The sequence below is a fragment of the Coptis chinensis genome, chromosome 3 (genome assembly GCF_015680905.1).
Source record: "Coptis chinensis isolate HL-2020 chromosome 3, ASM1568090v1, whole genome shotgun sequence".
NCBI classification, from domain to species: Eukaryota; Viridiplantae; Streptophyta; class Magnoliopsida; order Ranunculales; family Ranunculaceae; genus Coptis; species Coptis chinensis.
The window spans coordinates 124,306,419-124,367,366 of NC_141458.1; the positions used below are offsets into that span (position 1 = coordinate 124,306,419).

Below are 60,948 nucleotides of genomic sequence, written 5' to 3' on the forward strand. Positions count from 1 at the left end.
TAAATGGAGTGTCTCCCACCCTTGTCTATTTTCTTCTTCATTTGAGAGAAATCTCATTTCCTCCCACGTGAAACATCAAACTACATTTACTTCATTTTTATCCACCATATTAAAACAAAGTGACACCTTGCCTTTTTTTTCACTATTAACACCTAATCTAATTTATTACATGTAAGGTGTCAACTTTGCACCAATAATTTGTTATTTTTATCTTGACATGCTCCATGATTGATGACTCATCCAATCTTGTGGCCCCCGGATAAGGTCCATGTGCAGTCCGATGGGCGGTCCGGTATTTGGGCAGTTTTACAACTTCCGCCTATCGTAGAGTTCATCGCCTGATTGTCCGAAAGCAGCTCTCTTGTCGATTCGAGTCCCCGTTCGAGAGGTAGGAGCTTTGGAAGTTTGATGCTTCCGTATGCGGTTTGGAAGAATTCATATATAATGCCGTTCCTTGTGCTTTTATCGCAGTTTAACCAATATTTCCATGTTTACTGCAAATACCTGCAAAAGTATGAAAACATATTTATTTCATGATTATTAAACACATAATTAACCAAATTTATATGTCTCAATGGGGTTTCATAATACACTTTTGGGTGCTTATCAGGTAGTACAATGATATGTGATGTAGTAGTGGGTACATGTGGTGATAATTCTGAGTGCACAAAATTGAGGCATATGCACCTTAGGCATATGAGCCAAAAGGGATTGTTTGAGTTGTGCAAGCGAGGGCTACTGACAGACTTGGAGAAACCAAGTATGGAATTCTGTGAGCATTATGTCTATGGCAAGCAGTGCAGAGTCAAGTTTGGTACAAGCAAGCAAAAGACGAGAGACATCCTGGATTATGTGCATTCGGATGTGTAGGGACCCTCTAGAGTGGCTTCTAAGGGAGGTAACCGGTATTATGTCTCCTTCATCGATGATTATACATACTATGTGTGGGTATATATCTTGAAGTCCAAGGATAAAATTTTCGAGACATTTAAAAGGTGGAAAGAAATGGTTGAAAAACACACAGAAAGAAAGGTGAAGACTTTGAGATCTGATAATGGTACTTAGTATACCTATGGCCCTTTCAAGGAGTTCTGTGAGCAACAGGGTATTGCTAGGCACTGGACAGTGAGGGGTACGCCACAGCAGAATGGGATGGCAGAGCGGATGAGTATAACGTTGCGTGAAAGAGTGAGATGTTTGCTCTCCAATGCCAATATTGGCAAAGAGTTCTAGGCAGATGCAGTGGCCATGGTATGTTACTTGTATAATAGATCACCAGTTCCGGTGATAGACTGTAAGAAACCTTATGAGGTGTAGACAGGGAAACCAGCTGATTATGATACTTTGCGCGTATTTAGATCTAGTGATTACTATGATAGGGTTATATACTTAAAGTATTACTTTTGTAAGAACTCTAATTCTTTATATTTTGAATGAGAATCATATGGGCAAATGTTATGCATATTATATATGTTATTAGTTATATGCATATGTCTAATACTTTATGTTGTAGATGATATGGTGTGAACACAGAGAATATCATATCATCAGTACCTTATAAAATATAAGTAATCGTTCACAACCTAGATGGATTTGGACAAACCATTGGTACGGTTGTAATATAATCTGGTATTAGTCTATCTTGACTATAGGATTATACTAGTACAATTTGTGTGTATTGAACATGACCAAGTGAGACTGTTTCTCTTTATACTGACTATATAAGAGGAACAAACACCTCTGTTATTATGGATGCTTGTCCTCTTAATCCGGATATAATAACGGGCACTTACGTGCATTGTACATTGCTTTAAATCATCAATGAGTGAGATTCATTTGTGAATCAACAAACTCGATGGATTGGGTAATGACATTGTATGTAAGGTGTGTTGTTGATTATAGAAGGAATCTGTGTCCCGCAAGAAGTCGGGCTGATGATGTCCCCTTGAGGAGCTCATAAGGATTGTCATGTAAACCCTGCAGGTGGATTTATTCCGACATGACAATGAGGTTAAGTGGTACTACTCAAGGACACAAGAAGTTGATTAATGTAGTTGTCAGTACGTAACTTGACTTAATCAACGGACATCGATATCTTAAACACGGGGAGATCAACGAGCATATAATATGGAGACCATAAACGTGACACATAATTTGGGATTAGGGCGGTAGTGCAACAATGGCCTTTAGTGGAATAAGCCATTTGTTGACGGACTTGGGTCGTGTGTTCTGGGCGAACATGGGAAGCCCATGCCCGTCAGGAGACCCAACCCTAATTTTTCCTCATGGTCCCTGTTGTAGCCTATAAATAGAAACCCTTCTTTCCTGGCCAAAATTCACTATTCATCTGGATTGAAGAAAGAGGCAAGGAAAGATAAATCCAAAATTGGTTCTAGCTTTGTGAGAAAGAAGGGGGTTGGTAGATCGTTGCCCACACAACGTCCAATCTATTGAAAGGAATACAACAGAAGATCAAGAGGTTGATTGTTGATTTCATAGCTATTGGATTCTCAGTGTCATCTCAATCAAATTTACAGGTATGTTTTCCAATCCAAAATCATGAGAACCATTAATTCCGCTGCGCATGGTTTTCACAGTTTGTAGAAATATTCATTCTGAAATAACGGTTCCTACATACTACCATATGAATAATAGTAAGCTTGATTCTAAAGCTAAGAAAGCTATATTCTTGGGTTATGCAAAAGGAGGAAAGGGATACGAATTGTGGTGTCTTGAGACCCACAAGTTCCTGGTCAGTAGTGAGGTTACCTTTAATGAGACTTCGGTGCTACATTTTAGCAAGCCGGAGAAGGCTAAAAATAGTGGTGATTCTATTGAATCTCAAGTGATTGAGATGGAAGCGTCAGAGGTTGCTATAAAGAGTGAGGTTATTAATGAAAGAACTATTCAACAAGAAGTAGAGTTACAACAACCTGAGCAGCAAGCTTTGGCTAGATAAAAGCCAAAGAGAAGTGTGAAACAAGTTACAAAGTATGGGCATGATAAGCCAATGAAGCATTATGGTCGACTGGACTCGGTTGCCTACGCACTGAATATCGAGGGTGATCAACCAAATAACTTCGAAAAAGTTGTTAGAGATAGTCATTGCAAAGATTGGTCAGTGGATATGCATGAAATGGTGAAGGCTCGCGACAAGTTTTGTACTTGGGAATTTGTTTCATTGCCTAAGGGCAAGATAGCTTTGGGTTGTAGAAGGTTCACTATGGAGATGAGTTCCAACATTGGTTGTAGATACTCCACATATGGTGGAGGCTCATGCATTGTTAATTGATGTCTTTCGTAGGCATGGCCCTTCGTGGGCGTGATTGCTCTTTGTGAGCATGACTCTCTGTGAAGATAGCTCTTTGTGGGTGGCTCTTTGTGGACAAGACTCTTTGTGGGTATGGCTCTTTGTGGGTTCTTTGGGACAATTGATGACGAGTTCGCGATGTGTTTTGATGACTTGTGATTCTTGGTGGATCTTGTGTTCGGCTCGGTTTTATGTGTTAAAACCTCACCGAGGTGGAGAATGTTATTTTGGGCCTGAAAAAACCCAAGGCCCAAGTCGCCCCCCAAGGCCCAAGTACGACCTAACCTAATCTTCATCCTTTTTTTTTGTGTGAAAAGAATGAATCTTCAACCTTTCTTTGTGAGAGAAATCTTTTTCTAAGTGAGAGAGATTGTGAGAGAACTAAACCAAAAAGAAAAGAGAGTGAACATTCTTTGTGAGTGTGAGTGATACATTCTAAGTGAGTGTTGAGTGCTCCTCCTTATAATATTGTATCTAGTACATCTATTCTATCAAAGGCTCGCCGTGTGGACGTAGGCAAATTGCCGAACTACGTAAAACTTGGTCTTGTGTGAGTATGCTTTTATCTTCTCTATTTAGTTTATATGCTTATGTTGATTGGGTGTTGCTTGGGAGTTGTTAAATAGTCTTGTTGGTAGTTTGTTGTGATAGCTTCTGCGTTAGTCGCAACAGGTGGATATGGGATGAAGCTAAAAACAAAGGTAGTGTAGAAGTAGCTCAGTTTGTGTCCCTTATGAGCTTCAACGTCACTAGTAATGTCATGCTTTCTAAAGACATTGTCGATCTAGAATCCAAAAAAGATGTTGAGTTCGTTACATCAATTGCCAATGCTATAGAGTTGGGTGGACAGCCTAATATAGCCGATTTCTTTCCCTTCTTGTGGTGTCTTGACCCACAAGGTATAAAGAGGAAGATGAAAGGTGACAGGGTGTATACACATAAATTTGCTTATGGTTTTGTGGAAAAGCGAATTCTAAAGAGAAAGAACAGGAAAAAAAACACAAAAAATGACTTTTTGGACGTGTTGTTGGACTTTCAAGGCAATCAGCGAGATGGTGAACTAGAAAATATCTTAGAAAAAAACATCGGTATAATGATACTGGTGAGTGTTGCAAACACTTTTGTAGCAAAATTAGGCTATTGTCGATGTTTCAGTTATTAAGATCATCTAAGCCTTCTAGCTCTTTCCCTTCCACAACATTTACTCCAATTAGCATATGTACGTATTTAAGGATAACATTCAATAATACTCATTCCAGATTTATATATTCTAGATGAGATCATGCTTTCAGTCTGCCTATTTTACGGTTTAATACAGAGCAATTTTGTTTTTTTTTAAAATGCATTGTTATAGTATGAAGTATAACTACTAACTAAATATAGTCCCATTCTTCTTCATTAGTTTTTCTAACTAGATACACCTTAATGATGTAGGAACTGTTTGCAGTGTCTACAGATACAACCACCAGCACCATAGAATGGGCATTGACGGAGCTTCTTCGTAACCCTAGTATAATGTGAAATGTCCAAGCTGAACTAGACCAAGTACTTGTTCAGAACAAGAAGATGGAAGAAGTTGACGTTGGAAGTATTGAGAATCCTCTAGAATATTTCCAGCTATGCTACTCTGAAGATATTGCATCTCATATAGGAAAGAATCTTAAGATTGTATAAGGAGAATATTTATGCATATTTGTTTCTATTTTTGTAAGATTGGATATGGCTACACTCTTGTATATAAAGAGATTGTTGCATGTGAATTATTAATTAAATGGAAAAGTTATTTTTGCTTTCTTCTTCATTCAAAATTTATTATTATGGTGTCAGAGCGAGGTTGCTCATTATATTCATTTTGATTTAATTATCTACGTTGCTGTTGTTATTTAGGGGGTGCGGCTTATTACCTACTCATTGTCTACTCTGTTTAGTTATTGTTGACATATCACAGCAACTCCAGGATCATGTTCCTATTATCTATTTATTTTCTCCAACCTTCATTATCGAAGGTGTTAACGCTGAAGTCCTAGCGTATCTCTCTGCTAAATACTTGAGGTTTAAGACAACTTCTCAGTTTTAATCAAACTCAATTTTCACAGCAAAATTGTGTGTTCAGTTCTCTAAGTTTCATTGGGTGTACTTGAGCCGTAAGGGTGTTACACCTTTAACGTTGCACCTTCATACATTTTCAGAGGGGACTATCTCATATTACAATTGAATGCGGAGCTAGGTTTGGCATATTCACTAGATTTGCTAACTTGCACCATTGTTACCTCTTGGTGAAACTATCAATTGTATTCTCCATCACATCATCTAACCATGGCACACCAAGCTTGTATTTCACAGCCAACCACCAATATTGTAGGTATAACCCTATGCTCCATATCTTATAGCAATGCTCCCTGGATCATTGATACAGGAGCAACTGATCACATGGTTGGTTCTACCTCCTATCTCACCACGTCCTCTCCATTGCCCGCACCAAAGTTTGTCAAACTTCCAAATGGGAATAGTGCACCTATTTCTCACATAGGGACAGTAAATCTGTCTCTAATTTTTAAACTGTCAAATGTCCTTTGTGTACCTTCATTTAGTTTCAATTTGATATCTGCAAGCAAACTTACTCAACATTCCAATTGTTCAATAACTTTTATGTCTGATTCTTGCATCAAATAGGACATGTCTTCAAAGATGATGATTGGATTGGGTAAAGAGAAGGATGACCTCTATTACCTCTCTTTTCCAGATAAAGAGCCAATGCATATTGTTGCTAAACATCTACCTTTTCCCCCATATTGGAATATATTATGCAATATGTGCATAATATCTATTGGATTGGAATAGTCTAGATTTAGATTAGTATCTTAAGATTCTATTTCTTAATCTAGGTTAATATGGTAAGATTTTATCTCTAAGATTTATTTATAATCCTCTATCCTATCTTTCCATATTGATCCACTCAACCACATCTGTAGGGGAAATTCCGATTATCCCCTGATCTTCCTCTATGCCTTGTGATCTGGAATCCTTTGCTTAATAGAGAAGGGATGAGATGATGGTGAGTTCAGGGTTGAACCGTCTAATGGCTGCCTACGTATCTCCTTTGTTCTATTGGAGAATCAAACCCTATTTTGCGTAGTTCCTAAGAGCGAATCCCTATGGTTTATATAGGAAGAGTTACGAGAGTCCTAGGGTTAGGGCTGTCCTCACCGCTTGTGAGTTCCCTTCCATCTTTGGACTCTGCATTCCTATTAGGATTCCTCTTCGTATGGAAGTCTGAATCTAGACCATATCTTATAAGAGGTAAGTTTCCTTGTTGATCATAATGTCACATCGTGTATGGGAAGATTATATCTAAAAGGTAACTCCTAAGATATTTCATCACGATTCCTTCCTTATCATCAAAGATCGCCATCTTCAATTTCCTTCTGTTCAGGAACTGTCTATATCAGTTCCTAACGACTGAGGTAACTATTATGTTTGAAGGCAGTCAGTCATGTGCCTGGCACATGTCCACTAAACACTTGTGCTAAGCACGAGATCACTTATTCACATAACTGATCTGGTGGTCCTCATCTCATTTTGGACATCTATAGTCATAGGTTATTTATCATACACGTGTCATATATTCAGTGACGGGAAATCCCCCCTACAACATCTATTTAAACATTTGTTTTTATCAATGTAAAGTATCCAACTATCAATAAATAATTCTATTTATTTAAATTTCTACATGGTATCAAGAGCTTAGGTTTAAACCTAGGGTAAATTCTTATTTTTGGCGGGTGGCCGCCACAATGCTACCCGCCGGACTATTTTCCACACTTTCATAAGATATTTTTCTTTCACTTAATTGTTTAGTAGCAATAATGTTGATTTCTATGCAACTTCAACCCCATCACCATGTTTGAACCAAAATTATGTTTTTGTATGAGTTTTCTTCACCGTCGTTATCCCTTTGATGGATTTAGTGTTGGTTTTTGTTATGCAAGCCTCACCATAATTTGATATACCCCATTGTTTATGCTACCTCATCTCACAAAGAGGAGCCTTTTGTTGTTGGTAGTACCTTATGAAAAGGAGTCCATCGTTGTTGGTGTTGTCTCAAAAAGAAAAGCCCTTTGTTTGTTGCTACCGTAACGTGTGTCCGAAACTTGTTTATCGGGTGTTATCGTTCATGGATGGTGCTTTGCTACAAACAACATTTGTCATACTTTTGGACAGATTTTCCAGCTTGAAGTTTGGCAACATTCTATTATGGTGTTAATCTCATGTTGTTTTTTAAGCACCATGAGATTAAGGGGGAGTATTGGAATATATTATGCAATATGTGCATAATATCTATTGGATTGGAATAGTCTAAATTTAGATTAGTATCTTAAGATTATATTTCTTAATCTAGTTTAATATGGTAAGATTTTATCTCTATGATTTATTTATAATCCTCTATCCTATCTTTCCATATTGATGTACTCATCCACATCTATTTAAATATTTGTTTTATCAATGTAAAGTATCCAACTATCAATAAATAATTCTATTTATTTAAATTTCTACATGAAGCCTACACTATTTGCAGGCTGTGGTGAAGGAAACTTTAAGGTTGCATCCTCCAGTACCTCAAAGGGTTATGGAAAATACAAAGTTTATGGGATATTCAGTACCCAAAGACACACAGATTCTTGTTAATATTTGGGTAATTGGAAGGGATCCAGTTTTTTGGGATGATCCTTTGTCCTTCAAACCAGAGAGGTTCCTAAGTTCGAATATTGATTACAAGGGACGGCATTTTCAATTCATCCCATTTCGAGCAGGGCAGCGGATGTGTAGGCATGTCATTGGCACATCGTACACTTCACCTTGCACTGGGTTCACTGATTCAATCTTTTGAATGGGCACTTGAAGATGGTGTAATTAACGCCAGAAAATATGGACATGACAGAAAGGTTGGGTGTAGCACTGAGAAAGGCTGATCCGTTGAAGATAGTATTAAAACTCCGTGTGGTGAATGAGAGTGTTACAGGTTTGTCATAGATGAAATACAAGGGAAGGAACTAACTATCAGCACTGTTTGGTTTAGTTGCTCAATTCCTTTCAGTAAACCTCGTTTACTAATAAATCTACTTCTAATTATTGGCCTTGTTCGCATTTACTCATTGGAACTGGCTCATTGAATAGTAATGAATCTGATGTATTAACTGTAGAGAAAAAAGACGTTTTTTCTCTCCTTGGTGTAAGGCACTCCCGTGCCCTATGTATGCCTGGACAAGGGCGCGCATGCGCTCATCTCTTTAGCGACTTCCAGTGTTTTAGGCGCACCCGCGCTTGACTTCTGCCTGGCCAAGGGCGCGCCCACGCTCCACCATATTTCAGCAAGGTTCGACTGTTTTTGGAAGTTTTTTGGAAACAGTATAAATATAAGTTTTTTTTGTAAAAACTTAACCTAAACAAAAGATAGAAAGAGAGAGATTGTAAGAGAGAGATGTCACAACAATTGGTATTGGAGCAAGGTATACGACCTAGGATTTTGAGTTTTAGTGAATAACCATAGTGCTCAAAATTTGCATAGACAAGGTGTTCGATAAAATTTCGGAGTGAGATATTTTTTTGGGTTATTGTGTGTGACTTGAAAAAAGGCTCCCAATATGTCAAATGCTAGATTTGAAGTAGAGAAGTTTGATAAAGAAGCAAAAGAAAAGATGGCGAGGGTGATGTCGAATGAGATGACTTCCACAAGCAAGTGGAAGGGTAGTTCGAAAAAGCCTTTAAAACATGTATGGTGCTACAATTGCAAAGAAAAGGGGCATTATCTATGTGACTGTCCTAGCCCGAAAAAGAGTAACAAGATGAGTGGTAAGTTTGAGAATGAGGATGTTAGTGAAGCAAGTCTTGCTTCCGGCTTTGATGGGGATAATGTAAGTCTTTTGGTGTCTACACAAGACGACCACATGACTGAAAAGTGGATTCTTGATTCCGGGTGTTCCTACCACATGTGTCTAAATAGGAAGTGGTTTGCTACCTATGAGAACTTGAGTGGAGGTTCCGTTTTGATGGGTAAGACGGTAGGAATTGGAACTATACGGGTCAAGATGCATGATGGTGTAGTGAGGACTTTAACCGATGTGAGGCATGTTCCTGAGCTAAAGAAGAACCTTATTTCTCTTGGTACCTTAGATTACAAAGGCCACAAGTTTGTGGGAAATGGTGGAGTCCTAAAGATCCTTAGTGGCTCTTTACTCATTATGAAGGGTCAAAGACATGAAAACTTGTATACTTTATTGGGTAGTATAGTGATAGGCGATGTAGCAGTGGGTACATGTGGTGATGATTCTGAGTGCACAAAATTATGGCATATGCGCCTTGGGCATATGAGCCAAAAGGGATTGCCTGAGTTGTGCAAGCGAGGGCTACTGAAAGACTTGGAGAAACCAAGTATGGAATTCTGCGAGCATTGTGTCTATGGCAAGCAGTGCAGAGTCAAGTTCGGTACAAGCAAGCACAAGACGAGAGGCATCCTGGATTATGTGCATACGGATGTTTGGGGACCCTCTAGAGTGGTTTAATTTCTAAGGGAGGTAACCGGTATTATGTCTCTTTCATCGATGATTATACACTCTATGTGTGGGTATATATCTTGAAGTCCAAGGATGAAGTTTTCGAGACATTTAAAAAGTGGAAGGCAAGGGTTGAGAATCGCACAAATAGGAAGGTGAAGACTCTACGGTCTGGCAATAGTACTGAGTATACCTATAGGCCTTTCCAAAAGTTTTGTCTTGCGAGGGAAAGTGTCGACACACCGGGCAGATGAGGGAGGCACGCCGTAGCAGAATGGGTTAACAGAAAGAATGAATCGCACGTTGCTTGAGAAAGCTAGGTGTTTGCTTTCCAATGCCAATCTTGGCAAAGAGTTATGGGCAGATGCAGTGGCCATGGCGTGTTACTTGTATAATAGATCACAGTTCCGGCGATAGACTGTAAGACACCTTATGAGGTGTGGACAGGGAAACCAGCTGATTATGGTACTTTGCACGTGTTTGAATCTAGTGCTTACTACCATATGAAGGATAGTAAGCTTGATTCTAAAACTAAGAAAGTTATATTCTTGGGCTATGCAAAGGGAGGAAAGGGATACTGATTGTGGTGTCTTGTGAACCACAAGTTCCTGGTCAGCAGTGAGGTTACCTTTGATGAGACTTCGGTGCTACATTTTAGCAGGCCGGAGAAGGCTGGAAATAGTGGTGATTCTATAGAATCTCAAGTGATTGAGATGGAAGCGTCAGAGGATGTTATAGAGAGTGAGGTTCTTAATGAAAGAACTATTCAACAAGAAGTAGAGCTACAACAACCTGAGCAACAAGCTTTGGCTAGATCAAAGCCAAAGAGAAGTGTGAAACAAGTTACGAAGTATGGGCATGATAAGCAAATGAAGCATATAGTCAACCGGACTCGGTTGCCTACGCACTGAATATCGAGGGTGATGAACCAAATGACTTCGAAGAAGTTGTTAGAGATGGTCATTGCAAAGATTGGTCGGTGAATATGCATAAAATGGTGGAGGATCGTGACAAGTTTTGTACTTGGGAATTTGTTTCATTGCCAAAGGGCAAGACAGCTTTGGGTTGTAGAAGGTACTCTATGGAGTTGAGTTCCAATATTGGTTGGAGGTACTCCACAAATGGTGGAGGCTCATGTATTGTTGATTGATGCCTTTCGTAGGCATGGCCCTTCGTGGGCGTGATTGCTCTTTGTGAGCATCACTCTCTGTGAAGATAGCTCTTTGTGGGGCACGACGTGCTCTTCGTGGGCATGAATCTTTGTGGGTGGCTCTTCGTGAGCAAAACACTTTTTGTGGGTGGCTCTTCATGAGCAAGATGACTCTTTGTGGGTGGCTCTTCATGAGCAAGACACTCTTTGTGGGTGGCTCTTCGCGGGCATGGCCCTTCGGGGTGGTTGACTGCGAGTTCCGGATTGATGTGTTCTTGCTGGATGTGTTCGGCTCGGTTTTATGTGTTAAAACCTCACTGAGGTGGAGGATGTAGAAAAAAAAGACGTTTTTTCTCTCCTTGGTGTAAGGCGCGCCCGCGCCCTATGTATGCCTGGACAAGCGCACGCACGTGCTCATCTCTTTGGCGACTTCCAGTGTTTTAGGCGCGCCCGTGCTCGACTTCTGCCCCAAGGTCGTGCCCGTGCTCCACTGTATTTCAGCAAGGTTCGACTATTTTCGGAAGTTTTTTGGAAACAGTATAAATATAAGTTTTTTCTGTAAAAACTTAACCTAACCAAAAGATAGAAAGAAAGAGATTGTAAGAGAGAAATTCTTAGTGAGTTGAGTGTTCATTCTATGGGAGTTCTTGTAATCTGTTACTCTGGACATCTAGTAAAGTTTGGAACTCGCCAGTGTGAACGTAGGCAAATTGCCGAACCACGATATATCATTGTCTTCTGGTTGGTTCTCTTTTGCATTATTATTTTTACTTTATATGCTTGTTAAATTGTTAATGAGAAGCGTTAGGATAGTACTTGGAGGGTGTTGAAGTCTTGTCTAGTGAGAAAGATCGATCCTTGTGTAGGATTGATCTATTTGTGTGTGGATAACGTTGTTTCCGCAGTTGTTCTATTCACAACATTATATTAACCATTTTGTGAATGACCAAAGTTAAGGCTTCCCATTGTACAGGAAGAAATCTCTGCGAACTAGAGGGGTTCATCTCCAGTTAGAATTCCCACTAGGCCTCTACAATATCAAATCAAATAATAATATACGTTGGTGAATTTCTGTTAGAATTTTTTTTGCTATGCAAGGGATAAAAAGTTTAATTTGATGGAGTTTTGCACCATCATGCTCTCATTTGGCAGAAGGCTTTCTTTGTTAAGTTGAGACACAATAAAACCCATCAAATCACTCTTTTCTACCCCTGATTGTAGTGTCCAAACTTTTGCTTCAAGCCAACCACAGCCTATACCAATTAAATCCAGTAAAATGGATAGAATTGTTGGAGGCATATAACAGATAACACTGCTTTAAAATCTAGCTGCTGCTAGAAAAACTGTAGGAACCTGAACCGTACCTTTCATTCCATGCCAGTTCGCTACTAGCCTACTAGGATTATCCAATCAAGAGACGAGGTTCTCATTGAATTCTACGTCCAAAATACTACTGTTTTGTACGTCGTTGATGTAGAACATATAACCAGCTTCTTGTTTGACTATGGTTTCTAAAATATTTTTGGTTTCGGTGTGAAGAATCACCTGTTTACACTGTCATATTAATCTTTTTCTTCATATATAAACAATGCACTAGCAGAATACTTGTCACAAAGCATATATATAATACCGAATACGGTTTATTCTGTATTAGTACTTTTCATGCGAAAAAATACATGTAGTAAGGTTAAAATATTACTTTAAGTGAAAATTTTGTTAAATTTATTGCCCGGCCTGTAGGCGATATATCCTGTAGACTGCAGTAAGGTTAAAATATGTTAAAAATGCATGGGAACACATTGTCAGAATTCTTAATGTTCCACTGTACTCTCGAAATCATTCCATAGATGTAAGGAAGTTCTGATTGATTAAAGTATTCCCTAATCCCTGGCCGCCTTGCGGTAGAGTGGTTAAGCAGTCTTGCTTCAACTTATACATCACCAGCATTTTAATTTTTCAACTTTTTATGGTTTTAAATTTTTGGCTTGTGTGCTTCTAGATTGATTGTGGTAATTTCGAGATATCAGATAATTTGAACTGCTTTTAAGTGGATTGGATAGATCCTGGGACGACAATAATGTAGGATTTTCCTAGTTTACGAACTTAAGAGAAAACTATCCAGATGGGATTACATGCATTTACTTAAATTTTACTACAAGGAAAAGTGCAACTAACCAAGTACAGTCTGGAAGACTGAAGGTCTAAGTCTGTTGCTTCATCTAGCTAATTGACTGTATCATGGTTTTCCTGCACCAAACGAAGTTTTAGTACCACCTTCAGCGGATCAGCCTTTCTCAATGTTATTCCCAGCCTCTCCCTCATATCCATCATCTCTGGTGTAATACCATCCTCAAGAGCCCATTCAAAAGAATGAATCAATGAACCTAGGGCAAGGTGAAGCATGCGATGCGCCAGTGGTAGGCCTACACACATCCGACGTCCTGCTCCAAATGGGATAAACTGAAAATGGTGTCCCTTATAATCGGTGTTAGACCTAAAGAACCTCTCCGGCTTAAAGGACAAAGGATCATCCCAGGAAACTGGATCTCTTCCTATTGCCCAAACGTTTACAAGAATCTGTGTGTCCTTAGGTATTGAATATGACATGAATTTGGTATCTTCCATGGCTCTATGAGGTACTAGTAAAGGTACTGGAGGATGCAACCTCAGTGTTTCCTTCAATATAGCCTGCAAATAGTGTAGGTCTCCTATTTTACTCTCTTCGATACATTTGTTCTGACCCACGACTTGGTGAAGCTCTTCCTGAACCTTTTTCATTACACCAGGGTTGCGAAGGAGCTCTGTCATCGCCCACTCTATAGTGCTAGTGGTCGTGTCTGTAGAGGCGGTAAATAATTCCTACATCATCCAGGCAACTAGTTAGAGTATATAAAGACTTAAAAAAAGGAACAGAACAGTATTCAACTGTGTTAAAAGCAGATAAATATAAAGGTGGTTATACTCGAATAGATGAAATTTCAGAGATATAGGAACAGGGTGTACGTTCTGTATATATAACATGACAGGTAAAATGTCTTGGTGCAAATTGTGAAGATATCTGATTTGAGCTTTTCTTACCAGTATCATTATGTTGATGTTCTTCTCTGAGATATCTGCAGGTTCACCATCTTTCTGATTGCCTTGAAAGTCTAACATCACATCGAGGAAATCTACCTTTGTGCTATTTTTCTTGCTTTGTCTATCTAGAATTCGTTGCTTAACAAAACGAGAAGCAAAGTCAAGTGAGTGCCCCATATCCCTTGTCATATTTTTCTTTATACGCTGTGGATCAAGCCATTGCAGGAAGGGAAAGAAATCAGCCACATTAGGCTTTCCACCCCATTCTATAGTTCTAGAAATCGATTTGAAGAATTCATCCCCTTCTTTGGACTGTGGATCAACAAGGTCTTCAGAAAGCATGACATTACCAACGACATTGAAGCTCATAAGGGAGACAAACCACGCTAGCTCTATACTGCCTGTCTTCTTAGATTCATCCCACATCCACCTTAACATGTTGTCTATACACTTTGTACGTAGCTGCTCCGTTTCATTGATTCGATTATTTGTGAAGAGCTCTGTGGTACAGATGCGTCTCAACATGCGCCAGTATGGCCCATGTTGGCCTAAAGCCATTGAACCTTGGTTATAAGAACAGGCCCTCATGGCCTCAGAGATATTTCTGCCGGAAAAAGTGAGATCATGGTTCTTAAACATTTCCGTAGCTGCTTCAGCGGATGATAGCAGCATAGTGTTCACTGTACCCAATCGAAGCCAAACGACAGGACCATATTTTTTACTAAGGCTGGATAAGGAAATGTGTGGCATTGCACCCAAATCAAAGATGTTTCCGAAAACTGGCCATCCTGGTGGCCCAGGAGGAAGTTGATTTGCGCCAACGCTAGCCTTTTTCATATTTGTGGCAAGTAGAAGCAACATAACTGCTAAACAAATGCCACACCATACTACAGAAGCCAATGACCATTCCATATATGAATCTGATATGATTCGATCAAATCATTAACTCTTCTTTGTTCGTCTCAATTACATATGTAAAGTTTCCATCCCTAGTTTCTGCAAAATATGAATAGACAGTACAAAAAAACACTCCATAATTTAGTAATTTCACAAAGTAGGGTAAGCCACAAAGGAACAAGTAACTTGGGAAAAAGCTAAAAGTGTTTATTATCGTACGTATCTATAAACTAAAGACACACACACATACACACACACACACAAGTTCCCTGTCTCAAATCAAGCACCCACCTCCTTAATTAAACTCAAAATATATATACAAAGATCTCAGAACAAAACAACAATGTACAAGTTCAATCCCATTAATGAAAATCTATTTTAAGCATCAAGACAAAATGTTATATGAAGAAGTTCCTATTTTCTTTATGGCGGTGATTGAGAGAATTTCCAAATGGTTGAAGAGGTTGTCAATTTTTTTCTCATCATAAAATCCCATCTTCTTTTACAGATAAGCTTTCTTTGCAGGCCTTGGGAGTATGAGACATATCGGTTATTCATAAATCTTTTATTGTAGTTAATTGGAAAAATCCGCCTGTTGGATATTTCAAGCTTAACTCCAACGGCTCGTTCCTTAATAATCCCGGTCAATGGGGAGGAGGAGGCATTATACAAAATCATTATGGTATGTTTTGTATAGCATTCTCATTTTATTTTAGTCACGGTTCTAATACTAAGGTTGAACTCCTAACTGTTATGGAATGTTTAAAGATATTCTTACAACATAATTTTAAACCATTAACTGTTGAAGTGGATTCCCAAATTATTCTTGGTTGGTTTTATGGCGGGAAAGGCCCTCCCTGGTTTCTTAATCGCACATGGTCGATTGTCTTAGAGATGGTGAAAGATTTGAATGCTCTTTTTCTCCATGTATTTAGAGAGGATAATTGTGTGGCAGATGCTCTAGCAAGGTGTGCAACAGATGAAGAGTGCTATGATTTCTTTGACAACGTTAATAGATTTCCTAGGAAAGCTAAAGGTTGCTAGAGCATGATGTTTTTTTTTTTTTTTGAGAAGAGGTTGTTTCCATTCTTATAAATGGATTCAACTAGTTTGCTAGTTTAGGTTTGAATAATCTGAACTAGTAGGGTCTGCCAAACCCCCCTCCCCACGGGAGGTTTTTTCAAAAATAAAAAATAAAGACCAAGATATGTGGGAAGTGGAACTGAACTGCCGAAAGCATCTAAGTGAATGATGGGTGATTGGGCTGGCACAACACAGTAACGCAGTACTATTTATGATCAAAACCGTCAGAATAATGCAAACCTGCAAGTACATCACAACTAACTGTGTAAAACCATACGGAGTCAACGAAATAGCGATCAGGACGTGAAGAAAAGACTTTCCACAAACACGCGAAAGCAATTAAATTGTTAACCTATCTTAATATACAATAAAATAAGTCGATACAATAAAATAAACCAGAAGTGTTTGTACAGTACCACGCCTAGTTGGTAAATGGGGGAACGGGAATTATTCGGAACTGGAATTCATTGGATATAATTCGGGTTTTATTTCAAAATATTTGGAGAAATATACTGTCATATATTCATTGTACATAAAACATTCGTTCATACATTTGTTCGCATATAATTTGATTTTCTCCAATATTTATGAAAAATTTGTAGATATAAACCACTTCCATTTCACAAAATATAGGTCAAAACCGTACACAATTACTTATATTAAGTGTTCAGCATTTTAACCTAGGCATTCATTTTGAACCACACATCACATACTAAACAAATAGTTTTATTTTTTTTGTTCATTTTTGTTACCGGGTTAGTTAGACTTATCCCTCCATTACTAGTTGCAATTAGTGTTACCTCCATTTTCAAAAATATTAGTAATACCCCCCTATTTGTAAGATCCAACGGTCAGATTTCTTCATCTGAAAAAAAAAAATCATCTCGTAGCCATTAGATCTTGCAATTGGAGGTATTACTAATATTTTTGAAATGAGGGAAGGGGGGTAACACTAATTGCAACTATTAATGGGGTAAGTCTAACTAACTCTTGTTTTTTTAACCGTTGAATCCCGAATTATTCCCAAATCCGAATAATAGCCGAATTTTTCCAAATAATTTGTTTTCTACTTCAAAATTTCGTGTTTAATATGTGAATTAAACGCGAACTTACTATCAAGGGTACCCCAAGAGTACCAGGGGTGTCCATCATGTTTACTAGAAACTTGGAAAGCACTTGATGATGACCCTAAAATTAGGAACAAGTATCAATTCAGTAACATTAGTAATAGACACGAAAAAGGACTCAATTCAGGAAATATTTTCACTGTACTAACAGATATTCCAGAACTTCGTTCCAATAAATGTGTATATGTAAGTCGCCACTTAGCATGTAAGCATGTTATGAGCGAAAGTTATCTACAACAAGTTATTGTTATGCAACAACGGATAGAGAGTGGGGAGGGGATCCGAGCATTGCCACTTACAAAAACTTTAAATTTGGAATCCGAGACAACGTCGGTAGAATGGATCCAATTCACTAGTGGTTCTTCATATTTCTGAGGAAATCAAATAGAATAATTAGAACATGGATATAGTGTGGAGAAGTTCAGAATTCAGAAATAACTTGTACCAAACGTTTTTGAGCTCGCAAAAAGCTTACAATATATATGGGCTCATGTTGTGCTCCTAAGCCAAAAACAAGACAATATATAGAATCAAGATTCAGGTCAAATTTAGTGGGTCCCTCTAGAAATATTGCATTGCATTTGTTAATTGTTCAGCTGGTCAGTATGTTGAAATGAATGGCCTGGCCACCTGGGGATGATGCTGATGGTTCCAGACGGTTCAAGTCCCGGTCTCTGGGATTCCACTGCTAGAGATGTCGATGGTGAATTTAGATTCACTCACTTTGGGACATACAAAATAGTACCAGCTACTTTGGTTTTACTGTAAAATAGTTCCCCCTTCAAACTTTTTTTTTGTTTTTTTTGTGGAAGTTGGTTACGTTTCAAACTTTTTTTTTGTGAAGTTGGTTACGTTTCAAACTTTTTTTTCAAATTTTGTTTTTGTGAAAGTTGGTTACGTTTCAAACTTTTTTTTTGTGATAAAAGTTACGTTCCAAACTTTTCCATGTAGCAACCTGGTAACCACCAGTATTTTTGTTACAATTGGAAATTTGGAACTCACTCCTGTACCCACCGAACATTCCCAGACCTCGACTTCATCAACATCGCACACAGTCATCTCCTCCACACCGAAAGGATTATATTAAACTCCACTCAATTAACCGTATCAAACACATTTGACTAAAAGCCCCAAAAAGGCCCTGTCTTTTCCTTAGGAGTTTTCAACTATAGGTGGGATTACAAACACCGAATTTTTTACATACCCTCGAAACATTATTAATTATTATCAACGGTGAGAGTATTTTAAAATGTGATGTCATCCCAAAGTCCGACGGTAAAAGTGTTAGATGTTTTGGATTTATACGTGCCGGAGGGTATGTAACTCAGTAACTCGTGGTAAGTCTTACAAGTGACAAGTCATGGAAAAAATGGTTAGAAACACTAGCATTTTGGGGACGCTCCATGAGTGTGAAATCTATTCTGGCATGCACAATGCGCCGTTTTTCACACATATTTTATGCTACCTATCCGAAACCGAAATCAATCGAGTTAATAAAAAACTCCGATTCCAAAATTCAAATTTGAAACGATCATTAAAAATTTAAATTCCCGACCCGATTTGTTGCTCTAGATGTAAGGAGACTAAACATAGTTAGCCATTCGGCGAATTATTCATTTAATTCGGAAAACGTTTAAAAATGTCGTATTTTTCAATAATACGGAATAATTCATTAATTCTGTAAGAAATCATTAATTCGCGAATTATTCGTATTGTCACTATAAGTTTGCTAAGTATGTTGTCAAATTTTATCGTATTTTTTTATTTTTTAGCTTCGTATTATACTCGAATTACTTATGAACCCGAACTTTTGCCGTTTCCGTTTTTTTTAATCCGAATTGAAAAAATAAATTCTTATCGAAGCTCGAATTTTATTCGAATATTTTCCGTATCAAATTTTTGTCGTATTACGAATTGCTAACCCACTAATTTAGTATCTCCGCAGTGTTCTCCAAGGTATTGTGGTTTCTGATGGTCCTGGTTTCGGTGATTTGCAGTGGCATTTATCGACACTCCCATTATGTATGGGTGGTTTAGGTATTTATTGTACTACTAATGTCTCTATATTTGCTTTTGTGGTATCTCGTTTTCAGACTTCTGAGCTTCAGGGCCACATTCTTAGGAGTTGTGGTACAGTGCCTTTGGATGAGATTCTTGATGTTGCTAGCAGCGTATTGAGTCTCCGCCTACCAGATTTTAACCTCAATTCTCTTGATGTGAATACTACCATCCCCTCAAAATCACAAGACGTTTTGACGGAAGCGTTCTACAGTAAGATTGTTGCTGGTCTCGAGAGGGAGTTTGATTTATCTGTTTGTCAAAAGGCAGTCATGGGATGCTTGTAGTCGGAACACACAAAAGATTTTCTACTTGCTATTCCGATGGAGGGACTTGGACAGCGTATGTCGCCGGTGGAGTATCGTTCTATTCTCCGATACCGTCTCATGATTTCTTCGTACTCTGACGGTGGTTTATGCCCTATTTGCAAAAAGAGTAGATTAGATGCTTTTGGGGACCATACAACACATTGTCGACATTTTTCAGGTTTCAAATATCGACATGATCATGTCAGAGACATTTTATGTGATACATTTTGGAGGGCTGGGGTACAAGTGAAGAAAGAAGCTCATGTTAATTTTCTCACTGATCCGAATGAGGAAAGATCGACACTTCGGCCTGTGGATGTCTTGATTTACAGTTGGTCTGAGGGAAAACATGCATGTGTTGATGTAACTGGAGTCTCTCCGTTTGTATGGTTGGGGAATGGTGACTTTGAGGTTGGAGAAGCACCTAAGAGAGCAGCGACAGGGAAGATGGAGAAGCATGAGGAAGCTTGCAGGGCTAACCAGTATTGTTTCATTCCGTTTAGTTTCGACACTTTCAGTTTCTTGAAACAACATTCTGTTAAGCTTCTGAAGAGACTTCAGAAAGTTATGAACAGTAACGTTATGACAGCTGGTTATAATGAGTTTGTTTTTAGAATGATAGGATTTGTTATTCAGAAAGGACTTGCGGGACAGCTTGTTGCACGTTTGTCCTAATTATTTTTAAAATTCGTTATCAGTATCAATAAAATTTCAAAAAAAAAAAAACTGAAAATTTGTCCGGAATTTTTGATGAAATTGTCGAAAGTTCGGATAGCATGTGGCATGGGTTGTAATAATAGTGTGAAACTTTGTCCAAAACTTCCGATGAAATTGTCGAAATTTCAGATGGCATGAGCTGTGGCATAGATTGTAATAATAGTGTTTGGCGAGAGCAAATTCTACTGTAACTGGGAGAGGAGGGGGGGGGCGCGTTCTTAAAGGATAGAGAGATTTCATCGAGTCTTATCTACTATCTATATACTAAAGCAGAGACCACTAATAAAGGATTTTCTCTCTCCTATGTGGCACTCTAATATGAGAGTTAGTTTTTTTTTTTTTCTCTTATGAAACTCTAATATGAAAGATAATCTTTTCTAATAGCCTACAATCCCACGTACATAGAACATCTTTGGAGAGTTTGAGTGTATTTCTAATTCTTATATTTGGAGAGTTGGAGTGTATTTCCACTTCTTATATATTTGATCAGATAAACAAAATTACTAAAAAAGAGGTGATTTATAAAAGGTAATTTCCTATTACGAATCAAACATTTTTAGTGTTCCAATTCTTATATATTTGATCAAATAAAAAAAAATTACTAAAAATATGTGATTTGTAGAAACTAATTTCCTATTACAAATCATACAATTTTAATAAAGCACCGACTTATTTCGAATATATCCTTAACACAGCCTCAAAACACAGTTAAAAACAATTATACAAAAAATAACATCACAAAATATATAATATAAAATTAAAAAAAAAATAACGGCAAAGCAATAATGACAAATATTTTAAAAAATATATAATACTGAATGAAACTAACGTAAAAAAATAATTAATGGGGAACCAAAAACTGGATGCAAATGCATCAAACTATAACCTCAAATAATATTTAACGAAAAATCGGAAACTTGATGCAAATGCAAGTATTAAATTAATCTTAAAAAGTAATTCATAGAAAATTGGAATATGAATACAACTGCATTAAACTAACCTCAAAGAATAATTAACAGAAAATCAAAACTTTGATACAAATACATCAAACTAACATAAAAAAATAATTGTCGAAAAATCGGAAACTGGATGCAAATACATTGAGCTAACCCTCAAAGATTAAATTAACGGAAAATCGGAAACTGGATGCAACTGCATTGAACTAACCTCGAAGAAAAATTAATTATAAATTAGAAACATGATGCAAATGCGTGAAACTAATCTTAAAAATTAATTAACGGGAAATCAAAAATCGGAAGCTAGATACAAATGCAATTTTATCAAATAATAAATGAGAAATCAGAAACTGGATGAAAATGTATTAAACTAATCTCACAAAATAATTAATGGAAAATCAGAAACTGGATGCAAATGCATTGAACTGGTCTCAAAGAACAATTAACAGGAAATTGGAAATTAGATGCAAATGTATTGAACTAATCGAAAAGAATAATTAACGATAAATCAGAAACTGGATGCAATTACATTGAACTGATCTCAAAAAATAAATAACGGGAATTGGAAATTAGATGCAATTGCATTGAACTAACCTCAAAATATAAATAACGAAAAATCAAAAACTATATGCAAATACATTGAACTAACCTCAAAACATAGTTGGGTTATATTGTGGTAATATCTCGATAAGTATAGTTTTGCATTTAAAATGGTGTTTATCTTATCTCTTTCCGTATGATTGGGAACTCCTTGCTATTCAAGTATCTTCAATATATATGAACTTCACCTTATTAGGCAATCTCACAAAACTTCAATCAAACTTCTATTATTAAACAACAAAATGAAGTTGAAAGATTTTATCAAATGCGAGTTATTTTTTTTTAATGGAGAGTGAGGTTTTCACGTTATAAGAAATTTGATTGAGTGATTAATATAATATTAATATATAATAGTTATGCATATTTGTAAATATTTTTCAGAATAATTAATATAACAACACCCGTTCATAAATAATCTTTGAATATTCCACATAGTGAGTCATGCATAATTTAAATAATAATTAATGGAAAATCAGGAACTGGATAATCTTCGATGATCCTACATAGTAAATCAAGCATAATTTACTTTTTATGTCATGTTTGCAATGACACTACAGATGAATCAGTAGAAGTTGGTATTACACACCACATTGGATAATTAAAAGGAAATCGAAAACTAGATTCAAATACATAATAGAGCTCAAAGAGTAATTAACGGAAAATCGGAAACTTTATGCAAATGCAATAACCTAAACTTAAAAAGTAATTAACTAAAAATCGGAAACTGGGTGCAATTGCATTAAACTGACGTTAGATAGTAACTAACGGGAAATTAGAAATTGAATGAAAATCCCTGAAAAATAGTTAACCGGAAATCGGAAACGGTATGCAAATACATCAAACAAACCTCATATAATAATTAATAGAAAATCGAAAACTGGATGCAAATGCATTGAACTAAACTCAAAAAATAATTAATAGAAAATCAAAAACCGAATGCAACTGTATTGAACTAACCTCATAGAATAATTGGTGGGAAATCGGAAACTAAATGCAAATATATTGAAATAATCTCAAAGAATAATTAACGGAAAATCAGAAACCGGATATAATTGCATCGAACTAACCTTAAAGCATAAATAATCAGAAACTAAATGCAGATGCATTGAACTAACCTTAAAGAGTTATTAACAGAAAATCGAAAACTGAATCCAAATGCAATGAACTAATATCAAAGACTAATTAATTAAACATTGAAAAATGGATGAAACTGCATTGAACTAATCTAAATAAATAATTAACGGGAAATTATAAATTTGATGTAACTGCATTGAACTAACTTTAAAAAATAATTAACGGAAAATCAGAAACTTGATGCAATGCATTAAACTAACTTCAAAGAACAATTAACATACAATCGAAAATTGGATGCAACTGCATTGAACTAACCTCAAAGAATAATTAACGGAAAACTAAAAACTGGATGCAACTGCATTAAACTAAAATCAGAGATTAATTAACGGAAAATCAGAAATTGAATCCAAATGCATTAAAATAGCCTAAAAAATAGTTAACTGGAAATCAGGAGTCGGATATAATCGCATCACACCTCCTCAAAGCATAAATGTATGCTTTTTTAGCCTTCTCACATGAGTAATTAGGAACCCAAAACGAAAGTGAGTTTATAAAAACAAACTCTTACATGTATGCAAACTGTATATAAATTGTAAACTATCGAACTAACCTAGAAAAACAATTAATCGGAAATCGAAAACCGGATCTGAGATATATTGAACTAATCTCAAAGAGTAATTAATGGGAGATTGGAACCTGGATGCAAATGCAATGAACTAATCTCAAATACTAATTAACGAAACATCGAAAATTGGATGCAACTTTACTGAATTAACCTTAATGAATAACTAACGGGAAATCATAAAGTGGATGCAATTGCACTGAACTAACCTCAAATAATAATTAACGGAAAATCGGAAACTTGATGCAACTACATTGAACTAACCTCAAAGAATAATTAATGAGAATTTGAAAACTAGATGCAACGTACTACATTAAACTAATATCAAAGAATAATTAATGGAAAATCATAAACTTGATGCAAATGCATTGAACTAATAACCCTAAAACATATTTGTATTATATGTAGGGGGAATAAATGTCTCGACAAATATAGTTTACATTTTAAGTAGTGTTTATCATAATTCTTTTATTGTGATTGGAAATGTTTTGCTATTCAAGTAGCTTCAATATTATCTTCGCCACATTGGGCATTCTCACAAAACTTCAATCAAACTTCTATTGTTAAACCTAACAATAAAAAGAAGTCGGTAAGTTTTATCAAGGTTTGATGCTTCCTTTTTATAGAGCTATGCATAGTGGTGCAAGAAATTTAAATGAGTAATTAATATAATTTTCATATATCATAGCTATGCATAGTTGCTAATATTTTTTAGAATAATTTAATATAACGGCACCCGTTCGTAGAACACGTTCATATGACAAATCTGTTCAAGTGGGAGTAGTGTATTATTTGAGGATATGGAAACAATCAATCTGTTTTAGTGATTTGTACACATTAGTACGTAAATTTGTGGTGATGATTTACTGCTAAATCACAATAAATCTAATAAAACTATTATATAAGCTAGATCGAGTTTAAGATAATTCTATTTGAAAATTACGGATTAATATCCTAAACTACAAAGTGAAGAGGCTATCTCAATTTGATCCCTTAGTTTCCAAATATTTATGCACCATAATCACTGCTCATTAACGTATTTCGGTTTATTTTTAATAAAAATATATTGTGATTCGAAAATTTGCCACTAAATCACCATAAATCTAAAAAAACTATTATACAAGCTAGATCGAGTTTAAGATAATTCTATTTGAAAATTACGGATTAATATCCTAAACCACAAAGTGAAGATGCTATCTCAATTTAATCTTTTAGTTTCCAAGTACTTATGCACCATTATCGCTACTCATTAATGTATTTCGGTTTATTTTCAATAAAAATATATTATGATTCAAAAATTTGCCGCTAAATCACCATAAATCTAAAAAAATTATTATACAAACTAGATCGAGTTTAAGATAATTATATTTGAAAATTATGGATTAATATCATAAACCACAAACTAAAGAGGCTATCTCAATTTGATCCCTTAGTTTCCAAGTATTTATGCACCATAATCGCTGCTCATTAACTTATTTCAGTTTCTTTTCAATAAAAATATATTCTGATTCAAAAATTTGTGTAAAACATTTTGTGAAAACTTTTTCAGCACACAAAATATTTAATAGATCTCGGGCGTATGCCCGGGTCCAAAATCTAGTGTTCTACTAAACTTAAAGCACGTTTATATTAGACACGTGGGTTAGGAGAGAGAACAGTTAAAGTTGCGGAGGGTTAAAAGTAAAAAGAGAAAAAATCTTTTAAAAGTCGTAAGAGACAAAAAACCACGTAGATACTCTCTCTCTTTCTCTTTTTTCATTCCACGCGCCTCTCTCTCTCTCCTCTCGTATTTTTGTTTTTCAAAACAAAAAACCACGTGTCACGAAATAGGGAACGAACGGACAAAATCGAATACTGATTATTCGGCTAACTCAACCAAGCTCTTACTAGAAATCATACACCACGTGCTTTCCCCAAAAACAAATAAAAATTTCGTAATCCAAAAACAAACAAAAGTTCAGAACTGATATTTTTTGTTTGACAGGTGTTAAGAAATGAAAGCACTTGTCAAACAAATAGCAAGAAGCAGAACAGAGTTACAGTTTATTCGGCTAACTCAATCACGCCACTTATAAAGTTATAAGTAGTAGAGATTTATCATCATTAGTGGTACGGTTTGTCTTAGCCTCATGCATTCCTAGTCGCGCACGTACTAACAACCAACCCAGAGAGAATGATATCCCAGTTACCTCTACCCAGCTTCTCCCCACAATATGTTCCCAAGTCATCAACACTCTTGCTTCCCTTGAGAACTACAATTTCTTTCTTTAATGGTACGTTTCAATACAGATTTAATTAGCAGCTTCGAAAATTAAATTTCAATTCATATTGTTTTGTGATAACTTCCTCCATTCCTCCAGGCGCGGTTGTAGTTGGTATCCTTTTCATCAAGTTCATTAACTACTGTCAACCCAATGGCAAACTTTCGAATTGAAGTTCTTCTTCCATGATTGTAGAACTAACTAAAAAATTCCAATAAATTTTCTGCCTGATTTGTCATATGATGAATTTATGATAGATTGGCGCCGAAAGTTTGTATAAACTATAATCAGTATTGTTTACGGCCTTGAAAACTAGGAGGCAAGATATTTTGTTTAAGTGGTTTGGCTTAAAAGTATGGGGAAGAAGACAACTTCTGGGGGAACAGAAGCTGGAGTATTTGTTTTGTTTGTGGGGGTAATTGGGGTTTTATTATGAAATTAAACATGAAAAACTAATGGTGCGTTCGTTTAACTGGAAGTGGATATGAGGGGTAGAATTAAAATAATCCTTGTGGACCACCTACTCTTAGGGGAGGTCTAGAATTCAATAGAATTAAATTCTAAACAGCTATGGCTTGCTATCAATATCAGTCGTGATGACTGATTAATCACTTGTAAACGGATTACTTTTTTTTTACCAATTTTTAAACTTTTCTCTAGCTAAATTTAATCATCAAATAGACCGATTAATCAGCCAAAATAACCAATTTCTTACTAAATTGAGAAAAAAAAAATTATTAAAAATATCAATTCTCCACCCAAAAAAATACATAAAATTAACGAATTGGATTATTAAATCGTATTAATAATAATATAACCTAATCAACACACAAAACTAAGAGTTTACTTATTTTTCCATCTTTAACGAAAGTTAAATATATAAATTATTGTATTATCTCTCTAATATATATTATATTTTCTCTCTCCTTTTATTCCTTTTAAATGAAAACAGTAGTATCTTGGGCAACTCGAATGTTGGCGAGGTTCGAACCCTCAACTTCTCATATCATCACCCAAAAGTTGACTAACTAAACATGTAGGCACCTGCATACTAGATGAGCCAATTAGGATTCCCCCTCACTAGATATGGAAAATAGGGTCTCCTCCCACCCCCACCCCCACTAGATGAGCCAATTAAGAATCTCTCCCCCCTAGATGGGGAAATTAGGGTGTCCCCCTCCTTCCCAAATAAAAAAAAAAAAAAAAAAAAAAAAAAAAATCAACTTGGTTGAGCGCGTTTTTTTGTGTGCATTTAGGAGGGAGACCCTAATTTTCTATCTAGAGAGGAGGTGGTAACCCTTCTTATTATTCTATTTAAATAAACATAAAACTAAAATTAAAATGGAATATATAATGTGTGGTCTGTTATAGTTTGATCATAGTTCGTATTTTCAAATGGAATCTCATAAATATGTCGAATAGTTTGGTTTTTGAATAAATCAATTCAAAACAATAATATTAGGGCAGGAAAACATAAATTGTTCCCTATTTTAGTCGAAATATGTCAAAATTGAAATTCAATTTTTGGAACTATCGACGATAGTCCATACATCCTGAACTATGTATTTGGTAGATAATATTGGGATGATATAATAACTTTATATATAATGTATAATAAAATGGATTACACATTATTACCCCTCATTGTACAATGTGATTTATATTTATTTTTTTACCATATATTTAAATATTTTTTTCAAAAAACACCATTAAAACTAGGGTGTGTATGGGTATCCGATTACTTGAAACTGAACCAAACCGAACCAGAACTGGAACCGTTTATAGTAGTTTTGGGTCTTAAAATGTTTGACCTATTAAAAGCGGGTCTTCAAGAACCGAACTGATAAAGAACCAAACCCGTTAAAATCGAATAGTGAAAAATTGGTGGGTACCCGAACCGATTATTATGATTTTGATATATAAAATTTAGTATTATATTATACTAAATAAATGCAAACTCAAACATTATAATATATAGTTTGCTTGTATTTTTAGGTGTAAAGTCTACTAAATATATAGAGGTAGCATAATAGTGAATGTATGTTATTAAATGCATACATGTTTTGTAACATTACATTGAACACGTGTATTACAAATATTAATAATAATGTCAGCGACTACATGTACATATACTATGAATTAATTAATGCACTGTATATATTAACTAATAAATGTGTACATTATAACATTTATATAAGTGCACGTGCTTGATATATTACACATGTATATATGTATATATATGATAATAAATGCGTGTAATGCTAACAATTTAGTGTGTGATATATATTTATATAAGACGTATGTATGTACGTATACTATAATGTACACGCGTTTGATTTGAAATGCAAGTTAATACATACGTATAGTATGTACAATTTATTAGATTTATTTAGAGTTTTTAGAAAATTTTCAAAGATTATTGAATTTATGACCAGTACAAGTGTTATTGTCGCACTAAAAACCAACTTTTATATCAGTTATGTAATTATAAACATAATTTTAGTAATAATAATGTATAATTCGAGAAGGGACCGAAACCCAAACCGGAACCTAATGTGTATGGTTATGGATTTTTTTAAATATAAGAAAAAAACCGAAAAAACCGAACCCGGTAGAAACTATTAAAATAAAACCGATTGAACCCGAAACCAATAAAAACCGAACCAAAACCGATCCATAAACACCCCTAATTAAAACCAACTTCACACGACACATTTGCGTAAAACGCTCGTAGGGCGTGCACAATACTAATACTAGTATATTAGTATACGAGTATGCGAACCGTGCTACGCATCGGTGTTTTTTCAAATCTTTAGACCTGTCGCTCTAACATAATATAAAACATTAGGAGGGATTGAATATAATTTGAGTGACGTGAATGAGGTTTTCTAAATTATTTTAAATAATATGAAACTAATTCTAATTTCGATAAGTGAGAGAGTTTTTAGTAAATTGTTTAAAAATGAGGGAGCTGATTAGAATAATTAAGGGAGGTGGTTGTAAAATCATAAAATAGAGAGATTACAAATACACAGTTCGGTTGAGAAATTTTCCTCCTAAAGATTCGGCTATCATATAGTGTAGAGATGTTATTTTCTGCCTTTTTTTGTTTTATTATTGGATTTTTTTTACGTACTCAAAAATTTATGATTGATTAATCACGATACAGCAATAAAAGTATGCATCAAACTAGTCACATCTCTTAAGACTTAAGAGGACGTCGGTACTACATAATGTGGACTTCATTTTATATAGCATACTGTCGTGTTTAATTTTATTCTTCCGTCACATTAAATATATATAGTTGAGAAAAAATTCACATTTTCAAAAAATGTGCATGCTAACTTCTCATCTTTAGTATGATTTTATTTTTTTATATTTTTATTTTCGACTATAGTTAGTCGAGTGGCTTGCCCCAATATACCTAGCCAGCTAAGCTTTAAGTGATGGCGAAACAACTTGAAGAAAAGAGAAGTGTGTGTGTGGTGGACTGGTAAAGCAAGTTTTATGGAAGGATTGAAAATCAAGACTTATTGACGTATTTCAGATTTCTAAACTGAAAAGCAAGCAGCACCTAAAGCACGCTTGAATGGGGACACTATATCAAGATGTACACTAGTAGTATCACTTCCTAACATATTTATAAGTTGTACATACACTAATACACTATATTTAGGTTTATAATCCCCTCCTCCAAGATGAGTTAAGTGATAATAATCTGTGGATATTATCTACTAACTATAGATAATATCTCTACAAAAATAATTCATTTCATTTGGAAATCTCTAATTAACTAATTAAAAATCATTGTCAACTTTGAATTTGTTTTAACGTACGGTTCAGATTTTTCGATTTTACAATCATCTTTTAACATAGTTAAACATGATCAAATGAGTTAAATGAGTTGAAATTTTATAGAGATGATATTCATGGTTATAATTCACGTTGTACGTAAAGTTGTGGACATCGTTTAAAATGTATGGTAAACGAAACCTACACTATATATATCGGAAAAAAAAAACCCCCCTTATAAATATGTAAATACAGAATCTTAAATTTTATTACTTAATAAAAATTTCGGTACAAATATTTTAATTCGTAGAATTGTTTTTGTTGTGACGTATACATCTTTTTATAATTTCCAAAGTATATAAAGAGTTACAAGTTTCATTGAGCATACCAATTTTTTTCTTTTCTTTTATCAGGTATCTCTAGGGTATCGACAAGGGAAACAACAATAAATAAAGGCTTTCATATAGTCTGTGGTAGTGGTAATGATTTTATCATTTTCTATTTTTATTGAATATATTCACCTACAAGCTCGCTGCAATTCCTTTATAAATAGCAATTCTGATCCTTCTAAATACACACTTGTTAAAACCAATAATTGTCATCACATTGTTATATATATGTGTTCTTCTTCAAGCTATGCATGCATATATTACTGAGAAGATAAGTAATTAAGATGTTGTTGAAATTACCCGCCTATGTCTATCATCGAGTCTCCTCTTTATATCTCAACAAAGTTTGAGCTTATGGAGTGTTTAGGACTCTCCTTTGTAGTCTGCCAATGGGTACAGGTCCATTACCTAGGCCAGGTCCAAATGCCCTGTTCATAATGGATACGGTCCAAGCCGATTGGCTCAGCTCTATTTAAGCCCAATGGCTTACCTCCATTGAAAACCGGTACCGGCCCATGGTTAACCTTTCCTGGCACACAAGACAAAAGCCAAATGCAGGGATGTTTATAAATTGAGATACAATTCTACAGTAGAACTACAACGGTTTGGAGAACTCTTCTCTTTGTTAAAACTTGATCTCTCATCCAATTTAGGGATTTGATCTTGTTATGTGTATTGAAATGTGGAAGTGTTTCCCTCATATCTATTAATATCCAAACAACCAGACTAACCACGTTTCTTCTATATAGTAATGTATAATAGATACTCTGAGCAACGAGTTTGAAAACTTAAAACAAACCGGTGCATATGTAGCACGGTTCGCCATACTTGTTATTTCTAGTGTAAGCATTTTTATCTTGGGTAAAAATAAAGTAGATGGCACCGTTACTTTTCTAAAATTTTAGTAATACCAAAATAAGCATAGATATCACTTTTGTCTCAAATGCTCTCAGATGTGGAAGCCGTCTTGTCTTGGATCCTATGTATATTAGATTGCTTCTCACTTATTAATGTTGAGGCCTTTTGAGTGAAAACCTCACACCCATATATGGGCAGCCTTTAAAATTGGGTCTTTGGGTGACTTAAAGTGGGGACAATATCGACATGTGTTAAGTGTTGGGGCGTTACAAGTGGTATCGAAGCCGATAATGACTATGTCGAGGCCTTTTGAGTGAAAACTTCACACCCATATATGGACAGCCTTTAGAATTGGGTCTTTGGGTGACTAAAGTGGGGACAATATTGACATGTGTTAAGTGTTGGGGTGTTACAAGTGGTATTGTAGAATTAAACAACTAATTAAAGAGACAAGACACAAGAATTTATAGTGGTTCGGTGCCAATGCGGCAGCCTACGTTCACGGGAGAAGAAAAGTTTATTGCTTTATTGATTTCTTAGGGTTCTATTATATATATATATATATATATATATATATATATGCACAACACAAGTGCACAAAATCGTGTATATTCTAAGAATGGAGTCTTCCATTTTATAGAAACACCTCAAACTTGTCATGAACCGACTGAGCGCGCACGTGCCTTCATCATGTGCAACTGAAGCGCACACGCGTTGTCTCTTTCTTCTCCCACAATCCCCTTCAAGTTGGTGCGAAGATATCCAGCGAACCTAACTTGGAGAGTATATCATGGAACTTGGAAGCTGGAAGTCCCTTGGTAAAAATGTGTGCAAGCTGTTGGTCATTTCGAACAAAGGAGGTAGTGACAATGTTAGACTGCACTTTTTCACGCAAAAAAATGATGATCCAACTTCAATATGCTTAGTTCTCTCATGAAACAACTTGGATTTGCGACAATGTGCATAGCGACTTGATTATCACAAAGAAAGTGTAGTTGGCAAATGCAAACCAAAACATAAATCCTTCATAAAGAGCGAAGTCATATGATTTCACGGTGGTGGAAGCCATAGCCCTATACTTTCGAAAGACTAGAACGAGCCACTACATTCTGTTTGAATCTTTGGTATTCGACTGCATTCATATGTGGAGTCCTTGGAGCATGCATAAAACAACTAACCAAGCTTACTGCATAAGAAATATCCGGTCGGATAATAGTTAAATATATTAGTTTACCAACTAATCGCTGATACTGACCAATGCCAGTAAGAAGATCACCGGTGTTGTCCAACTTGGCTACACAGTCAGTTGGAGAATCAGATGGTTTTACCCCCAACTTTCCTTCTTCACTCAAAAGATCCAACACATACTTTCTTTGATTAAGAAATATACCTCTTTTTGAATAAGCAATTTCGATCCCAAGAAAGTACTTCATAATACCCAGATCCTTGATGGCAAATTTCTTGTGCAGTAACTCCTTAAGCTTAGAGATTTCAATATGGTCATTACCTGTGATAACTATGTCATCAACATAAATAAGAACAACCACCAAGCCTGACCTGCTAGACTTAACAAATAAGGAAAGATCAACATCACTCCGCTTAAGACCGGTCATAGCTAGAACAGAACTGAGCTTGGCATACCACGCTCGTGGAGATTGTTTAAGTCCATAGAAAACCTTTTTTAACTTGCATACTAATCCAACCTTAGTCTCCTTCGGATGTCCAGGTGGGATGCTCATATACACTTCTTCTTTAAGATCGCTGTGTAAGAATGTATTTTTAACATCCATCTGAAACAATTTCCAGTTTTGATTTACAGCTAGAGATACAATAACTCTAAACGTGTTCCTCTTTGCAGCTGGTGCAAAAGTCTCCTTGTAGTCCTGACCATATGTTTGGGTGAATCCCCTTGCAACAAGTTGTGCTTTAGACCTCTCTAAGGAACCATCACTGTTGAACTTGTTTCTGAACACCCAACGACAATCAACTGTTTTCTTTCCGTAAGGTAGCATAACAATCTCCCAAGTTTTATTCTCATTTAGAGCACGAAGTTTTTCTTACATCGCCTTTCTCCATACCGGACGAGAGTTAGCTTCTCTAAAGTTCTAGGGTTCTTGCACATCATCGACTGTACTCAAGAAAACATGATGAGATGAAGTGATATTGGCATACGTTATAAACTCCTATAGAGGATATGAAACATCATGCAATGAATAAAAATTCCTGTGAATCAATGGGGGATGCAGTTCTCTATCAGATTTATAGTAATCCTTGAGAGTTACTGGAGGTCGTCTCTCTCGTTCCGATTGTCGAGAAACTGGAGGTGCTGGAGTAGCTGGAGGAGCTATAGGAGCTTAAATGCCAGCCCGTATTGTTCAAAGATGGAAGCTACCGCCTTGTCCATAGGAAATTAAAATTCGAGTTTTAGGAAATCGCCCCTTGGTTGTTTAGTATATGAGTCGTCAATACTTCTACGTAGAAGATATAACTTCGTGAGGGTTCAATAACCTCGGGGGAACTATATCTTCACCAACCACTAGTACAGGAACTATATCTTCACCAATTTGAACGATATATTCACCAACTTCTGGGAGAGGTTCCAAATCCATAACACTCCCCGCGGACCGATTCGAGCCACAACCAATCCACGAAAAAAGGTTCAGATTCCACAAATCGTACATCATGAGAGATAACCAGTTTTCTTGTCGCCGGATTGTAACATATGTAGCCTTTTTGTGTGGTAGAATAACCAAAAAAAATACATCGAGTAGCCCGAGCATCGAATTTATCTCAATGAATAGCTTGCTGATGCACATAACAAACACACCCAAACACTTGCAGATGAGAAAGATCCAACGGCCTAGATTTGAGCACTTCCAATGGGGATTTAAAGCCAAGAACCCGACTGGGAAGTTGATTAATCAAATAAGCAGCGGTTAAGACACCATGATACCAGTAATGCTTAGGAACATTCATGCCCAACATAAGAGCACGAGTGGTCTCCAAAAGGTGTCTGTTTTTTCTTTCAGCCACGCCATTCTGCTGAGGTGTTCCAACGTAGCTAGTTTGATGAATTATCCCATGGTTACGAAGGTAATCAGGTAACAGACCTTTGCAAAACTTAGTGCCATTGTCAGATCTAAACATCTTGGTTTTTGCACCAAACTGATTAGTAACCATAGTGTGAAAAGCTTTAAAAACATTCACAACCTCCGTCTTTGATTTCAACAAATATAACCATGTAGTACAAGATTTATCATCAATAAACAACACAAAATACTTATAGCCATCATAAGAATTAACGGGAGCAGGTCCCTATAAATCAGAGTGGATTAACTCAAACAAATTATTAGACATAGAATACGAGATTGGAAAAGGGAAATGAGTTTGTTTAGAAAATTGACAAACATCACAAACATCATTAGAGTTTATAGAAACATGCGGAAACAAATTTGACAGGACATGACTAGATGGATGCCCAAGTCTTTTATGAAAAATGCGACTCTCAAGTAACCCACTAGCTTGACACGCCCTTTTATTCGACTTCAACAAATAGAGCCCATTGGAATAAATTCCTTCACCAATCATCCTCTTCGACTTTCAATCCTGAAAGACGACAGAGTTAGGAGAAAAAATGACATCACAATTTAAAGAATTTGTAAGTTTGCCAACAGATAGAAGTTGGATAGGGAACGAAGGAACAACTAGAACTTCACTCTTGAGACTTTGATTATACAAATTCACTTAACCATTACCTAGAATGGGAACGGTGGATCCATTGGCTATGGAAATATTATGTTTGTCGATTTTGGACACAAAATTATGGACAGAGGTAGGGCAATTAGCCATATGATTAGTAGCCTCCGAATCAATTATTCACGAGTTACTATTTTCTGGCATAGTAAAATAGGCATGTAAATTACCTGACACATGAGTTGAGACATACTGACCTTTGCTAAATGGCATGGACTTAGTGAGTTGTTGGAGAATTTGACTCAACTGATGACTAATATCTGAGTTGGACATTGATGTTTCGGCTACTGCTGCATGCTATTTCTTGGACAGTTCCTTTTCCTTTTTCAGATGTGGATATAATTCCCAACAGTGGTCCTTGGTGTGCCAGTTTTTTCAACAATGATCACAGTGAGACAGTTCCCGTTTTTCCTTACCTTTTTCAAATCCCGGTGACTTCTTTCAAAAATCGTTTTTTGCAAGTAATACAGTAGATTCATAAATTGAGGACTTCACCTCGGAGTTCATAGTTTTCTTCCTTGTTTCCTCTATCTGAATAGTTGCACAAACAGCAACAAGTGTTGGAAGAGTGCTTTCCATTAGACTATTGCTTTCCAAATTCTCATATTCTGGTTTAAGACTACGAAATATGGTGAATATTTTATCCTCTTCAGCCCATTTCAAAAGAGACTTAGCATCTGTGGTATGTGGACGATATATGTTTAACTCATCCCACAATTTCTTCAAATTCCCAAGGTGTTCTGTAAAAGTCTTCTCACCATGTTACAAAGCACCGATTGCGAGTTGAAGTTCAAAAACACGGGCATAATTGTTATGGTTTCTGTATAAATCTTCAATTGAATCCCACATCTCCTTTGCAGAATCAGAGAAAGTAAAAATTCCAACAATAGTTGACTCCATAGAATTGAGTAACCAAGATCGAACAAGCTGATCATTGGAAACCCAATTCTCAAATTCGGCATCATCAATGGCAGGACAAACCTTTTGCACCATTAATGAACCCTAATTTCCTCTTGCCACCCAGAGATAGCGAAACAGCCCTAGACCAAGGTATATAGTTTGTTCTATTCAAGAGAATTGATGGTAGCTTCCACCAGGATTAGAATCAGTCTCTGTTGTTACAGCAGACTTTGGGTTTGGTTTTGGATCTGACATAGTATATTGTGTTTATCTAGATTGATTTAGATGAGAGGTTAAGCGCTCCGCTCTGATACCATGTAGAATTAAACAACTAATTAAAGAGACAAGACACAAGAATTTATAGTGGTTCGGTGCCAATGCGGCAGCCTACATTCACAAGAGAAGAAAGGTTTATTGCTTTATTGATTTCTTAGGGTTCCATTATATATATATACACACACACACACACAACACAAGTGCACAAAATCGTGTATATTCTAAGAATGGAGTCTTCCCTTTTATAGAAACACCAATATCGGTCGAACTTGTCATGAACCCGGAAGGCCAAGACGCCTTCATCATGTGCAATTGAAAGCCGCGATGCTTGTGCCTCTTTCTTCTCCCACATGTATCAAAGCTGATGATGACTCTCTCCTAAGGTGGTGGGATTGTGCTACCCTGGATTGGGTTTAGACGTACCCACATCTATTTCTTGGATCCTGGTTATATTCGATCGATTACCATTTACTAATGTTGATGCCTTTTGAGTGAAAACCCCATGCCCATATATTTGAGCAGGCCTTTGGGGTGATGTAAGTGAAGACAATATTGCCGTGAAAACCACACACCCATATTTGGGCAGGCTTTGGACCTAGACCTTTGAGTGACGTAAGTGGGGACAGTATCGACATAAGAGTTTTCGCTCAAAAGGCCTCGACATTAGTAAGTGGTAGTCGATCCAATATAACCAAGATCCAAAACGGCTTCCTAACAGATGTGAGACTAAACCCAATCGAGGATATCACAATCCCAGCCATCCTCCGCTCCGATACCAATTGTAAGGGCCTACTACCACATAATCAATAATGTCGATATTATCCCCACTTATATCAGCCAAGTCCAAAGCATGCCCATGCATGGGTGTGGGGTTTTAAATCAAAAGCGACCTCGACATTAGTAAGTAGAAGTTGATCAAATATAACCAGGATCCAAGACGGCTTCCTAACAGATGTCCAGATGTGGGACTAAACCCAATCCAAGGTATCACACATAGCTCTTAAACAAAGAAAGATAAGAATAGGTGACATTACTGAGAACTTAATATATTTTTTATTTTATTTTTTTGTGAAGTTCGAAAGAAAGCCTAATGTATATAAGCATGCTGTAAGAATAATTCTCCGTCACCTAAGCACATATGAACTTCCATGTACGTGTAACACAGGTTCATCACAATATATTTATGTACCAGCCACCCAACTGCCAAAAAAGGATTTCAAAGCAAACAAAGAAAATGGAATAGCTCAACAGGTCATTACTATATTTTCATACAATATGCATATGAATTTGCATTGTCTTAATTTCCCGGTAAACTTAACTGATGCCCCGGTTGAAGGTTTCTGAGTTGAACAAGATTGGCGAACAAGTAGAGGTCATTAGGGCGAAGTTACAATCCGTTGACGATGGCGAACTAAGTGTCTCGCCGTATGACACAGCATGGGTGGCACTAGTCAAAGATATAAATGGAAATGATGCTCCTCAATTTCCCTCTAGTCTGGAATGGATAGTCAATAATCAATTTCCTGATGGTTCATGGGGTCATAGTTTTTTCTCTGCTTATGACCGTTTAAGATGCACTTTGGCTTGCGTAGTTGCACTCAAAACTTGGAACTGTGACCAAGAGAAATGGGAAAAAGGTAACAAAAAGGAATATCACACATGGCTTCATTGGAAATATCCAATATGGTTTTTTTACTCTATTTTATTCTTTTACTAGGAATGTCCTTTCTTGGACAATATTTGCATAAGCTTAATGATGAAGATCTTGAGCACCAGCCGAGCGGTTTTGAAGTTGCATTTCCTACTCTCATTGAGATGGCTCAGAAATTGGGATTAGAAGTTTTACAGGATCCTACTGTTTTGCAAGATTTATATGCAAAAAGGGAACTTAAATTGAAAAGGTAAGCATTTTTATTTGTATATTCTACTCATCAACATTTTTTCCAAGTATTGTAGTATGGTGCTTGATCAAAGTCATAGAAAAAGGTCTCACCTTCACAGCAAGCGTATATCCTAGTAGAAGATAAGTTAGATCATCAGAAAAGGATGCCTTCTTGTGTGCTTCAAAAACTACCATCACAGATTTACATATATATGTTTACATGCCTTTCGAGCTATATTTGCTATGTAGGATACCAATGGAAGTGCTGCACAATGTACCTACAACGCTACTATACAGTCTTGAAGGAATCCCTGATTTAGACTGGGAGAAACTTGTCAAGCTGCAACACAAAAATGGTTCATTCCTATGTTCGCCATCCTCTACGGCTTATGCTCTCATGCAAACAAAAGATAAGAAGTGTCTGAAATATCTTACAGAAGTAGTTGAGAGATTCAAAGGAGGAGGTAAACTTTAACTGCTACCGTTAAATAATTTTTCTGCACAATATTGCTCCTTCGAATTTTAACAATGGATTTCGTTGTATAGCACCACATTGCTACCCAATGGACTTATTCGAACGTCTTTGGATTGTTGACCGCTTGGAGCGCCTAGGAATTTCACGATATTTCAAGTCAGAAATCAAAGAGTTCCTTGAATATGTGTACCGGTATAGTAATTATTTACCTGATGAGTATATAAAGTGTACAACTACTTTGGATTGGCTTTGTACTAGTTCATGTTCCACTTGCCTGACATCACTATTTGACAGATTTTGGACGCCTAATGGAATTAGTTGGTCTCGAGATACTATCGAATTTGATATTGATGACACGTCTATGGGTTTTAGGATGTTACGCTTACATGGTTACGATGTTAATGCTAGTAAGTTGACAAACAGTTTTCTTAAGTATTATTAGAGAATAATACATGATTTCCAGGCCATTTGTGCAATGACAATTAAGTTCTCTGTATTTGTTGCAGATGCATTTCAACATTTTGAGAGAGACGGTCAATTCTTTTGTTTCGTTGGACAAACAAGCCAAGGAATTACAGAAATGTTAAGCTTATACAGAGTTTCTCAGGTTCTATTTCCGAAAGAGCAGATCCTTCAAGAAGCAAAGGAGTTTGCGTCTAAGCTTCTAAGAGAGAAACAGAGTCTTGGACAAGTTTTAGATAGGTGGATAATCACAAAGGACTTAGTAGGAGAGGTAATCTGGAAAAATATCTGTGTGCCTAATTGATTGGTTATTTGTAGACAACCAGACATCTAACAGAATAGAGTGATCTTTCATCGAATCTATCAGGTAGAATATAACCTGTGTGTTCCATGGTATGCAAACCTATCTCTTATAGAGACAAGGTACTACCTTGACCAGTACGGTGCAGATGATGATGTTTGGATTGGAAAAGTACTATACAGGTAATTGATATATTCATATACACTCTTTTGATAAGTAACGCTGTTTAGCTCGGCCATGTAATAATTTCTTAAGGATGCATGGGCTCGGCCAACTCCAACCCTCCATAAAATTCCACTACAGACTTCAATTATAAAACAATGTGGGGATTTTTTTGACTTTATTAAGATAATCAATAGAACTAAAGTGATCATATTGACTTGTTGAAGGATGTATAACGTAAGCAACAACCATTACCTTGAGCTTGCCAAATTGGATTATAATCATTGCCAAAAGATGCATCAAATGGAGTGGGTTGATATCCAAGAGTAAGTTACTTTACCATCATTTTCTCAACAAATAAACAATGCAAAAATGTAAAAATAATAAGTACAAACTTCATGCAGTTGGTATGAAGAGTTCAACCTGAGAGATTTCGGGATTAGTAATGATGAACTACTCAAAGCCTACTTCCAAGCAGTGTCTAGTATATTTGAGCCAGAGCGAGCAACTGAGCGACTTGCCTGGGCTCGGTCGACAGTACTGGTGAAAGCCGTTTCCTTTTACTTCAAGGCAATCTCGATTGAGCAACAAAGAACTTTCATAGAAGCTTTTCATTATAGTAGTGTCCATAGTAACGACAGGTACATCAATTATAATGTGATCTTATCATCTAACCACAATTTCAAGGATAACACTTTGAGATACTAAACTAGTTTTGGTTGCAGGAAATTGGATACCAATGGAATTAGGAATGAACTTGTAGAGGTCATACTCAAAACCTTGAGTGATATCGGATTCAAAATCCAAGAGGTGCACGGGACAAAAGTAGACCACATTCTTAAGAATTTTGTAAGTGCATGTACTGTCCCTTGACAGCAACCCAAGACTATTATGATTATTTATCTAACCTCCGTTTTACTTCAATTTACAGTGGAACGCATGGCTGTGGAATTCGCAAACTCAAGAAGACAAGTACCTTGTCCCTAACAATGAAGCAGAGCTCTTAGTGTGTACTCTGCAGTTGTGCGCTGACCTGTACTCATTAGATCTCACATCTCAACCCGAGTATGTCTACTTCACAAGCTTAACCAATAAAATATGCAACCGCCTTTGTCAAAACCAAAACTTCAAGGTTCGAGCTTCTACTATTTCTTATTTGGCTTTGCATATTATATATTTATGTATAAGAAATTTTTGGACCCTTTATGATTAAAATTACTTTGCACCCCTAGGCTGGATGGAAGGAAAACAACAACGAGGAAATGACTATCGACAAGCCAGTGGACTCAGTACAACTAGATATGCAACAACTTTTACAGCATGTACTGAGGAGAGATGGTGGAATACATCCGGAGATTAAACAGACATTTTTAACTGTCGCAAAGAGCTACTACTACACTGCCCACTGTGAGCCTACGACCATCAACCGCCATATTTCCAAAGCACTATTTGACGCAGTACTTTGATGTTGTTACTCAACAGTTCAAGGTAAACTAATTCAAAGGTTTTGGTTGTGTTTCCTTCGCGGTAAGCCTTGTACTTGATAGCAGGGTGTAATGTGAGTAAATAAACTGTAAAGTGTTACAATAAATTTCTTTTGTACTAGCTGCATAATATGATCCTCATTATCAAATTTTGCAATAGTGGAAGCAGCCTCCATCAGAAATTTAAAATTACCACTAGCTGCAAAGTTTTGAGGATATCCTTTCCAAGATCCTGGGTTATGAGCAAGAATCATATCGTCCTGCCTCTCAATGTACTTTACCAGAAAATTGAATTTCTTTTCTTCTCTTTTAGTTTATTTTTTCTTTTAATTTGGTTGTTGCCAAGATCTTCATATTATGCTAAAGGTATATTGTGTTGAAGAATGAAAGCAAGATGGATTGTACATTTTGCTTACTTATGTTGTATGTTGAAAATGTTAATCAACCTACTCCCTTCCCACTGAAAGTTAGAAATGTGTATATTTTCTATAAGTGTTGAGGAAAACGATACCAATCGATCCCACTAAGATAGTTTGTACTTGGACAATCTACCACTCCAATAAAAAAAATCTAATATTTTACTACAACTGTAGGGGATTTTTCGAGTTTTCCCTGATTTTCCTCTGTGCCGTGTGATCTTGGAACCTTTAAATGAATGGAGAAGGGATGAGATGATTGTGAGTTCAGGGTTGAACCGTTTGACGGCTGCCTACATATCTCCTTGTTTATTATAGAGAATCAAACCCTATTTTGCGTAGTTCCTAAGAGCGAATCACTTTTGTTTATATAGGAAGAGCTACGAGAGTCCTAGGGCTAGGGCTGTCTTCACCACTTGTGAGTTCCCTTCCATCTTTGGACTCTGCCTTCCTATTAGGATTCCTCTTCTTATAGAAGTCTGAATCTAGACCATATCTTACGAGAGGTAAGTTTCTTTGTTGATAATAATGTCCCATCATGTATGAGAAGATTATATCTCAAAAAGAAACTCCTTAGATATGTCATCAAGATTCCTTCCTTATCATTAAAGATCGCCATCTCCAGTTTCCATCTGTTCAGGAACTGTCTATATCAGTTCCTAACGACTGGGTAACTGTTATGCTTGAAGGCGGTCAGTCATGTGCTTGACACATGCCCACTAAACACTCGTACTGAGCACGAGATCACTTACTCACAGAACTGATTCAATGGTCCTCGTCTCATTCTGGACATATATAGTCTTAGGTTATTTCTAATACACGTGTTATCTGTTTAGTGACGGGAAATCTCCCTACAGATGCCCCCGCCCGTGCCAGCTAGCACGTGGGCGCTTGAAGCGACGCTGCTTTTGGTGCAAGAATCCTTTTCCAAAACTGTTTGTTGGAACTGCTGATGTATCCAACTGATTAAGGCTCTGAAAAGACGGTTCGAACAGACACGCAGTTTCCCAAAAAAGGTAATGATGACAGTTTCATCCCGAAAAGACGCACCGCTTGGGCTTATCCTAACCGTCCGTCTTATCTGTATATAAAGTATATGGGGAGAGAACTTTCATTATCTCTTCTGCTACCTTTTTCATACTGAACCTTTTGATATCCCGCTAGGGTTTAACCAAAACTTGAAACTTTACCTCTTTTTCGATTATGAATTTCAATTGGTCACTTATAAACTTTGGAGATCTTTCCTCTCTGGAACAGATCCGTGAGAAGTTCCACATCCCTGAAGATATCGGACTGGAGTGGGGGAGGTTATCTGATGAGTTGGCCTACAAGGAGGTGACGCTCATCACTATTGGTCAACTTAGGGCCAGACTTACTCTTCCCCTCCACCTATTGCTGAGAGAGTGTCTGATCCACTTCAATCTTGCTCTTGGATAGGCAGCACCCCTGTTCTACAAAATTGTCATGTATTCTGCCCTTCTTGCCAAGAGACACGGATTCGCTCTGAACCATTGGGTGTTTGGTTATTTTTATGAGGTCCGACGTATTCGAGACCAGTCCTTCTACTACCTCATGACAAGAGACAAAAACTCTCCGATCGTCTTTTTTGACGGAAAGCAAAGTGACGAAGGCTGGGCTGACCACCATCTCCATGTTGGGTGATGCGTGAGACATTCGTCCTTCTGATGATGATTGTGAGCCTATGGGAATTCCTATTCCTAGAAAACACACCCATGCTCCAACCAGTAAGTTTTCTTACTCAGGTACTTTATAACTTGATATAAGAGTCTTTTGCCTGAACTTCTTTGCTATTTTTTCTTAGATGACTCTTCTCCTTAGAACCAATTAACTGCAACTGGCGCTGCTGATATCTACACTTTGCGATCTAAAGATATGAAATGTCATTTCCGTTCGGTGTAGACTCAAGTCTTTACTCACGTCTTCGTGTGTTTAGCTCGAGTATGGGTTCGATCCAACCTAAATTCTAGGACAACATACAACTTTCTTATGCTCTAAGTAGGGAAACTAGTGAGTAAGTTTCATATTGGATTACTAGCTAAGTTTAATTTTGTTGTTTAAATCCTAACGGACGCTTAAAATTGTGAAACACAACAAAAATGAAAAAGAACTAAGATTTTCATAAGATATTCTAAGAGAAAAAAGAGGTGGAGGATCATTCTATTAATGCAAGGTCTTATTAACTTCTCTTAAAATTGGATTACTACCTTCTCTAAGCTGTTTTGGGTTCATTATCAAACCCGAACCGGCTTGAGCGTCAATCCTTAGCGAGATGAACTCATCTCTAAGTCCATTTCCCTAGCATAAGAAGTTGAACTGGGATTTTATCTCTGAAATCCTATCTCAACTCCTGGACTCATACAACATAATCCTGTTAACTATGAAAATAAGAGGTTAGAGAAGACTCGCGCGCACGGCTAGCCCAGGCATAAAAAGGGAGGCGCACGGGAGTCCTTCTTAATTTCCTGGTCTCAAGTTTGGCCGGACACTACCATTTTGGGGTAATGTGCTATATGTGCCCTTAAGTCCAGGCAGTGAATCCTACTTCTAAGAAATTTCTATGAATCCTCACATGAGCATCATTAACCTTCCACCTTGGAGGGTTTTAGCTCATGATCCTAGGATTGTTTTAAAACTACAAGAAAGATATGTAAATGAGAGATGAGAAAGAAGTAAACAAGATGTAACAACCTGTTTTACCTAATGAAGAAAGTAGTTTATTCAAGAACTAGAAGTTGGTTTTCACCATTAACATGTTACAAGCTTTTTACTAAAAACCAAAACCTAACTACTAAAACAAGGAATGGAAAAAGGAAAAACAAAACAAGGAAGTAAATGGAGTGAATGCTTTCTTTTTGTTTTCTTCCTCTCATTTTAGAGCATTCTCCTTCCATCCCACGTGAAACACACACACACATTTAATTCCTTCTTATCCACAAAATCAAAACAAAGTGACACCTTGTTTTGTTTTCACTATTAGCACTTAATCTCATCTAACCTCATTAATTACATGCAAGGTGTCACTTTTGCACCAATTATTTGCATCTTTGTCTTGACTTGCATGATGACTCATCAATTCTTGCGGGCCCGCATAGTGAGTCCATGTGTAGTGTTCAGTGGTGGTCTGGTCTTTTGACATTTTTGCAACTTCCCACCTATGCATAGAGTTCATCGTACTGATCGTCTGAGCATCTCACTTGTCGCATTCGGAGTCCTGGTTCAAGAGATATGAGCTTCGGAAGTTTGATGCTTCTGTGCACGTAATCCCATTTCTGATTGGATTATGTACTGTTTGCGTATTTGGGCTTTAGTCCGGATTTGTTGGGCTTCACATGGGCTTGATCGGAAAGCTTATGTATACTCCCTATTCCATGCTTAAATGCTGGCTTTATCGTCATTTTTACGTTAGTTGCTCCAACCTGCAAAAGCACGAAAATGCAATTATTTCATGATTATTAAGCACAAAATTAACTGAAATGTTACGTCTCTATGGGGTTTTATAATACAGTTTTGGGTGCTTATCACACCACCCCAAAACAGCACTTTGCTTGTCCTCAAGCAAAAAAGAGACATTAAAACAGATAAGTGGCCAAAACTGTGCAGTCTATGCTAATTCTCGTTTCGCAGAGTGCGGTTGCATTGACCGTATGTAACAAGGCCTTAAACCATTAGGAATTCCCTAGTGGACTAGTTATAGCCTCGTGAGAGTTTTCCAGAGAAGATACTCACAAACTTCATTTATACTACAATGACTCAGTAACAAAAGCTTGTTTCCTAAATTAATCTCAGATATCTATACATCTCCTTAACGGGGAACGAAGATTAATTCCTTTGAAACTCAAGTTAATATGCATACAATAATTAAAACATCTACATATGAATATGCATACAATGGACTTTTCATTAAAATGCACAAGCAAGGCCGTTTCTAGATCCTTTGGAGAGCGTACCTAAATGGATTCTCACAGGTATGTGTCGAAACACAAATTCGCTCATAATTTTTCTACTCAGATTTCGTTAACTCCAGTGTGCAGTGGGCACATGTTTTCTCACATACTCAATGGTAGTCAGAGGAGCCGAGGTCGATCAGTCACATCTACTACTTATTATCACATCATCGTACTCCTAATTGAGCTAGAGGTCTTTGTTAGGTATTAGGGGGCTTAGGTGGTGGTGTAAAAGAAAATGGAAGTGGAAGATCAAAAATGATAAGTATGAGAGAATAATGTCTTCAAGATATTTACACTCGAGAAATCCTTGTTTTCTTTTCCTGCTTCTACTTGAGTTTTCCTACTTTGCTCTTAAGCCTTTGTACTTATTTCATTTTTTTTTTTTTTTTTTTTTAATTATATTTTTCTTTCCTGAAGTAAGTAACTAACTTTTATCTGGGACAAGTCTTTCTCTTTATTTTTCTACATTTCATCATATTTCTCATACTCATCACTTAGGTAGGTTCTTTTATTTAGGGTTAATAGATGGGTAAGGAATTTTTGGTGAAAGTGAAAGGTTTGATGAAAGGTTCAGTGGAGTGACTAGCGGTAGAATTTGTAATAGGTAAGAATTTTAGCTATGTCGATCCAAAGAAGGCCTAAATTCTCTCCTAAGGTTCGGATGGTGATCAAGTAAGTAGACGCGTGATTTTCTCTATTCGAAAAAACTACTCCTCTATCTCATTACTCACAAATCACTCATATCGAGGCTTTTGGTTAGATTCTGACAGGATTGATAGTTTAAGTAGACTATCCGTGGGTTCCAGAAACTTACTGCTATGTACAATCGATGATACTTAGTGTATAAATACTCATGAAAAGATGTAACAACTATTGCGTACGTATTATCTTGAGTTTCTTAAAAACGAATCCTAATTCGAATGCTAATATGAGACTTCTAGACAATTTTCATCATTGAAAAGGAAATAAGACTTTGTCACTAAGTACATTTACTAACAAGAAAATAGAAGCTATATACAGCTTACAAGTTGCCTAATAGGTTTAAAGCACCCCAAAACTGAATGATGCTTAGTCCTCTAAGTAAAAATAGATAAAGAAATGAATTACCTGAGAATTGTGAGCAAAATTAGGGCTGGATTGCTGGAACAGAAAGTTGTGGTAGCATAATATATTAGACAGAAAAAGAAAAACAATAGCACACTATATACAACTATATACAGTTAGATATATATACAATTCCCTACTCAATTTTACCATCCAGGATGTGGTGATGTTCTGGCATCTTCTTGAGTGAAATGCATTATTTCCTTAGCATCGCCCCAAAAGATAATGTGTTGCCAAATGGTGGCCCATTCTTGTTCACCGGATTCGTTAAAATGTTTCAACATCTTATCATCGTCCGGATAACAACGAACATGTCTCAAGTACCGTGCAGGACATTTCCATTGCCTAAACCTTAATGAACGAATGATTTTGTTTGCTGGGCACATAGAATCTACCTTAACCCAGTCATGAAAAGTTGCTAAAAACTGTGGGAAATGTGTCTTCATGATTTGGCAAGCAGTTATAGGTAAAAATATATACTGATCCCGAACAGTGCGAGCTCGTTTCATATTGGAAATAACACAGTTTAAGATATCAAAGAATGCATGACCTTGAGCAAGCACATTGAAGACTACACATGCAGCATCATTGGTGGTCGAAAAATGCCAATCTCCCATGATGTTCAGAAGGACAAACAACATCGCATTTCCCACGTTCATGGTCATGCTGGCTAAGAGAATGGTGATGTCTGGCCATCTTCCAAGTTTAGCTCCTTCATCTTTAATTTCAAGACCATCACTGTATACTGCGCGAAAAGAAGGCCATGAAAAGGAATGAGTAGAGTTGTGAAAAATGAATGGCCATGTTGTTGCCGGCTCGTGATATGGAAGATCCAAAGTTAGGGTAAGCGTTGGCTCAGAAAAGATATGGTGTGTGCCACCAATTTGGATTGTGAATCCATCTAAGAAAAAGCCATGAGCAGTGTTGAATGCTGGTGTTTCTCCCATATTGGCATAATAGTGGGCTGCCAAACTTGGAGAATAAGTTTGGTCAGGGCGAATAACAAGGGAAGACCACTCGATGTTAGTGATGTAATCACGGAAATGAAGGCCATAAACATTGGAATCCATCATAGCCTGAAAGGATTGCTCAGGAATGATTTTTGGAGATGCCATGCTTGATGAAGATGCTACGTTTGATGAAGAAGCCATGTATGATGGAGTAGAGCGATGGGTGATGCAAAGATTCCTGACAGGCTATCAATCAGTGTACGTGAGGAAATGTCCAAAATGAAGTAGCCACGTTACGAATAGCAACGTGAGAGTCCTATCGGAAGGAAATCAAGTATGTCACCCATGCTTAATGGATAAAGATGTGTCTGAAAAAAAATGTCCAATAAAGTTTGACTGGATGGATGACAGAGTATGGAAGAAGATAGACTCCTCCTGTAATCAAATTTAAAATACATGTTAAAATTTGATTATTGGATATAACAACGTGAATTATGATAATACTAGTAGGTCTAGTTTATAAAAGAGGACAGAAAGATAACAACAATATTAATTAAAGGAGCACACGACGAAAAATTTAATTAATAATAATTATTTTATTTTGGGGAAAGTTGCTCCCCTTTTTTTTTGGTAGAAAATCATGGATCGGGATCAGGATGATGAGGATGGTGATAGGAATGCAGATCGTGGACAACACTGTTCAGTTCATCAATTTGTTGGCTAAGTTGGAGTTGAAGGCCCCCCTGGTTGCCAGAGAGCGTAGTTTGATTCTTTATTAGGAGAGTGTGATTTTCCAAGGACTGAGAATGAGTTTCCAAGATTGCCGCCTGGTCAACATCGTGCATTGCTTGACATTCTTGGAAATCTATACGACTTTTGATGATGATTTCCTGACGTGTGTGTAGTTCCCGCATGCCTTGATGAAGAAATTGAATGCCTTCCATGTGATTAAAAATGTTATGCAAGGCATTTTCATTAAAGAAATGTTCAGAGTTTGAGCTTTGGTCGTCATGTTCATCTGTCAGAGTATCTGGAGTCCAAAACCCAGCGGAGTAGTTTGTGTGAAGTATAGTAATGGCCAGTCTTTGAAGAGGTATCTCTGGAGAAACTATTGGATAACCCCAACTAGGGGTGGGAATTTGGCCCTAACGACCCTAACCCGGCCCTGACCGACCCGACCCTAAGCCCTATAAAGCCCTCACAACTAAAGCCCTCACAGAGTTTAGGGCCGGGTCGGCCCGGCCCTAATGCCTTCTAGGGCAGGGCTAGGGCTAAGATTCTAAAACATAGGCCCGACCCTAACCAAGCCCTAACCAAGCCCTAACCGGCCCTGTTTCATACTTTCACTATAAATACACATACCATAATTGTCCAACTCTTTGTTAAATATTTTCAATTAAAATAACATTGTCCTTTGTAATTTATCACTTACACCCAAGGGTACTTCCAATAACTTGTTTTATATAACAAAAACTTGTCAACTTAGCAGCCATGAAGAACAATGAGCACTAGCCTAATAAAAAATAAGACTTTATTCCTTTGATCATCAAGTCAAAGTCCATAACTTATTATTCTCAATTTCTTTTCTCACTTATTTCTTATAAATTATATTTTTATTCACATCCAAGCCAAGTCTAAAACTAAAGGTTTCCTTCCACACCATTAAAGCAAAAATACGAGCAGACATTTGTAACATAGAAACCAAAAAACGTCCTTTGTTAGAAAAATGACATTTGTAATCTCAAACCTTTCTCCATCACTTGTTCAAAAGCCAATATTTTCATTTCCATATACAAAGCTTGAATCACTTTTAAATTAGAAGAAATGTAATATTATATTTGTTTGAATTTATTATAGAAATAATTTATGATATTACAAATAGTTTAACAACTTCCATGATCCTTAACCAAAACTCACTACACCAAAACAGCAAATTTGTGACGGCTATTTGGCGTCACAATTATTTTTTGTGACGCCATTTTACGCCAAAATTTTACGCCTCAAATTGTGTCACTTTTTTGTGACGACTGACGTGAAGGCGTCTAAATATTTGTGACGCCATTTTGGCGTCAGTAATTTGTGACGGCACTGTGGTGTCACTTTTTTTTTGTGACGGCATTCTGGCGTCACAAATATTTGTGACGGCTTGTTGGCGTCAGTTATTTATGACAGCCCTTTGCAATTAGTGATGCCTGACAGGCGTCACAAAATATCATTTAATTGAAAAAAAATAACTTTCGTTTTTTATTGCCATCCTGTTTTTCTTTTTTCTCCCCCTTAAATCACCTGGATAAATACAACCACAAAAACCCCAAACGCCAAAATTTGACAAAGCATGTATCACAAAATGAATAACACAAAAAATATATCAAAAAATCTACCAATATAATGTAATCACTCGACTACAACTCAAGATCACATATTAAGTATTCAAGTTCATCTATGAGCAAAAAGTAATAGAAAAAAATTCATCATACATTTGTTTTGTATTCTGCAAACTAGTGAACATAGAGCGCCAATTGGCTCGGTCAAGGAATTGTGGCTGATATTCTTATGCACAACAATCGAAAAAATGCTCCGAGGTTGACATAGGCACCCAAATGCTGCCAGCCAGTTCCTCTAGCAATACCCGCATTACCACGCCCCAGTTAATTCAAAACTTTTTTGGAAAAAGAAAAGATGGTCAAGCACTAAACTCTAGGACTTGTATCTAACCTGAAAGAGTTCCTTGTAGCCTATTCATAATAACTTAGATACAAACTAAAAGAGCCATTGCTATGACATAATCTGCCACCTCCTCCTCATTATTGTACGCGTATACCATAATGCGTCGACTCAAGAAAAGAGACAGATAACAGCGTTGTACATATAATTCCCAAGCTTTTGGTATTGTTGCGCCACATAAGCTTGACTGCATAGTGTTGAGAGTGAACACTCAACATGGATGTGCAATATGATTAAGCTATTTGTCGAAGCTTACATGCTTACACGAATGTGTAACACATACTAGTACCCACGACATGATTACTTTACATAATGATTAGAAAACCGATCAAATCATAAGACAAGTATTAACATAGAAGCATCTTATTCCAATTCAAAACCGTAATCTAGAAATCATAAGCTAAGACGAATATGAAGGTCAGATGCGAATAAGAGAACCCATATGCATGCTTATATAATATTGGATTTCTACTCGAGCTTAATATACTACCAATCACCTAAATTAGTGAAGAATTAGGGCAGAAATGCTTGCTTGATCAGAAGTTTATTAGGATAAACAAAACTTTGAGTCTGAGGATCTAAAGTATAGGGTATATCCATCAATAAAAACTAGAATACATTTAATAAAAAACTAGAATTCTACCTTAACATGCATCATAACTTTAACAAAATGAAATATATAAACCAACCCTTTAATAATTTATCACAATTAACAATTGTATAGAAGTAATATTTAAAAGATGTATAACCTCAATTATACTGGGATATGAAAAAGGACTTACGTGTATCACTTAGAACAATCAAACCATTCGCCATATTGACCCAACTAAGAGACAAAGGGACACAAAGCAATACAAGACAGATAGCAGCATTGTATGTATAATTCCCAAGCTTTCGGTAGTGCTGCGTCCCATAGGCTTCACAGCATAGTGTGTCTAGTGCACCTTCCATGAAGAATTTCCACCTCATCTTCTATAGAGCTTGGCGACATATATTCAATTCAATTCCTTTTACAGAAGTGAAGCTAGTGTAACTACTTTAAGAAAAATTATTACACAAGAACATGTCATAAGCACATACTTACCTTGAGTAATTTTTTGAAGCAATTAGACTTACGTTGTATCCACTGTGTAAAAAGTTAAGCCCATAAAAATTGTTGTAGCCGCAGTAGAACTTCGAGTGCATTCTTTCCTAGAATAAGAGTGCATTCTCAAAACCAAAATTGGCGCAATCTTAAACAAAATTTCTACTCAATAGTTATGTTTGCAGTACTTACCATTTTTTGCTTAAGTTAACAAGAGCCAAAGCGTAGTATGTGGATATACTATCAAGACCAAGAAATGGCCCCATGTAATTCCAAATTAGTTGTATATTGATCGCAAAGTTGTTTAACTGAAAAAAAAAATCAAATTAAATGCAAGGCCAATTATCCTCAAAGTACAATGATAAGATCCTATTGTGTGGAGAGCGTAGGGCAGGAATGGGTGCATCAAATTATAGTGACCCATTCAAAAGCCTGAAAACAAAAAGAAGTATGTAACGCGTTGAACGAAAAAGCAAACTTGAATAGGGGTACTAAAATTATCAAGCGAAACTAGAAAATCCAAGACAAGGGGAAACCTCACTAGATTTTGAGCCTTGTTATATCTTTAGTTGCACACATGTACATAAATGGACTATGCACGTACATAGGTGTACTCACCAAACTAGTAAGTCAAATAGCTTTAAAAGTAGTCTCTCCTTCCAGCTGCATAAGCATTAACCTAATCAACTAATGTACATCTAATGTGAAACTCATTACAATAAGGAATAATAAAAATGATAGAGAAATCAAGTTTCCATATCCTGCAAATACCAATTTTGTATATCAAACTTCCATTTTGGTTTAACTTTAAAAGAAACTTGAATATCTTGTTAGAGTAAAAAAAAAATGCAATAAGAACATATCGGACTTCATATAGTACATGAGAAACAAAAAATAGAAATTGCTCATCACAAAGTTGCTTGGTGTCCCAAGTTACTTGTGATTTAGTAGACAATAAAACCAACATTACCATAATGCACTTAGTAGTCTAACTTAAAATAATGTGGTTCAAGAACTACAAGATAATTTTTGGTACCACTCATATCACCCTTGTTACCAAATGGCTAATGCTATTTCCAAGGGTGAAATGAATTTGCCTAAAACCCTAGTATACTATTTGAGGCCTATAGATGAATGAAATTGGCCCTACATGACATTATTACATGCCACATCTATTGTTAAATTTATTATGGGACTTTTAGGTGTTGAGCTACTTATGCCATCAGACATCTCACTGGAACAATCTAGAACTAGCCACACTTCATTCAAACATGGATAAGTTTCATTCCAGGAACACTGTACTTCTTTTTCATTTTGAGGACCATATATCTTGGACCACCAATTAAACAGCATACATTTGATGATTCAAAGCTACAGAATAGGTACCACAAAAACTGATGCTAATAGTGCAGAACACCCTTTAATATATTTTTTTGTTTTTTAAGTAAAGTTACTGATAGGGATAGAAATTCTAAAGTCAAAGACTCAATTGCTACAATATAGAGTAAAGCTCAATACCAGTTTAGTAACTTAGCTACAGTTCTGCGCGCTTCATAGAGTTAAAAACTTATTTTGTGCAACGTTGCCAGAACTTACCTGATTCAAAGAATTCTGTGGAGTTGCATATTCAGCTGCCAGAAACACAAAAACCTGCAACATTTGGAAGGCAGTTAAATGAAATATGAACTTCAACATAAGAGTTAGTTCCAACTTGTTGTACAAAAACTTCTCTTTATACTAATGTCTGGCATTGAAATTAAAACTACATTAAGGGTATCAACTTAGAATGCCTGAGAGCAACACTTCCAAGCAAAACTATTTTTTTCCGAAAATACATGAGAAAAGGAGATGGACGACAAAATAAAAAGTTTTAGGAGCTCATCCTACATTACATGAACAAATTAATTTCATATAATTGAATCCCTATGGAAGAGGATGGATACTATTTGTTTAACTGTGACCAGATGAGGAAAGGCATCCCTCAATTCATACCTGCTAATCGTCTCGCTTTGTTACCCATACCAACAAAGCAGCAAGCACCAAAGATGTCCATGGCAGCAAAGCCCGGCACCAAGAAATGATGCGACCAAACCAAAGCAAGCGGAACAACACCCGGCCAAAGAAGCAAGCACCGGTAGTCCATGGTAGCAAAGATGCAAATGAGGGCAGCAGCAACACCCAAAGACACACTCCACCCAAAGCAGCTAAAGAACACCGACAAAACAAAACAGTTAGAATGAATGTCTAGAATGGTATAACCAAAAGCAGTTAGAATGGAGCAATTTGAACAAACCAAAAGCACGTACTTTTCACGAATGGCATAAGAAAAACTATTGAAACTAAATGACACATGAGTACTCACAATTCCATAAAGCAGATGAGTAAAGCAACAAAACGCTCACACCAACTGAACAATGAACCATTAGGCTGTCTCACAAACGCTTCAACCTCGTCCCACTCAAACTATAAATCCATTCCTGAAACCAATTGCAAGAGTGCATCAAAACAAAGAACCGTCTAAAACCAATAGACAAACATTAAAGGTAATAACAATAGGGTATTTACTCATTACCAATATAAGTTGGTTTTTTGATTTGTAGCTCAACTGTAGCCCTGCCCAAAGTCTCTAAAGGTGCTGCCACCTGAAGGAATCACACACACATCATATATTCATTTAGAGAAAACCACCATTCTAACAATAAAATTTTATACTAATCCTAGAAGCATTTCATTTGGAACTTAAAAATTAACTCAACACACTAAGAAACAATAGAGACAATACATTAAAATGTATCTACATACCTTAATAAACTCTTCTGAAAGACCAGCTTTGTAAGAATAAGAATTTACTTCTATTAAAGGAAAGAGTTTGACGGGAATTGTCTTGATCGTCGGATATCCTGGAGAAGAAGAAGTGTTATAGAATGATTTCCTGCAATTCTTACCAGTATGGAATGAGTAAAGAATCAAGCTACAAGTCTTTGTGACTTACCTTTGTATCCCTGAAATGTAGTTTGAATTCAAATAGCTGCAATGTTCTCAATTGGCTTTCCATTAAGTCCGGGATGAGAAGTACCATTACTTAACTCTTTAAGAGAGATTTTTTAGTAGCTGAAGATACCTAACACAATTACATATGATAACAGATGGGAAAAGCAAAGCAACAATAGTAATGATGCTATTTAAAGAGTTAAATACAAGAATGCCCTCTCTAGTTCACTAATAAGACAAAATGGCTCCATAAAGTGGAATTTTGTTAGAGGAAGGTGTTAGAAGCCCTCTCTAGTTCTTCTTCCTTCCCTTCAAGGATTTCTTCAACTAAAAGAAGTAAATAAATAAAATTTTAAATTAACATGATAAGTGCACAATTTAAGTTCCGGGCACAAAGGATTTTTAAACCTTTCCCCGGTATAAGCTAGTTAAAACTTAAAACCTCGGGCAGCTATAGGCATCCTAACCACTGAATTTAAGCTCCTCTTGCTTTTACAACCAACTTCCACCACTTTGTGTTACAAAAATCAGTAAACCTACCTCAATCGGAACCTATCCCAGATGAATGCTCTAACTACCAAAATAGTAAAGTGTCATGCCTTGATTTCTGAATTTTCTATGGACAACTCTTTCCTAACTTCACTTCTAAGTTCTAACCAAGCACCATGTGCCTTGATATTTGATCTAGCAAAGCAGACCGGATACTTGAAAATTATCTAAACATAAACAAAAGGGTTAAATTAAGGCCTACATGGAAACTCCTTAGTAGTTACTTCCTAATTCCATCATATCATCATAAGCAACCAAATCATAATGTGTGAATCCTCTTTCTAAACCATGTCCTCCATCCATGCATGACTACATTTACCACATTCACCCCTAAAAGACTATACTACTAATAACAATACTAATTCCATTCTTGTGTATATTGGAAAACCATAAACAAAGGCTTGAGACGTATCTAATATATCAAGTGAGCCTCATCGAATTGAGCTCTGAAATCAAGATTGCAGAATTGTATTTAGATGCAAAATCACGTAATGCATTCAAAAAGAATCTATATAAATAAAATTTGAAATCTTTATGTATGAATTTAGATATGTTTGTATGCATTCCGACTTGACAAAAGTTGCGAAAATGCTAATTAAGTAAAAAATGCCTCAGCATCAACCACCTGTTCTCTAGGCCTTTGAACTATATAAACCAACAACAAAATTCAACATATTATCCAAAAAAATGTCATAAGGACGCCACCCCATCAAACAGAGCCCACATAGTTTTTCTTCTCATTTTTTTAGAAGCATTTTCTGCTATGAAGAGAGTCATTTGTGATTACCAAATCGTCTCACTTACAGTATCATCGAAATGATGCTCTAAAGAATATAACCCGATTACCTCGCAAGACTTGATGTAGAGAACTGAAGTTCCGCCAACATTATTAAACCTTGCCGCTGTTGTGTGAAACTCCAAATCAAGTGAAGCTCGAATCGACATGAAACCCCGAATTGCAAAATCCAAAATCAATTTATGAGAACCTTCAACTAATAAAAAAATAACCAAATTGAACGACCCTTGTTTTAATTTAAGAGAAATTGAGGTTTCAGAGAAATTGATGTTTTTGAAAATTAGGGTTTCAAAATTAAGGATTGTAACCATGAAAATTAAAATTGAGAGAGAGATCCGGGCATACCGAACCAAAGATTTGTAGATGTGAGTGAGGCTCCTAGCGAATAGAGAATTTTCGCAGCTTTAGAAGAAAATGAAGTTTTGGTGGATGTGAGTGAGAAGAAGTTTTGGTGGGGGGTTGTCTGGCCTGGGTTTCTTCTTCTTCTTCAAAAAGTTGGTGTTGATGGAAGAGACGAGATCGATAAAACTTTGTTACAGATTTACGAGAGCTGCCATTTGAAGTTGCGTGACCTAACACGTGACTTATTTCTGACGCCAACTAGCCGTTACTATGTTTTAGAATAAATGCCAAAATTAAATTATGTAAATTTCTGTATTTTTCTGACGGCAAATATCAATTACTGACGCCAAAACACCGTCACAAAATTTCTGACGCTAATATGGCGTCACAATTAGAAAATGCCCAGTGTCACAAATATGCTGTTATGGTGTAGTGACTATTATGTTTCTTCTTTATATCTATTACTTCTTCCTTTAAAATGATAATATAATTATTTGTCTATGTATTTCAATGTTAAATGTAATTTTAGTGAGGTTTGAGTACAAGGAAGAACAAATTCCGAACTCTCGATGTACTTCAGTTCATTAGATTGTGGATGTGCATTTTAAATTTTTGGACTTATATAGGATTATTACTAGATTGGTTGGACTTTGAGTTTGTAGATTATTGTACATTTTTGTAATATAAATGAGTTTTAAAACTGATGTAGTAAAAAAAAAGAAAATATATAGGCCCGGCCCTAAAGCCCTTAAAGAGGGCTAGGGTCAGGGTCAGGGCTTGAGATTTAGACTTGTGACCCGGCCCGACCCGGCCCTATGCTGACTTTAGGGCCGGGCCGACCCGGCCCTAATATCTGAAGGGCTTTAAATGTTTAGGGCCGGGCTAGCCCGACCCGGCCCATTGCCCACCCCTAACCCCAACGCATCATGATTTTCGTGACTAAAGTAGGCAGAGGTGCTAACCTTTTTGTTTTCCTGGTGATCGCTTTCCAAAGGTGTTGGATTATGCAAAAATCATCCCTTTGATTCTGCATAATCCAAAGTAGGTGGAGTTGAGGCTTTGTCACTTCATGTTGGTGTGATGTACCTACCACATTGTGTCCCAACCAGTGGAGCACAACTCGTTGATTCTATTTCAAAGAGTGTTGCAGAACAACGTGATGTCTATTTCCGACTTCGCCACGAGATATGGTGGCACGTAGTAAAGTTTTGATGGAATCAAATGTTGACTCTGGAAGATGGAACTCCTGTGTATTCATTGGAATTTGAAGTATGTCGCAGATAATTTCCCTAGTCAATTCAAATCGTTGTCCATAGGCATTGAAATAGAATTTTCCATTTTAAGGTCCGGTAAATTGGTAGAACATTAAAACCAATTCTCTAGAATAATCAGCTGCTGAATGATATAGAAGAGGCATCCATCCTCGACGTACAATTTTTGTGTCAAAATAAGGAGAAAATCGGCCATCATCAAAAAAATTCAGGTAGTCTTTCTCGGGCACTATCTTTCTTGGTTGATCCATTTGAAAGTGTAAGTGATGGAAGGATAGTGAAGAATCCGTGAAATGAAAATGGCTGAAACGAAGAGATTTATAGCCAATATAGGATATTGTACGAATCAGGATGCCAAGTGCAGTTAGATCCAGAATTAATATGTGAAAACACAAGTGAAACATGTGGTGTTGGTACACATAATTATGTAACAGCAACTATGGGTATCCATAGTATGTCTTTTCATGATAGATTTCTAAAAACAATTAATGAGGTATTAAAATGATAGAAAGTATGGAGGAAGGTTTCACTGGGCAGTTAGACCTACACGTAATTTTTTAATTGATGATCATACCTCAATGATGGAAGATGGATAGAATAATCGAGCGGCGTGCGCAACAATTGTTTAGGTGTACCATATAGCGTGCACGATCTTCCATGAACACAATGAGTTTAGATTGAATTATTTTTGTGAGATGTTGATTTTGCTTCTTTGTTATGGATTTGATAATTTTTTATGTTTATGATCAAGTGAAAATACAATTAATACACACTATTATTAAATAGGAGACTTCTCCATTTAATATGTAACCTGTACAAATGGTTTGAGAATTATTTAACACACTATAGTAATATACAAAAAGACAAAGGGAAAGAGATATGTAGGTTACATAGATCTAGATATTCTGGAGGATGTTATGCATGATTAACAGTATCACCACGATAAATACTGTTATCAGTACCACTATAAATGCCCATCACGTTGCTCCTTTTCCAATCTCTCGATCGGATCTATTATGTTGAAGGAAATGATAATATGTGAAGATTAAGTTGTGGAGAGTGAGAGAATGGGGTGAGTGAAGGGTGATGAGGAGTGTCGGAATTTATAGGCGAAAATCTGACCGTTTGTGGATATCTGACCGTTGGTGGATATCTGACTGTTTGAGGATATTTGACCGTTGGGCCTAGTAATAATTCCGATGGAGTCACTATTTGAAACAGTCCGTTGGGCCTAAAGAGTAGGTCCAATGCATAAAGGAATAACTAATATATTTATATGATGAATACAATAATGTCTTAACGTAAATAATTTCTCATTAAATCCGTCTAGAAATACAAAATTATGAGAAATTAATTAATAGACCGTTTTACATTACTTAGAAAAATAAAATGCAATACATAAAGGGAAGAAATGACATAGTCATTATCCAACTGGAATAAATAAGCTGCTACTGTGAATCTTCAAGGTTAGCTGAAGATGAACCAGGGTTCTGACGACGACGAGTACTGCGAACTCCTGGTTGAGATAACTATTCCTGTATGGTTGCTAAAGACCGAACCACTTGTTCCTGAAACTACTGCTAATTAGCCATCATCATGCGCTGGAAACGGCCCTGATGATTACGCAATTCGTGCTGAAATTTATCCTGGCGAACAAACATGCTGCGCCATCTTCGTTTTGTTAGACTAGTTTCCCGTAGTGTTTAGAATTCTACAAATATCCCATTTCACCCGCCCACCCGACTATTGGTTCTAACTGTGTTGGTTTTTTTTCTTCAAATTTTTTTTCTCAACTTTGCACATAGAGTGCGCCTGCGCCCTCTTTACCCTTTCTTTGGGCTGGCGCCGTGCCCTTTGTTCTTCGAAATTTTTTGCGAAACAAAGACATAGACATAGCCAGCCTCTCGAGAATAGCCCGATTTCCGCGTGGTTAGTTGCCGGCTCTTGTTTTGTTCAAATTATTTTTACTATTCATTGTTTTCAACCTCTTAAATACACTGGGATTGCGTATACAAGACGCTATTAATACGCAAAGCAAGGAGGCCTTCAGGTACTCTTTCCTTCACTCCTCATCTTTTCTATTAGAGGATTTTTCATTCTAGCATATCAGATTTGTTTGACTGCTGTTAGTGGTTTGTATTCATATTGGGCTTAGCCTTGCATGAGATTAAGGTCCGATAAGAGTAAACCATCTTATGTTATTTATCATAAACGTCAACGCACATGCGTATCTACAATATCACACACTACACCTGCATTAATGGCTGAAGAAATAGAGACTCCTTTCTCTGACTTTTATAAAGCACTTAACGATAGCCCTAAGTCTTGCATCGTTCTTGCAGACCCAGTAGGGGATTTTCGAATTCCCCCGAATATATTTAATTTGTTACCGGTTTTTCATGGGTTAGACCACAATAAGCCTTATCAGCATATGCGTAGGATTGAACAAGTTCTTACCACATTTTATCATCCTACCATAGGTTCAGAACAAATTAAACTTAGGGTGTTTCCTTTCACCTTAGCCGATAAGGAAACATCTTGGTTAACTGCCCAATCACCTAATTTTGTGGACTCATGGGCCAACCTCGTTTAATTGTTCAAGGAACAGTTTTACCCACCACTGAAGACAGATGAAATGCTCCAAAGATTCATTTCTTTCACCAAAATCCTCATGAATCCTTTTCAGAGGCTGGGAATCGTTTTACTGATCTTCTCATCGAGTGTCCACATCATAACCTTGCGAAAGACACGCTTGTTCGTGCCTTTTTCAAAGGGCTTTTACATCACCATAAAGAGGTTCTTGATATAAGGACTGAGGGTAGTTTCCTTAGTAAAGGTGCCTCGGAGGCTTATATAGCGTCAAAATAATTGGGGTAATTAATGACATCCCCCTCCCAATAATTCTTCTTCCACGCTTAAGGCTGCTGGTATGTTTGAGGTTAAATCTGATCCCGAGCTTATAACTCTAATCAAATCTCTCAAAAAAGGTAGAAGCCATTTCTATTCAACATAAGTCTACTCCTGTCATGAACATATATAAACACTCTTCCATGTAATTTCTGGTACAGCCTTGAGCATACCGACTCCTATTGTCCTCTCCTCTATGAATAACCACCCGCACAGCCGGATAATGTTTGCTCCATAAATAGCGAACCTAACCCACCTTGGAGACAACACTCCAACTTCGGTTGGCGAAATAATTAACAAGTTACACCTCCGGGGTTTAATAATCAAAATGTTAGGCCAGCAAACAATTACAACCAAGCTCCCCCGAGACAAGGACAAAGACAAGATAATTATAATAATTATAATGTTAATAGAGGTATTGTTTTGGTTAATAACAACTATCCCAACCCACCCATTAATAATCAACGTGAGATAGTTCCAGTTACACCACCTGTGGCCACTACACCTTCACAACCGGATCGTTTCGAAGCCTACATGCAGGCTAACCATCAGATTTTACAATCCATTAATCACCACATACAACAGTTAACCCAAGAGAAAACCCAACCAAAAGGTGTGTTTTCAGGTCAAGCGATACCTAATCCTAAAACGCCAAACATAGCCTTTGAAGTAACCGGTAATACTAGTAATGAAAATATAAATGTAGGTGAGTTAAATGCCATCACCACTCTCCATTCTGGTAGAGTGGTTGATAACGCCGTAACTATGCTAGTTGTTACTGTTTCGACCCCCACCTACGTGGCAAACGTCAATTAGTAGGGGTCTCTATTTTATTCATTTAGTCAACAGGGCTAAAGCCCAATTCGCAATATCATGGATCAATATACAGTCCGTTAACTCATGTGTCTAAGGCTGAACCTTAGCCACATGGCTTGCCACTAATATACATTGATTTATGTCCAGATTCATTTCTTATCAAAAAGATAATTATCAGTTGACAGTTATATTCTATCACAATTACTCAAGCAACAAGACTACTTGAGCTACAAGGACTCTCTACTCTACCTATATAAATACCACATTATTTTTCATAAGGAACTACGTGGAAACTTGATCCCTAGAGAATAGATCTTGGGTACGTAGGCAGCCATTATTTGGTTCAGTTTCATCTCCCCCAACATCAAAATCCTCTGTTTTTACTTCGTTTCGTCACCATTGCTCTCGTTGTGTTGAAGCAGTTTATTGCCGTAAAACATAATTGGCCCGTCAGGGAAAAAAGAATTCATTATCACGTGAAACAATCAAGATGGTAAGCACGGC

At 36.6% G+C, this 60,948-nt stretch overlaps 2 protein-coding genes and 2 long non-coding RNA genes across 10 annotated transcripts; 1 reads left to right on the forward strand and 3 right to left on the reverse strand.

Annotated features, from left to right (window-relative positions):
* Positions 1–13,039: 13,039 nt before the first annotated feature.
* On the reverse strand, positions 13,040–17,690 carry LOC147514162 (cytochrome P450 76A2-like). Of its 3 annotated transcripts, XM_086597588.1 has the most exons (5): positions 17,672–17,688; positions 17,496–17,567; positions 17,183–17,257; positions 14,090–15,085; positions 13,040–13,870 (listed from the first exon to the last, which is right to left on the reverse strand). In XM_086597588.1, exons 4-5 carry the CDS (start codon positions 14,999–15,001, stop codon positions 13,235–13,237), a joined length of 1,548 nt encoding a protein of 515 aa, XP_086453714.1. In that variant the 5' UTR covers positions 15,002–15,085; positions 17,183–17,257; positions 17,496–17,567; positions 17,672–17,688; the 3' UTR covers positions 13,040–13,234. The 3 variants fall into 3 exon arrangements, with proteins under 3 accessions (XP_086453714.1, XP_086453712.1, XP_086453713.1); XM_086597586.1 differs by lacking the exon at positions 17,183–17,257 and having other exon boundaries at positions 17,642–17,690; XM_086597587.1 differs by lacking the exon at positions 17,183–17,257 and having other exon boundaries at positions 17,672–17,689.
* Positions 17,691–25,598: 7,908 nt separating this feature from the next.
* LOC147514163 (ent-copalyl diphosphate synthase 1-like) lies at positions 25,599–40,653 on the forward strand. 4 transcript variants are annotated; one of them, XM_086597589.1, is made up of 16 exons: positions 25,601–25,804; positions 25,892–25,906; positions 29,998–30,063; positions 36,926–37,011; positions 37,097–37,397; positions 37,478–37,661; positions 37,892–38,106; positions 38,189–38,309; positions 38,412–38,524; positions 38,624–38,850; positions 38,947–39,062; positions 39,270–39,368; positions 39,447–39,683; positions 39,768–39,891; positions 39,974–40,174; positions 40,275–40,653. In XM_086597589.1, exons 1-16 carry the CDS (start codon positions 25,705–25,707, stop codon positions 40,506–40,508), a joined length of 2,439 nt encoding a protein of 812 aa, XP_086453715.1. In that variant the 5' UTR covers positions 25,601–25,704; the 3' UTR covers positions 40,509–40,653. The 4 variants fall into 4 exon arrangements, with proteins under 4 accessions (XP_086453717.1, XP_086453718.1, XP_086453715.1 ...); XM_086597590.1 differs by lacking the exon at positions 25,892–25,906 and having other exon boundaries at positions 25,602–25,804; XM_086597591.1 differs by lacking the exons at positions 36,926–37,011; positions 37,097–37,397 and having other exon boundaries at positions 25,599–25,804.
* An 8,960-nt stretch (positions 40,654–49,613) lies between these two features.
* LOC147514164 (uncharacterized) lies at positions 49,614–52,757 on the reverse strand. 2 transcript variants are annotated; one of them, XR_015217466.1, is made up of 5 exons: positions 52,369–52,757; positions 51,391–51,435; positions 50,965–51,080; positions 50,471–50,879; positions 49,614–49,875 (listed from the first exon to the last, which is right to left on the reverse strand). It is a non-coding gene; the product is annotated as an uncharacterized LOC147514164 (long non-coding RNA). The 2 variants fall into 2 exon arrangements; XR_015217467.1 differs by lacking the exon at positions 51,391–51,435.
* A 238-nt stretch (positions 52,758–52,995) lies between these two features.
* On the reverse strand, positions 52,996–54,159 carry LOC147514165 (uncharacterized). Its single transcript, XR_015217468.1, has 4 exons — positions 53,765–54,159; positions 53,575–53,672; positions 53,345–53,414; positions 52,996–53,249 (listed from the first exon to the last, which is right to left on the reverse strand). It is a non-coding gene; the product is annotated as an uncharacterized LOC147514165 (long non-coding RNA).
* Positions 54,160–60,948: the final 6,789 nt, after the last annotated feature.

Coding starts and splice junctions, on each gene's coding strand:
- LOC147514162 (XM_086597586.1), bottom strand. CDS start 15,001: ATGGAATGGTCATTGGCTTCTGTAGTATGGTGTGGCATTTGTTTAGCA. Junction 13,871..14,089: donor ACATCAACATAATGATACTG/GTAAGAAAAGCT, acceptor TGGATGATGTAG/GAATTATTTACCGCCTCTAC.
- LOC147514163 (XM_086597589.1), top strand. CDS start 25,705: ATGATATCCCAGTTACCTCTACCCAGCTTCTCCCCACAATATGTTCCC. Junction 37,012..37,096: donor AAAATGGAATAGCTCAACAG/GTCATTACTATA, acceptor CCCCGGTTGAAG/GTTTCTGAGTTGAACAAGAT. Junction 38,310..38,411: donor TTCCTTGAATATGTGTACCG/GTATAGTAATTA, acceptor ACTATTTGACAG/ATTTTGGACGCCTAATGGAA.